The sequence below is a fragment of the Tachyglossus aculeatus genome, chromosome 6 (genome assembly GCF_015852505.1).
Source record: "Tachyglossus aculeatus isolate mTacAcu1 chromosome 6, mTacAcu1.pri, whole genome shotgun sequence".
In the NCBI taxonomy this organism is placed as follows: domain Eukaryota; kingdom Metazoa; phylum Chordata; class Mammalia; order Monotremata; family Tachyglossidae; genus Tachyglossus; species Tachyglossus aculeatus.
In genome coordinates, this window is record NC_052071.1 from 26,324,595 (window position 1) to 26,396,683 (window position 72,089).

General features: G+C 41.5%; 1 long non-coding RNA gene across 1 annotated transcript; it reads right to left on the reverse strand.

Annotated features, from left to right (window-relative positions):
• Positions 1-31,537: 31,537 nt before the first annotated feature.
• LOC119929514 lies at positions 31,538-44,165 on the reverse strand. The gene is made up of 3 exons (XR_005451571.1): positions 44,130-44,165; positions 32,656-32,807; positions 31,538-31,616 (listed from the first exon to the last, which is right to left on the reverse strand). It is a non-coding gene; the product is annotated as an uncharacterized LOC119929514 (long non-coding RNA).
• Between the last annotated feature and the right edge of the window lie 27,924 nt (positions 44,166-72,089).

The window sequence follows — 72,089 nt, forward strand, 5'->3', positions numbered from 1 at the left end:
GGAAGAGAATGAATAAAAATCCAGAAATGGAAGGACAGAAGAGTATTTTTCCTTCAGACTTGTCAAAACCACAGAGATGGAAAAGACCTCAAGAAGTCATTTATTCCTAACCACGCTCCTCTTCCCCTGTCCCAGGATTATTTAATTTATTAATAATTTTTTAATTAACAACATTATTTAATAACCATTTTTTAGACCCCTCTATATTGGACAATTCCCACTGCCAGGAAGTTCTTCTTTATATCTCACCTGGTCCCAGGTCCTCTGACTCTCACACCCAAGCTCTTTCCACTAAGGTCATGCTGATCATAATAGAAACATGTTTAACATTTTTTCCCCTAGTCATCTAAGAGCAAACCACTTTCCTCCAGCTCTTCATTTAAGACCCAGCTCCACCAAAAAAAAGAAAAAAAAAAGCCCAGACCTTTTTCAGCCCTGATAAAGCTGTAGAAACCCTTGAGTGGTTGTTGGCATAGAGGTTTGTAGATCAAACACTTCATGAGAAGAAAAAAAAGAGGAAAGAGAAGTTTCTTGGGGGGGGGTGGAGAATACTAAAGGAAGTTGAGATTCCTAACCTTTAAAAAAAATTCCAACAAATGTGCCCAGGGTTTCCTTTTTATTTCCTTTTTATAAGGTGAATAAATTGAATGTGTAGAAGGATAATATCTGTTGCTTTAACCTTTGGTTATAAGACGCTCACTGTTATCTAGATTACCATACTGTGTGATAGTGGGGCTTCCTATAATAATGCAGCTAGAAAGGAACACTGCATTCCAGATAGGATTCCATTTGTGCGACCCTCTGATGGAAGGCGTTATAAAAGTGAAAAAGTCCTATTTTTAATTCAACCCTTCACCCTGTTTTACAGCCTATCCCATTACCCTTTACCTTTGCCATTAATCTCGGATACAGAACTTTGTCAAATCCTTTTTGAAAATCTAAGCACACTGCATCTACTGAATTTCCTTTATCTAACGTGGCAGTAATATCTTCAAAGAACTTCAGTGGGTTAGTTAAAAATGACCTCCTCTAGCTTCAAGCTCCATTTCCAAGAGAGCCTTAACTTCAGGGCTGGAGATGAGAGGATGAGGATCGTGGAGGCTAAGACAAGGAACCATACCCAGGTATGAGACTATAAAAACTAGCAGCGGGTCTCAGTTCCTGCCTGGCAGTTCCAGCGCACCACCGACTGTTATGGCTGGCCTCCCGCTCCTACGGAGGGCCTGACTTTCACCTGATCCCATGATAACATTTACCCAATCAGTCACTAACTGCTTAAAACCTCCTAGCAGATTATATCTGATTCCCAATGCCCTCTTTCCTTAAGTGATGCCCGATCAAAGGCTACTTTGAAGTCCCTGTTCCATTTTCCTGGGGTGGTTAACGATCTTACAAATCATCATCTAGGGAATTGGTGGGTTCACTAGAATGCGAATGGCTGTGGCATCCCAAACAGGAGTGCTTTGGGGATCAATAAACTCTCTGGTGGTAGGAAATGCCCACCTGGTTTTAGCATCAACCACCTATTTCTCTTTCCAGCCTTTCCTTTAAGCCTGATTTCCCTATTCTTGGGAATCAGAAAAATTCACCAGGCCTGATCTGGTGAGCTCACGGTGTGTAAATAACTGGACGAGTAAACTGATAACTCGGGAGGAAAATTAACTTTCCCAGACCACTGTTTAGCAATGACCTTCCCCTTGCACTAGCCAAATACTCATTCCCCTCAGGTTTCCTACCATGCCACACAGCTCTCATTTTTACCTTAATGTGTGCTGCCGGTGTTTTATATTTTTCCCTATGGAAGCGCACTCTTACGTTTTGCTCTGTGCTCTTTAATACATGGAGACTGGAGAAGTTTCCAGTCCCAAGTCATCCTATCCTAAATTTCCAAACATATCGCTCTTTTGGTCTGAAGCATATCCAAAGATTCAAAATGAGGCATGTCTGGTAGTCAGTCAATCAATGGTATTTATTGAGTGCTTGCTGTGTGCAGAGCAGTGCATTCAGTGCTTGGGAGAGTACAATGTAACAGAGTTGGTAAACATATCCAGCACTTAGAACAGTGCCTGGCACATAGTAAATGCCTAATACTATTATTATTCTCTGCCCACAACTACCTTACCGTCTAGAGGGGGAGGCAAACATTAATATGAATAAATTACAGATACATACCTTATATCTGAGGGTACAATCTATTCCTTAAAGTACTAGTTTCCCTCAAGAGTCCTTCCCATTCTTTTGGAGGAAGGGAGCACTCCAGGATGAGGAAAAATATATTTTTTCTAATCGTTTACACTGAAGCAGTGTAGCCTAATGGATAGAGTACGGGCCTGGGAATCAGAAGGACCTGGGTTCTAATCCTGGCTCTGCCACTTGTCTGCCGTGTGACCTAAGGCAAGTCACTTCACTTCTCTTGGCCTCAGTTACCTCAACTGTAAAATGGGGATGAAGATTGTGAGTCTCATGTGGGACATGGCCAGGTCCAACCTGATTAGCTTGTATCTACTCAAGCACTTACTACAGTAACTTTAATACCATAAAAAATGGTAAGAGGTACTCCGGATTTAGCTTCAATTCTCCCCCACTGCATGTGGGACATAAGAATAATTCAGCCAAAAATAATTTAGACTGGTGAGGCCCAAACTACCTTTTAGAGGCCTTAATGGACTGTTTGTGTGACCACGATAATATACCCATCGCCAACAAATTCAGAGGTTTCCTGGTAGCATGAAGTTCAGTTACAAAGATCCACAGGACAGCTCTCCTGGTGCACTATCGAGACCACATCTGGTAATGCTTTAAAAGTTATCGAAAAAACAGAGGCAATTTGACAGGAAACTATTCAGATCACTGCCCTCCCACCCCCATTTTGGAAGAATGAAAAAGGAAAGCTGAAACCACTGAGCATCCATAGAATTTCTAACATCCTCCCATAGGGCCAGCATTTAAAACTAGCATATTCTTCGAGTTCACTTTTTATGCCCAATTTTTGGGGGATGGGAAGAAAGTGCTAAATAATGTGGCCTAATTGGCAAGAGTGTGGAGTTTTTCCCCCCCTGACACTTAAGTCCCACAAAGGCCCAAATCCCACAGAAGTGCAGTTTGGGATGAGTAAAGTTGAGTTTAGACAAACACTTCAGTGGACCCTTAACTTTTCCAATCCCAAACTCAGGACCAAATATTTTTACCTCTTTGATCCTACCCTACTGAGGCTGTTTTCTCCTTTTCTCTCCTGAGTCTCCATTTTTAAAATTCAGCGCATCTCTACACTATTCCCAAGAAACAGATACCACTCCATCATCCTATTCTGTAGAGATCAGAGATATTTATATGAGGATCAGCTCAGGGGAATAATGCCTTGAACCAGACAATTGCTATGTGCCTCTTGGATATCTCTGTATTTTGGAAAAATTGCTGTATCTCAAGGGTGACCTGGGACCAAAATACAGTCACAAATCTACAAGGGAAACAACACACCAAATTTGCAACAGCACTCACTGTTGTGTGTATTATTCCATGTGTACAATGCACAATGTACACATTGGGTAGCATTATGGAAAAGTATGTTCATCTACGATGTTATCAATGGAGAACATTAACTGCTCAAGAGAATGAGAATGCTTTTTTCCCTTCTCATTATGTGGACTGTGGAAGACCTGGAGCTTTGCTCTCACTTTAGCTTCTGTCTTAAAATCCCATTTGTATTTCTGTCGTACTTTCGTGTAGTTCTGCACTTCGAATGTAAGTGAATGGGACAATTCTGATGGTGAGAGCCAAGCCATGCAAGCAAATATAGCTGAAAAGACTTATGCAACCTAGTGCTCTATTAGACAGTGCATGCATATAAAGGTTGTTAAGGGCTACCAGAAACATTGCCACTTGTTGGGCTTGTTTTCAAATCTGAGAAGCAGCATGGCCTAGTGAAAAAAACTTTGGCCTGGAGTCAGGGAACATGGGTTCTAAACCCAGCTCTGCCACTTGTCTGCTGTGTGACCTTGGGCGAGTCACTTTACTTCTCTGTGCCTCAGTAACCTCATCTATAAAATGGAGACTGAGACTGTGAGCCCCACATGGGACATGGACTGTGCCCAACCCGATTAGCTTGCACCTACTCCGGTGCTGAGTTAAGTGCCTGGTACATAGTAAGTACTTAAATACCATTACAGCAAAAAAATCTGTCTCTAGGCATTCCAGTTTGAAATTTCTGTTCACGGAGAGCAACACCTTACCTGAATGCCCTGCAGCAGCCTGGTCTATCTGCTCCAGTTCACACTCACTATATCTTCGTGAAACACATGCAATATTTCCACAGTTGCTTGGGTGGATAGTGTGAGCATGCATATAGCAGATTGCTTGTGAGGCTTCAGACCTGGGATCAGGGAAACAACCTATTTTCCAGTCCTGAATCCCAGTGAAGACAGAAGAGCAGACTGGGGCAGTGCAGAAGAGGAGAAAGGGGAAAAATCAATCAACCAATAGTATTTATTGAGCTCCTATTATGTGCAGAGGCTTGGGTGAGTTCAGTAGCAAAAATAGTTATGATACATGCCCGTGAGGAATTTACAATCTCCAGCACAGGAGAATATCCTTTCCCCTGGGAAGAGAAAGCAAACAGCTCCCAGAAGGAACAGGGCCCCTTGGTATCAGGCCTACTGTAATTTACTGTTTACCTGTCTGCTAATCCATCAGGCAGTAGTATTTTTTGAACACTTAGTAAGAGCAGAGCAATGTACTAAGTACTTGGGTAGAGAACAATAAGGAAGGCACAATCCCTAACCACAAGGAGACTGAACTCTAGCTGAGAAAACAGACACAAAATAATTCGCAATAGTGCTCAATAGCATAATATGCACAAAACTAACAAGAAAAGTAGTGAGTGTTAAAGTGCTTAGATGACAGTAGAGAGGACTGTGACCTGGGGAAAAGAAAAATTAATCATGCAAAGCCTCCCAGAAGAGGTGGAATTTCAAAAAGACTTTAAAGATGGGGAGAGCTGTGGACTTGTTTTGAGCAGAAAAGATGAGGAAAAGAGGGAGAGCGCTGATAGAGTGCCTTAAAGCCAATGGTCAAGAGTTTCTGTTTAATGAAAACATGAATGGGTAACTAATGGAAGTTTTTGAGGAGTGAAGAGATGATATTTTAGGAAAATAATCTGAACAGAGTAAAATACAGACTGGAAAAGGGAGAGGCTGAGGGCAGGGAAGCCAGGGAGGAGGCTGATACAACAGTCAAATCAGGAAAGGATAAGTGCTGGACCAGGGGTGGTGGCCATTTGGATAGAGAGGTCAGGGCGGATCCAGAAAATGATGTGGAGGAAAAAAAATCACCAAATGTAACATCAGACTGGATTTGAAAGAACGAATGGATTTGAAAGTTGAAAGAATGGAAGGACTCGAGAATAATCTCACAGTTCTGGGCTCCAGAAATGATGAGGATGGTGATGATACTAACAATTCTAAAAATACTAGCATTGAACAGCACTTAACAGGTGCCTAGCCCTGAACTAAGCACTGGGGTAGTTACAAGATAATAAGATCAGGCACAGTCTTGTTAACAGAACTGTCCTCTCTGATGGGATAGTTATGAGCGGGAGAGGATTAAGGAGGGAAGACGAGGAATTTAATTTTTGAAACACTGAGCTTGAGAAACCATTGGGACCATCAATTTGGGATGACCTGCAGTAAAGAGGAAATGCACGATTGTAGGTGCGGGGAGAGGTCAGGGCTAGCAAGAGCAATTCAGGAATCTCGGGCAGAGAGGTGGTAGCTGAAACTGAAGGAGCAGATGAGCTGCCTGAAGAGGTGAGTGTAAATTGAGAAGTGTAAGGGGCCTGGGACAGAGCCCTGAGGGATGGCCATAGTTGAGGGGTGAAAGGCAGCAGAGGAGCCAGTGAAAAAGAACGAAAAAGAGTGGGGAGTGGAAAGAAAACAAACCGGGAGAGAACTGTTGGTGAAGCCAAGACTAGGTAGTGTTTCCAGGAGTGAGGAATGAGTCAGTGTCAAAGGGGGCCAGAACCAAGGAAAGAAATATTTAAGAATGGATTAGAGGTTCAAGATCAACCGCTCAGCAATGAATGGCTTAACAAATGCACTTACATGAAAGTTAACAGTATAAAATGTTTATACTGTCATTTATCCCATTTAGTATTCTGTTTCTGCTTTTGAACTGTCTAATTAAATACATTCATTTTAACTGCAGATGCATTTATTTCCAAAATAGGAAAATGCTAATTACCTGCATGGTAAAATTAACCCCAGGATGCTAATATATACATTCACAGACCTAGACGTGCATTTAATGTGTAAGAATGGCTGTGCTTCACTAAATTTTCCTATAGATCTGTTCAATGGGTATGATAAATCTATTCAATCAACATAGTAATAACGCTATCAACATTATCTTACATTGATAGTTAATATGAGTTACTCCAAATTTAGAATACGAACATGATCACTTTAAACCTAAACACAGGAGGAACAAGGACAACAAATACATAAAAAATTTCAGGGAAAGTTTCTGATGGGAAACAGACAAAAAAAAAAAAACTATTAAGTTTATGTGAAAATGAAATCCGGAAGCCCGGACCCAACCCAAGCCAAACCTAAACCACCGTGTGCTGTTGAAATACTGGAGCAACAAGAGGTCTCAGAGATTCAGTGGGGAATCTGGTTTTGTCATTTGTCAGTTTGACGAATGGGAATCAAATGGGAAACGCAGTCCCACATAGTATTTCTACTTTAAAAAATCATTAGAGCTGCTAGAGGCCTCGATGGGATATCAAAACAAGATACTTTTCATCAAATCTTTCTTTAACAGTGGCTGCGGGGCACCGTTTCTTACCTTCGGCAATCCCGGGCCACCTTGATTAGCTCTGTATCTCCCCACTACAGACTGTGTACTGGTGGCAAATATTCCACAGGATGGAAATAGTTCTCTGCAATTGGCAAGGTACTTCTTGCACTATAACACTGGTGATTATTTCTTTAAATGAGCACTTAAAGGACGGAAAGGGACCTTAGTGCTCAGAGAGCATTTTTGGTCCAGTTTGGAAGCGTTGGGAAAATTGAAAGAGGTGAGCCCCATCTGCTGAGAAAGATGAGAACTACATCACTTTAAAACCTGCAATTATTTTGATGTCTCTGCTCAGAGACATAATTTCCTGTTGCCTCAATTTATATACCCAATCATACGTGAAATCTGTTGTATTTATAACCCTTTCAGCGCATATTTTGATAAGGTATTTTGTATTAATCGCCTTCTAATTTTGAGAACCTGATGAACGGCTACATCATTTATCCTACGACATTATATTATAGACCCCATAAACTCTAGTAGCCTTATTTTGGATTTTACTAATCCATCTGCTAAATCAGACCTCATATCTCTGATCTCAGAAGCAGCGTGGCTCAGTGGAAAGAGCACGGGCTTGGGAGTCAGGGGTCATGGGTTCTAATCCCAGATCCCCTACATGTCTGTTGTGTGACCTTGGGCAAGTCAATTAACTTCTCTGAGCCTCAGTTACCTCAGCTGTAAAATGGGGATTAAGGCTGTGAGCCCCACGTGGGACAACACGATGACCTTAATAATAATAATGATGATGGCATTTATTAAGCGCTTACTATGTGCAAAGCACTGTTCTAAGCGCTGGGGAGGTTACAAGGTGATCAGGTTGTCCTATGTGGGGCTCACAATCTTAATCCCCATTTTACAGATGAGGTAATTGAGGCACAGAGAAATTAAGTGACTTGCCCAAAGTCACACAGCCGACAATTGGCAGAGCCGGGGTTTGAACCCATAAACTCTGACTCCAAAGCCCGTGCTCTTTTCCACTGAGCCACACTGCACCTTGTATTCTCCCCATAACTTAGAACAGTGCTTTGCACATAGTAGGCACTTAAATGACACCATTATTATTATTATTATTGTTAAATTTTGCTAACAGGCAAGGAACTATGCCTCATTCTCGCCTGTCCCGCCGTCAACCCCCAGCCCACATCCTCCCCACGTACTGTGCTCTGCACACAGTAAGCGCTCAATAAATACAATTGAATGAACGACCCATTTTAAAGTCTGTCATTTTTCTCGTGTATTTTTCTGGTATTTTTCTAATCCTTACTATTGGATTAGAAAACAATTACACTTGGCATCACTAATTCATTTGTTTTAGTCAGTCAGTTGCATTTACTGAATGCTGTGAGCAGAGCACTGTACTAAGCACTTAGGAGAGTACAATTCAATAACAGACACATTCCCTGCTTACAGACTACAGGGAGAGACAGGCATTAATTCATTCATTCATTCAATTGTAGTTATTGAGCACTTACTGTGTGCAGAGCACTGTCCTAATTAATATAAATTACAGGTATGTACATATGCATGAGGTTAGAGGCAGTGCGCAACATCATTCCCATGGGGTACACCACTTTATTCACGCTTCAAGTTGTAACCTTCTTTCATTAGGACAGCGTCACTGATACCACTGCAATGGCAGTGGGTCTTCCTTGCAGAAGCAGCTCTGCCGTTGACACCCCAGAAAGGAACTAGACTTCCTCCCTCACCCATTTTACCTGTTCTTGCGACTACGATACAGCAAATGTGCATTGCACGGCTAGGCACTTTACTCTCAGTCCTTATGCCTCCCATATGGTCAGTTCAGATGTGCAGTACTTCTTTCTGTTTTTATTATTTCCACAGTATCATTATTGCCCTCATTATCCAATATCCTATAAATATGGTTTTAAAGATAATGAAGGACTCATTTCTCTCCTTTAATTTGCCAAGAAAATTATCTTGGTTAGCTCTTCCCACTACATCATCTGGTACGGGCCGGTTCAGCTTCCCTCCCTTCTCCCGCTCCCCCATCACAGTCCAGCTCCTCGACAAGACACCTCAGCAATAGATCTTAACAATTATGGAGTCCAATTCTCCCTTCCAGCGCCCCGGAGGATGCTTAAATATGGTCCTTGGAGCGATGGAGGAAAAAGCCTCACTCCCTTCCTTCCTCATTCTCTGTCTGAAGGAAAACAGTACAGCCAACATAAAACCTCCCAATATTTAAGAAGATCTACAGAGGCAGTTTGAAAGCAAAGGACACAGAAGGCAGGACACCTAGAAAATCCTTCTACCACCCCCCCCCTTACATTTCTTGGTTTGACCTCAGCCAATCGTTTAACCTCCCTGCCTCAATTTTCCAACTACAACTGATTCTCTAGGGTGTTGTAAGATGCATATGAAGCAATTTGAACTCTTTGGAAGAAAACCATTATATAAATATAAAGTGTTATGTTAATAGAGCAATGATAGCATATGGCCTAGATATTTAAGCAAAAAACTAATAGGCTATTATCCTTCCCCTTCATCCTTTCCCTTCAGACACTACACTCTTATCCCCAAAGGACGCAACTGTATGACTAGATAAATTTAAAAACCAAAAAAGAGAAATGAAAGAAATTTTTTAAAAAAACAAGCTTTTACTTTTCTTCTTGTTTGGGTCTAGGGTGCCTTTTACATTAGATAGTAAGCTCCTCCCTGGGACGGAAAGCTGGCCGCTAAGAATCGACTTTCATAAAGCACCTAGCACAGCACTCTGTAAAAGTGGGCACTTAGTGAATGAGCCAAGTTCTCCAAATGTGTTCTGTACTCCCCGGAGCAATTTTGGCACTTTGAGAAGCTGTGTTATTTCTTTTGGCCTACAAGGGAACTATTTAGCACCATTATTTATATTACCTTAGCATTTTGCTCAAATTTTAATGGACGCAAACCTTGGAAGTACGAGTCCCGTGGTTTTCATTAATTTTATGTTTAATCGATTACAGGGACGGAATGAACTATTGCTTCCGGTGAAGGTGGAAATGACAACATCAATATTTGGGGGTTTGTTTTTTTTTTTTTACATCCAGCATTTCGTACAGTGCCTGGTACATAGTAACCTCTTAACAAATACCATAAAACAAAATAATAAATAAAAAATAAAACAAACTGTGAGCCCCAACTGGGACAGGGACTGTGTGACTGTTTACCCTGATTAATCTGTATTTACCTCAGTGCTTAGAACAGTGCTTGACACAGAGTAAGCACTTTTAAAATACCATTAATATATTTTTGTAAAAGGCCAAAACATTTTTTTTTTTTACAGAGATTAACAGGGTATCCCAAAATCCTTTATTTTAAGGATTTACTTCATTTCCTAATTAAGACCAGATCTTGGTAACAGTCTGCAAAAACAACATTTTCATTGGCGGTGAGCTGCCTGGATACCACTACACTGAGGCTAGAGCCAGAGGCTCAGACAGATTAAGTGTTTGCTATTGTAATCTGCCCCAAACTTTTCTTTTTCAATTTTTTTTCCCTTTATGCAAAGTATTTCCCTGGCCCAACCCTGACTCTCATGAAGGGTGGGAATGCATCCCCAAATGGTAACCTGGATAAGTAATCTTCACATTAAATGAGGAATGAATTGAAGTTCTTTGGAAAAAGTCCAGTAATGCCCAGCTCTGAGACCCTACTTAGAAATGTATTTGGCTGGAACAAATCAGCTTTTTTTTATGAGCTAATTCCATCCTGAGTAATGTCAGAAATACAACGTGTTTTCTTTCCATGAATTTTGATCTTCTGTTATGTTTTCTGACTGCGGATTGGAAAACTTTCCAATTACTAGAAAGAAACTGAAAACATATGGGGTAAATAGTGTCCCAGAGTTTGAAGTCAGATGTCATCCAACGATTAACTCTAACTCACGAGGCAAATTTCTTGGGGAATAACAATAAATTCATAATACAATTAGATAGCTGCATAGCAGGAGAGCTGAAAAACTAAAAATCCTCAAGTTACTCCCCAATTTCTAAGTGGCGATGTGTTCACTAGTTTAACTTTCCACCAAGATTTTAAGAGTGTGACATTGGAGCCTATGAATTTAGATAGCTCATTGGTTGTGGGAGACTAACCACGCACCAGTATCAAGTATGTTTTCAGATCTTTCGAACATGAGGAGAATTCAGGTAGACTATCATATGTTACTGCCTCCTGAAGACACTGAATTTCTATTACAGCCTTTATACATAACTTTCAGACTTCATTAATTTTGGTAGAATTATGATTCATCTTTCACTTTTTTAAGGTTACGTGTGACAAAAAAATTATGCTTTCAATTTGTAAAACCAAATACCTACGCAGGACCTGTCGCTGCCAACATAAGCTGCAAACAATCAAGTTGATGGGGTTAATTGCCATTTGAAAATAAATCACTGCCTCCAGATAGATTTCTTTTTTTTTTTTTGTCTTTACACAACATTACCGTGTTTCTCTATAATTATTCAATGCTAAGTTCATGGTTCCAAAGCAGAAGACTGCAGTCTTAGGAAATGGTGTTTGATTTGTTGCCATGGTAACATCCTGCTGTAGATGTACTCTAATCCCATGACAGCTCTGCCTCTTAAGAACCATTTTTTTCTGACATAATAAAAATCTGATCAAGGTCAGATTTAATAACAATCTCAATTCCCAGACTTTGTTTGGAATTAGGTATGGGAGAGCATTATTTTTTCAGTGAGCTGCAATATGAACTTACCGTATTTGTTTTCCTAGCAAAATTACTATTTATGTCTTTAAATGCATAAACCTGGTTCGGTGTCATATTAATTTTTCATTGGACCTTTTGTTATTGCATAATATCAGCATTAAGAGAAAGTTACTTATAATTGTTTGCATTGTGTTGGCAGATGTTAGCATTTTACAGAACATTGTTCTTGTTAATACATACATTAGGGATATCAATAAAGCTTATCATTTGCCAACAAATGGTGTTTACAGTATTAACAAATGCCATTGCAGTTTATCTTTCATTCTGCACAGTAATGATTTCCTCAACTGTTTATCATGCAAACATGCAAATCAGGAAGACTGGAAACATGTGGTGATGGTTTCTATTATGCCCCTGAAACGGAACACTTATTATTGGAAAAAGTTAAATGAAAGCAAAAATAGCATCTTGTCAGTGAGAAAGCAATCACTTACCTTACTGCAAAAATAACAATTTCACAAGGAGAGTCTACTAATAGGAGTATTCCCTAATCCAACAATGGTATTTAGACTTCTAGACTGTGAGCCCACTGTTGGGTAGGGACTGTCTCTATATGTTGCCAACTTATACTTCCCAAGCACTTAGTACAGTGCTCTGCACACAGTAAGCGCTCAATAAATACGATTGATTGATTGATTGAGCACTTACTGTGTGCAGAGCACTGTACTAGTGCCTGGAGGCGTACAATGCAACAGAGTTGGGGGACACATTCCCCGCAAATGAGGAGCTTTCCTTCTAGACTGGAAGACAGACGTTATGAATTATAAATACGTACATAAGTGCTGTGGGGTTGAGCAAGGGCGAATATCTAGTGCTTCAAGGGTACAGATCCAAGTGAATAGGTGACGAAAAAGGGAGAGGGAGTAGGGGAAAAGAGGGCTTAATTGGGGAAGGCTTAATATTAACAGAGTCCTATGCCCTTGTCAATACACAGAGAGAAAAGGGCCACTTAAACTTCAAGTTCCAGATTCAAAAATAACAAGGCTTTTGCCAGCTCTTTTGGAGAATATGATATTCTTTGCATTGCTCATTGCGCAACGCCAAACCTAAAGCAGCTCTTGACTCCAAAGATGCTGCATTTAGAGTCATATATACAGGATGGCTTCCTGAGGAACTTCCTTTCCTGCCCTCATCATCATCATCAATCGTATTTATTGAGCGCTTACTATGTGCACTGTACTAAGCGCTTGGGAAGTACAAATTGGCAACATATAGAGACAGTCCCTACCCAACAGTGGGCTTACAGTCTAAAACCCCTTTCTCTATTCTACTCTGCCTTCACAATTACATTACAAGTTCAGAACCACAGAAAGCAGCATTAGGTAAACCTTTGCTAAAGACCGAAGAGCTGACTGATCTGACCTGGGAAGCAGCGTGGCTCAGTGGAAAGAGCACGGGCTTTGGAGTCAGAGGTCATGGGTTCGAATCCCGGCTCTGCCAATTGTCAGCTGTGTGACTTTGGGCAAGTCCCTTAACTTCTCTGTGCCTCAGTTCCCTCATCTGTAAAATGAGGATTAGGACTGTGAGCCCCACATGGGACAACCTGATCACCTTGTAACCTCCCCAGTGCTTAGAACAGTGCTTTGCACATAGTAAGCGCTTAATAAATGCCATTATTAGTATTATTATTAATTAGATGTTGCCACTCTAGAACTCGAGAAGCAGCGTGGCCTAATGGAAGGAGCATAGGCCTGGGAATCAGAGGACCTGGGGTCTAATCCCTGGGGTCGGTGTGTGACTTTGGACAAATCACTAAACTTTTCTCTGCCTCAGTTATCCCATGTGTAAAAGGACTGTGCACCCCACATGGACAGGGACTGCATCCAACCCGATTACCTTGTATCTACCCCAGTGCTTAGTAAAGTGCCTGGAACATTGTAAGTGCTTAACAAATACCACTAATGAAACAAAAACAGGTAAGATTTGGGCCCACCATTAAGAGCTTAGTGTAGTGCTCTGCACAAACTGTTCAATAATGATAATGATAATAATAATAGTAATAATGTAGCTACTATGTGCCAGGCACCGTACTAAGTGCTGGGGTGGATACAAGCAAATCAAGTTGGACACCATCCCTGTCCCATGTGGGGCTCACAGTCTTGCCCCCCATTTAACAGATGAGATAACTGAGGTTCAGAGAAGTGAAGTGGCCCAAGGCCAAAACACAGACAAGCGGCAAAGCTGGGATTAGAACCCATGATGTCTGACTTTCGGGACTGTGCTCTATCCACTAGGCCATGCTGCATCACCAGTGATTGACTGACCAGTTGAGGGTTCATAACATTAAGACTTCTGTTCCTGCCTCTTGTCTTCATACTCTTGAATTTGCAGTGCAACAACGCACAGTGCGGAAAACTGGGTCAGAAGAGCTCAGTTTTCCAAGATTTCTTTTTCTGGCTCCAAAACCATTGCTTAATAAAGCCTTGTGGCTTGGAAGCATGCAAAAGGAGGGTAGCCTAGCTCAAGTACTGCGCTGGCTTCCTTTTCAGTGGGATAGAAAAGAATGGCACAAAGGGTGGTTTCTAACCAGGGGCCCACAGGAAAGATCAAAAAAGAACCAAATCCTGGGTTTCATGCCCCAGGTAGGGTGAACAACTCCATGCTGACTCATGACCTTCAGAAGCCAGTGGTATTTATGGAGCAATTCCTCTGTGCAGAACAATGCATTAAGCAACTGGGAGAGTACAATACAACAAAGTTGCTAGCCATTTTCCTTGCCCACGAGGATTTTACAGTCTAGAGGGGGAGACAGACATTAAGAGATATTACAGATATGTGAGCGCTGTGAGGCTAATATCGATTGCATAAAGGGTACAGATCCATATGCATCGGCAATATAAAAGGGAGAAGAAGAAGGGAAATGAGGGCTTAGTCAGGGAAGGTCTCTAGAAGATGTGATTTTAATGAAGCTTTGAGGGAGGGGAGAGTGGTGGTCTGTCGTATTCAAAGCAGGAGGGAGTTCCTGGCCAGAGGGAAGCTTTGGGAAAGGAGTCAAACAATAAAAGTATACATAAGTAACATAATCAAGGGGTGTCATAGAGATACCAAAGAACAGGTTCTTGGGGGGAATGCACAGAGCCCTTGTATTGTCCAAGCCTGTTACCAGATGGTCCCTGACCCCTTCCATCACTCCAGAATGGTTGCAGTCCATTATAATAATAATAATAATAATAGCATTTAAGTACTATGTGCCAAGCACTGTACTAAGCACTGAGGCAGAGAGACATAAGAAGTTTAGTTGAACACAGTCCTTGTTCTACATGGGGCTCACAGTCTAAGTAGAAAGGAAAACAGGCATTGAATTCCATGAGGAAAGTGAGGCCCCAAAAGTTAAGTGACTTACCCAAGATCACAGAGCAGGTAAGTGAGTGAGGCAGGATTAGAACCCAGGTGCCCTCACTCCCAGGCCTATGCTCTTTCCACCGGTCCCTGTAAAATGAGCACTGTTTCCAAACTGCACACCTTGGCATCAGTAGCCAAGGGTGTGGGAGGATGGGCATTTCAAATGAAAATAGGAGGCATAAGGGCATCTGGGTCTTTATCAGTATTGGACAAGGGACAGACCAACCCAAAAATGTCAGAATAAAGCCAGATGAGTGGACATCCCTTGCCCAGACAACCCTTACGCCCGAGCCCAGATTTCCCAGTTCCTCCTCTTTGGGACTTTCCCTCAGGTGTAGCAGAGTGCCCAGAGTCAGGGATGTGCCTGACTGAATGAACCTACCCTCCTTCTGGCGCACAGCTGGTGCAGCTGCCCCATTCCCCCGGCCCTTGGCACACCACACCTTAGATATGCGGTTCTCTCCTTGAAAAAACTGACCATTGCTTAATGAGTTTCTTTTCCGCCAGGACCATCATCGATTCATCCATTTACTCATTCAATCGTATTTGCTGAGGGCTAACTGCGTGCAGAGCACTGAATGGACCATCGATGCTCATGTTCACCCAGCATAGCCCAAACTCACCAATAAGAGCAATAAATAAGCACTCTACTCAGGACTTGGCAAAGTACAATGCGAAAGAGTTGGTAGAAGCAAATTGTCACTAATAATAAATTCAATAGAGAAAGCATGAAGATCCTTAATCCACTGGTGTTTTGTTTCATTTTTTTGATTACCAGAAGGGAATTGGAAGTAATAAAATCCACTGGGATCTTTCTAGATTATCTCATCATCTCAATGTTGCTTGTTGCTGCTCCTGCAGATACGGAGTTGGGGCCTTGAGATTTGGTCATCTTGAGTGTCTTTTGATTGACCCAGAATTTGGCATGATTGGTAGCTTCTGACCAAGTCTGCTGAGGATTTTAGACCTTCTCAGATTAAGCCCACACTTCCCCCAGTTCACTCTCTTCTGTGTCATCTATGCACTTGCATCTGTACCCCTTAAGCAGAGGTGAGAAGCAGCATGGCTCAGTGGAAAGAGCATGGGTTTGGGAGTCAGAGGTCATGGGTTTGAATCCCTGCTCTGCCAACTGTTAGCTGTGTGACTTTGGGCAAGTCACTTAACTTCTCTGTGCCTCAGTTACCTCATCTGTAAAATGGGGATTAAGACTGTGAGCCCCACATGGGACAACTTGATCACCTCATATCCTCCCCAGCGCTTAGAACAGTGCTTTGCACATAGTAAGTACTTAACAAATGCCATAATTATTATTATTACTAAGCACTCTGATTTTCACCTCACTCCCTAGAACACTTATGCATATAATCATCTGTATTCTTTAATGTCTGCAAGCTCCTTATGGGCAGGGATTGTGTCTTCCTACTCTAATGTACTGAACTTTCCCAAGTACTTAGCACAGTGCTCTGCTCACTGTAAGCACTCAATAAATACCATTGATTGGTTAGTCGATTGATTGACTCTACATTGTTCCATCTACAGGATGATAGTACAGAGAGGGAGGAATGTTCCATGCTAAAACAAATCCAAAATGCAGTCGGGTTAAACCAAAAAAGCTGGGCAGACATTTTTCTTCTTTTAAATGGTATTTATTAAGTGCTTATGTGCCAGGCACTGTAGTAAGTGCTGGGGTAGATATAAGCCAATAAGATTGGACACAGTCCCTATCCTATAGGATTTACAGACTTAATCCCCATTTTACAGATGCGGGAACAGAGGCACAGAGAAGTGAAGTGACTTACCCAAGGTAACAAAACAGACAAGTGGTGAAACTGGAATTAGAACCCAGGTCCTTCCAGGACTCCGCCCTATCCACTAGACAACATTGCTTCTCGATTCCGTTCAAAACTTCACGATACCCAGGATCATGTCTTTGGGTTGAACAGGCAGTGAACATTCTTCCCATAAACATTGTATCAGCACTTAGCGTGAGATGGTCCCTGTACACCATTGAGTTTGCGGGGGATTATCTACTTGACAACCCCTGCCTAAATGAGAGCTTTCCCAGTGCAGACCCAACCATTAAGTAATCAGAAGACTGGTTGTCTCTGAGTCAGCATAGGAAAAAAGGCCATAGACATTGCAGTGAGAAGAACTTTTTACCACTATTGGGAAGCTGAAGAGAAAAAGAAGAAATATGAAGAAAAATATTCTTTACAGGATGACGACTGGGGCTTTCACCGTTAAAGATATAATAGGTAGCCCACTAAAATGCAGGAAGGAGATAAAGTGGGTTTTATTAACTTTTATATGGCTATAATACTCCCTTCATCACCAGTGCTTTGACATACTTGGATGAAAGATTCAATACAAGAGTGGTCCCGGTTATGTTCTATCATCTTTCTGGACTTCAGGGTTCCTGTTGCCAAAATGGGGTGATATATTGTTTTCTTCTTTGTTACCATACCAGGCCAGTTTCAGTGCAGAAACTTCCCTAAAATCAACTCCAAATAAGAGAGAAAGCTACACAAAAGGACTTAGCCAGAGAGCAAGACCAATGGAGAATAACAATGCCCCGTGATGAACTAACCCAGTGATCGTTGAGTCTGTGCCCAAGACAATGAAAGAAAATTCATTCTTTGCTTACTCCAAGTAGTCAATGCTTAGTCAAGATCAGGTTATTGGCTTCTCAGCACCAAGAATAAAATGCACAATTGAACAATGCTGCCAGATATTGAACTAGTGTCAACGGTCTACTGATCAAACCAATCTTTTTTCATTTTTCACCGTCCTATCTTCTCTGCATCACAATCTCACTATTTTGTAAGAAAATGTGTCAAATTATTTATGGCAAATAAATGGAGAAGCAACATGGCAGAGTGGATAGATTATTGGCCTGGAAGTCAGAAGGTCACGGGTTCTAATCTGCCACTTGTCTGGTGTGTGACCCTGGGCAAGTCACTTCACCATTCTGTGCCTCTGTTACCACATCTATAAAACGGGGATTGAGATTGTGAGCGCCACACGGGACAGGGACTGTGTCCAACTTGATTAGCTTGAAACCATCCCAGCATTTAGCACAGCACCTGGATCATGGTAAGTGCTTAACAAGTAATCAATCAATCAATCAATCGTATTTATTGAGCGCTTACTATGTGCAGAGCACTGTACTAAGCACTTGGGAAGTACAAATTGGCAACACATAGAGACAGTCCCTACCCAACACTGGGCTCACAGTCTAACAAGTACCATTATCATTATTATTATTATATTAGTATCCTATTAAATGAGACTTACTGCTATCAGAATGCACATTCAATTGTGTTTTGGGAATGGCCGGAGAAAATCTAAAAGAACAGGGAATTATAAAACACTGGAAAATGTTCCAAAAGGTTCCTTTTCCATTAATGGAAAGTTCTGAAACACAAAAGATCACTGCATGTTTCAGTCATGCCTCAATTTTCTAACTTGCATTCCTAACTGATGTAGTTAATTCCTGCATTTTAGTTCCTAAATCAAGTCTTAGGAGCTCAGATTTTCCCCTATGCTCTCCAGTTTGAAAAAATCCAGCCGAAAGAAGGTCAAATGCAATCAATTAAAATCAAATTAAAGACATGGTGTTTTTTCTACCGAATTCATTGTATAAAAACCCTGTGGCTAAAACAACAAAAATGATTCATGTTGCACAGTACATTCTAAGCAGCGAAATTCATCAGAAATTTATTCAAAAGTTTCCAGACTCCCTCTACCCACTCTCTGTATTCTGAATATGTCCCAGATTTCCTCCTCCACAAAACTGCAACTGGCAACAGCTCCACTGACTTCAAGTTTCTTCTCCCTTTGACTCACACAACTCAATCCCTTTGGAACACAATCCTTTAAAAGTGAAGAGTGTTGCTGAAGACCCTATTGCCTCTGGCAATTATTCTATGGAAATCTAGGAATCTATGAATTTAAATCCTCTGGAGTCATGGACTATATCTAGGGCACCTATTACATTATAGGTAGGGCATGCTTTTTTAGGGATTTACCCAATTTAACCCAATTTCTAACCCTGAACTGTCTTCTTTTAAATTACAGTTAAACCCCTAAACACATTTTTTCTATTGCATTCTTCATTAACATTTTCACTGCTAAAATGGATTTAAGTCCATCCATACTAATTTTAACATATTTATAAGATGAATAGCTCCACTCTTGTAGAGGTAATCAATTTGTAAATTGGAATGTAGAAGTTTCATCATTTTAAAGTGCAACCTAACTGCCTTTTGTAGGGGAATTTCTCCCTACTCTGTAAAGAGTTCGGAGCTCCTTGGTTAATGGTTTCTGTGGTCAGTTTTGGATCATCTCTAGGGTGAGTACCTTCATCCTTTTCATAATAATAAAGAGTTATATGACAAAAGCAAGATTTGGTGGATCTGGGACCAGTACTGTCAGAAATCCAGTTAAGCAAGGTTGCCTTCACACTGTAATATATGGAAAAAGGTGGCTGTGATGTCAAGCTCTGATATACTAATTTGCAAACACCAGAAATCCTGTAGAACTTAGACATGAGCTGGATGGGGCCAGGGACTACGCCTGATCTGTTAATCTTATCTACACGAGCAGTTAGTATAATGCTTGGCACAGAGTAAGTGCTTAACAAATATCTCCATAAAACTACATACCTAGAGAATTACAAAAATGATAGCTACAACAAAAAAAAATTTGAGAGGAAGAAATTTAAACTTGATTTCTACAAAAATGATAATGAATAAAACCCAAGGATAAAGTCTGAAACATAGTGTTTGAACACCAAAAATAAATACCATATATCAATTCAACTCTGAAATTAGCTTTGGGGAGCAAAAAAAAAATAGCTTTGGGGACAGGGAGCACGTGGTACAGTGGGGGAAAGAAAAAAACAGAAGAGGTTGGGAGGAGAAAGGATTTTCTGACGTATTGGAAAGTCACTGATCCAAGTAACTGAGTGGGACCACAACAAAAACCTGAAGATAAGCGGAAAAGCAACGGATGAGCAGAGGAGAGTGGGAAGGCTAAGACTAAAAGCTAATCAAGTGTTCAAAAAAATCCAGGACGCACTGAAAGAAATGCAGTAGAGAAGGGGTAGAGGTTAAAATAAAGTACCAGGGAAGCAAAGGAGCTGGAAATATATAGTGAAATGGGATAAACTTGGCCTCACCTAAATTATTGAATTATACTAAGTTTTCCTGAGTTGCACAATTTGCTATTAGGAATATTTTATACTAACAGCTTCCTGCCTCCACAGTGAAAGCCTCTATTTTTCCACTCTTGGGAATTCTCTTCTTTTAAGAGGGGGAAAGAGAGGGTGACTAGAGGTAAAGAACACAGAAATGTATAAAGGAGAGAGTAAAGCAAAGGTAGAGGATTCATGGGGTGAGGGAGGGAAAGGAAGTGACACAGGCCAAAGCAAAGAAGGCAGACAGTGAAAGGTAACTGACAAAAACAGATAAGGAGGAACTGCTGTAAGACAACTCCAAGATTAAAAGAACACAAGGACTCAGAGAGGGACAGACCAATAAACCAATCAGATTTATTGAGCACTCACTGTGTGCACAGCACTGTACTAAACACTTGGGAGAGCACAATATAACAGAGTTGTAGACACATTCTCTGCCCATAACAAGTTTACAGTCTAGAGGGGGAGACAACCATTAATATAAATGAATAAATTACAAATACGTACAAAAGTTGCAGGGCTGTGGGACGAGTGAATAAAGGGTGCAAATCCAAGTACTGGGTGATGCAGGAGGGGCTGGGAGAAGAGGAAATGAGGACACAGGGAACACTGGAGGTTCTTGAGAAGTAGGGAAACATGGACTGAGTGTTTTTGTAGAAAAACAGCAGCAGGAGGAGTATGGACAGGAGTGAGGAGAGATAGGAGGCTGGGAGGTCAATAAGGAGGCTGACACAGTAATCAATATGAGATAGGATTCAGAGAAGCAGCATGGCTCAGTGGAAAGAGCATGGGCTTTGGAGTCAGAGGTCACGGGTTCAAATCCCAGTTCCACCAATTGTCAGCTGTGCGACTTTGGGCAAGTCGCTTAACTTCTCTGTGCCTCAGTTACCTCATCTGTAAAATGGGGATTAAGACTGTGAGCCCCCCCCGTGGGACTACTTGATCACCTTGTAACCTCTCCAGCACTTAGAACAGTGCTTTGCACATAGTAAGTGCTTAATAAATGCCATCATTATTATTATAGGATAAGTGCTTGGACGAATGTGGTAGCAGTTTTGATGGAGAGGAAAGGGCAGTTGTTAGTGGTGTTGTTAAGGTTAAACTGACAGGATTTAGTGACAGATTAAATATGTGGGTTGAATTCATTCAATCGTATTTATTGGGCGCTTACTGTGTGCAGAGCACTGTACTAAGCGCTTGGGAAGTACAAGTTGGCAACATATAGAGACGGTCCCTACCCAACAGCGGGCTCACAGTCTAGAAGAATGAGAGAGGTCAGTTGAGGATAATGCCAAGGTTACAGGTTTGTGAGACAGGGAGGATGATGGTGCAGTATACAGTGACAGGAAAGTCAGGGGAACCAGCAGTAAGGTGTAGTGGATAGAACAGAGGCCTGGGGGTCATAAGTCTAATCGTAGCTCTGTCACTTGTCTGCTGTGTGACCTCAGGCTAGTTGCTTCACTCCTCTGGGTCTCGGTTAACTCATCTGTAAAATGGGGATGAGACTGTGAGCCCTATATAGGACAGGAACTGTGTCCAATTAGGACAGGAACTGTGTCCAACCAGAGTACCTTGTATCTACCCCAGCACTTGGTGCCTGGAACATAATAAGTGCTTAATAAATACCATTATCATTATTATCATCATCATCATCATCAATCGTATTTATTGAGCGCTTACTATGTGCAGAGCACTGTACTAAGCACTTGGGAAGTACAAGTTGGCACCATATAGAGACAGTCCCTACCCAACAGTGGGCTCACAGTCTAAAAGGGGGAGACAGAGAACAAAACCAAACATACTAACAAAATAAAATAAATAGAATAGATATGTACCCACTCCACCCCAAGAAGTCTTCTCCGACTAAACCCTCATTGTTTATTTTCCCATTTCCTTCTTCACTGCACTTGGATTTTCCCCCTTTATTCATTCCTCACTCAACCCCACAGCTTTACGTATGTATCCATAATATATTTATGCATTTTAATGTCTGTCTCTCCCTCCAGACCGTAAGCTCATTGTGGGCATGTCTACCATGTCAACCAACTCTGTTATACTGTACTCGCCCAAGAGCTTAGTGTAGTGTTCTGCACACAATAAGCACTCAATAAATATGGTTAATTGATTGATTGGTAGGAGGGAGATGGACAATAACCGGAGAGAGTCATGGGGGTCAAGGGAGGGTTTCTTTGCAAAGGGAGACATAAGCAGGTTTGAAAGCAGTGGGGAAGTAGCCACTGCACTATGAACAGTTGAATATAACATCAGGGAGGGAAGAAAGGAGGGAGCAAGTGGGGAGATAAAGTGTGATGGGATGGGATCACGGGTTTAGGTAGAAGGGGTGTTGCACTCTCTCAAACACTTAGTACAGGGGTGCCTGGATACAGTAAGAGCTCAATAAATATCATTGATTGATCAATTAAGAAGGAGGAGAATTTGGGAAAAATTATCAAAAAAGGAGAGGAAAAAAGAACATCTCAGTGCCTGAGAAAAGACCATAGAGAGCGCTGGATATTTTATTTTGAGGAGCTATAACGAAGGGAAGACTCAGTGACTCTCTGCAAACAGTACAGCAACACATTGCTCTTTTTAGCCACACACACTGACAGAAACTCAGCAATATCCATCACCGCCTTTGAAAGTGAAGGACAGATGTAATATATGCCTTGCAAAACAAAGGCAAAGACCCCAGAGACATGGCCCTTGGTCTCCTGGAGTCTGCATAAGTTTGTCAAAGGCCATGAAGCAATGCATCCTCTATTTCCTTCTCAATATTTAGTATCCAGTCTCTCTCAGACTCTCAAGTGCTTGGTACAGTGCATTGCACCCAGTGGAGGCTCAATAAAAGCTGTCACTACTACCGCTGCTGCGCGCAGGTACAGCTAGAAAAACAGAGAGAGGAGGAAATTATCTCAGGGAAAGATGTGGGTGGATCTGTGAGTGAATTAATCAAACTGACACCATCCAGGAGACGAATATATCCCAGTGTGGATGGACCTGTAAGGGTAATCGAGAAAAAGCACGGACTAGTGGATAGAGGATAGTGGCCTAGGAGTCAGAAGGACCTGGGTTCGAATCCTAGGTCTGTCACTTGTCGGCTGTGTGACCTTGGCCAAGTCACTTCACTTCTCTGTGCCTCAGTTACTTCATCTGGTATGTGGGGATTAAGAATGTGAGCCCCATGTGGGACATGGACTGAGTCCAACTTTACATTTACCCCACCGCTTAGTACAGTGTCTGGCACATAGTAAGCACTTTACAAATACCAAAAGAAAAAATTTAAATCACCTAGAATAGAACTATTATTTCCTTTTGGCCCCATCCTCCTGGCTCAAGTGTCTACAGGTTTTGTTTTGTTGTCTCTCTCCCCCTTCTAGACTGTGAACCCGTTGTTGGGTAGGGACCGTCTATATCTGCCGACTTGAACTTCCCAAGTGCTTAGTAGAGTGCTCTGCACACAGTAAGCGCTCAATAAATACGATTTAATGAATTTGACTAAAAACGGAATGGCATACTATCTAAAAGCCCCACACTTGGCATACACTATGCTTGAGTCGTAAAATAATAACATTGGGATGAAATCACTGCATGTCTTCAGGGGAAAAAAAATATCTCCAAATCTTCTCAGCCCTCTCCAACTCTCCTGCTGGCAGAGGCAATACATCAAAGACTAGAGGACCATCCATTGAATCCTGACCTTGTTGACTAAATTTAGAGCCCTAATAGATGTTAAGGCAAGGAAGAGTGCCTTATATTAAACCTTTCAGAATTAATTGATGGATATTAAATTTGAAAATCCAACTCAGCTTCTTCATAAGCGCTAATGGTATTTCATTTGAAATGGAGCTAACCTAATAAACAAGTGAAACTTCACTGTCATTTCAATTGCAGGCAGCCCTGGGTTGCATTTTAATCACCCTGTTCATTTGCTCACTCTGGAATTATGGTTGAATAACAGCACCGAGACCCTTTAAGAGAGGTAGAGGCCTAGATAGATCAGGAGAGCCGAATCTGGGGGAAGGGAATGGAAATGGTAACAGTGAACTGGATTCTCCCTACTGCATTTCCCACACTTGTATTCACCAAATAATCCATGCAAACTATTGAACACTTATTGGCTGTAGACCCCACAGTTCTAGGCCCTTGCAAGAGTACATTATGCCACAGTTGGAAGACCCGTTTTCTGCCCACAATTAGCTTATAGTTCACTGAAAAAGGCACATTCCCTACCCCCAAACTACCTTGGTCCCATCTCCAAATGACGTCTCTAATCCATGCATCTATAGAACCTAGTCTAATATGAAGCTAATTTTAAATATAAAGGTACACCCCATTTTGAAAATAATGGTAATGGTATTTGTAAAGGATGTACTATAGGCCAAGCATCATGTGAAGCACTGGAATTGATACAATGCAACCAGAGTACGCACAGTCTCTGACTCACATGGGGCTCACAATCTCAGGGGAAGGGAGAATAGGGATTTAAGCCCCATTATACAGAAGAGAAAACTGAGGTGTAGAGAAATTCTGCTACACAATGTATTTTCAATTCATAATTAGAATATAAGACAATGGAAGAATTAAGGCAGGCTCTCCCTGTAACATAAGTGCTCTGGAATAACATATTCCCCAAATTGCAGCAAGTAGATTTGGTGAAGGAAGAAATGATCATGAGCACATGCGCGTTGTTTGATGATCAAAGCATATTGCCACACTTCCACACCACAGCCTTACTGTACTGTTCCACACTGTACTTAGTGTTTTGCAACTTGACCATATTTAAGATGGTAAATAACTGAATGGGTGGGGTATAAAGCTTTCTTCTAGTAACAGACATAAGAATAACATAGGAATGTCTATGTTCAAGCCATCTGTGCCTAGTCCACTGAATCAATAGTAACTATAACACAAGTTTTCCATAGCAGGGGGGTTCTTGAAGAACACAACCCTCTGTTATTGAACTCCCCATATTTTATAGGTTGCGCTTATTTCCTGAGGCTTGCGGGTAATTCCTGTGTTTCTCAATCTGAAACAATGTGATTTACCTAGAGGATGCATTACTGTGAGGCAAAGGATACAGTCTTCTGAAAAAAAAAATTAAGATGACAAGTCTCACTTACTACCTAGTGGGTCAAACATTATCAATCTTTGCCAACTTGTACTTCCCAAGCACTTAGTACAGTGCTCTGCACACAGTAAGTGCTCAATAAATACGATTGAATAAATGAATCTTGCGTAAAACTCCAATGACTCCGAGAGTTGCTTGGTAGCTTGTGTTTTTAGTCACTACTCAGTGCTGTTGGTTGACTACTTCTCTTTTTCTACAACCCAGCCCGCACAATTCACTCCTCTATTGCTACTCTTCTTACTATGCCTCAATCTCACCTGTCTCACTGCTGACCCTCGTTCTCCTTCTGGCCTGAAACACCTTCCCTCTTCTAATCCAACAGAGAACCACTCTCCCCCACTTCAACGCCTTATTGAAGGCACATCTCCTCCAAGAGGTCTTCCCAGACTAAGCCCCACTTTTCCTCATCTCCCACTCCCTTCTGAGTCTGTGTTCCGAAAGTGTTGCGGGTCTACAGCATGGGCATTTGATGCTTGGTGGTGATGCCCTGCCCCAATCCTCCACCTTGCCTGTCTGGCCCCTGGAGATTTTCGCTGAAGCCCCTCAGAACACCAGGTGTGTACTGACACAGGACAATTAGGAAGCAACTGTAAAGGTAAGGAGGGAAAAGAAAGGAGGAGGACAAAATGGGAAAGCATGCTTTCTGTTAAGCACTTACTATGTGTTAAGTGCTGTTCTAAGAGCACTTAAGTTAATCAAGTCAGACGCAGTCCCCATCCCACATCGAGGTCACAGTCCAAGTAGGAGGGAGAAGAGGTTCTGAATCCTCATTTTACAGTTGAGGAAACAGATCAGATTTTGAATCCCCATTTTACAGTTAAGGAAACTGAGGCCCAGAGAACGTAAGTGGCTTGCTCAAGGTCACGCAGCACGCAAGTGGCAAGGCTGGGATTAGATCCCAGGTCCTCTGATTCCCGGGCTCATACTCTTTCCACTGAGCCAAGCTGCTTCCTTGCATTGCTCTGTCATCTAGGTTGATGGGCTGATGTGTAGAAGTGTCTATGATTACAGCATTTCTTAAATGCTTACTAGACACTAAGGGCTAGGGTAGACAACAGAGAATCAGATCAAACACAGATTCTATTCCACAGAGGGCTATTGCCCCCCACCCTACCTCATTCCCCTCCCCACAGCACCTGTATATATGTTTGTACAGATTTATTACTCTATTTTACTTGTACATATTTACTATTCTATTTATTTTGTTATTGATGTGCATCTAGCTTTACTTCTATTTATTCTGATGACTAGACACCTGTCCACATGTTTTGTTGTCTGTCTCCCCCTTCTAGGCTGTGAGCCCACTGTTGGGTAGGGACTGTCTCTATATGTTGCCAACGTGTACTTCCTAAGTGCTTAGTACAGTGCTCTGCACACAGTAAGCGCTCAATAAATATGACTGAATGAATGAAAGAGGGCTAATAATCTAAGAAGCAGGATCAGCACAGCTATAGCTAGCCCTTCCTTGCCACTACACATCAGGAAAGTCCAAAGGAAAATCCTGTCCAAATCACAAGACTCTGTGGAGAAAATATCTAATCCAAACAGAAACAGTGGCCATGGAAAGCCAGTGTGCTCTTCAATCAATCAATCAGTGGTATTTATTGAGCACTTACTGTGTGCAGAGCACTGTACTACCATTTGGGAGAATGCAACAGAGATGGTAGACATATATATTCCCTGCTCACAAGGAGCTTACAAACTAGAAGGGGAAGCAGAAAATTACAGATATGTAGTTCTCTGTAGAACTGGAAACCTGAACAACAGACCCAACTGCCATTACTGCCACTTGACCCTACCTTGCTAGGTTCATTGCCTATATAAGTTTTATTCCATAAAACGGGGCTAACACCATTTTGCCCCTGGCCTCCTCATGGGGATTTTTGAGATTAGTCACTAACCATGTCTGCTAAGTGGTCTGAGCAACTTGGAGGAAAGTACACTCTAATGACAGCATAGTTATCCAGTTATCCATATATATATATATATACACACATATATACAGTGTCCTGATTTTCAGTAGCTATTGAAAGCAACTGAAAATTGAGCAAGAGTCCTTTGCAGTTAATGTTGTATTTTCTTACTCTCCCCAAAAGGTCACAGACAGCGCAGTCAGTAAAGCCTTTGGAAAATGCTTCGTTTCCTCAACTTCATTAAAAGGGTAGATGATAATATATGGGAACTTCCAAACAACCCCAGAAGGACCGTGAAGGGCAAGCTTTGTCGGTGTTAATGCTTCATAAAATACTACAAAGTCTGTAAAATTGAGTTGCAAAGATTTTACCTGTTCCTTATAAATGCTGTCCCTGAAGAATGTAAAAATTCCTGGAAACCAGAGTATGAGACACTCACATAGAAAGTGAAAGAGGGATCCTTCATTAACAGATTTCAGTCACAGCAGCATTGAGCTAAATGGGGTAAACATTACCCAGAGAATTTTCCCCAGTCAGAAGGTACTAACAGATGGAAATCAAACTGAAACAAACCTGAAACAGAGAAAGGACTCTAACTCACCAGGATCTAAGCTCATGATGGGTATCAAACATGTTGCATTGGACTCTCCCAAATGCTTATGACGGTGCTATGCATACACTAAGCACTCAATAAATACCAACAATGATGATGGTAAGGTAAGGAAAAAGAAATGCATTTCAGGGCAACAATAACACTTCTCTGGAATGTCACAAAGACATAGGGGCAGGTTACTATGGTCAGTGAAGCAAATCCTTGAGGCAAGTATTCATTCAATTGTATTTACTGAGCGCTTACTGTGTGCAGAGCATTGTGTTAAGTGCTTGGGAGAGTAAAATATAACAATTAACAGACACATTCCCTGCCCACAACGAGCTTGAATCTGGCCAAACCCTGGGTTTCCTTTTCACGTTGGCCATAAACATCTGGCCTTGTCATTGTGGCATGCTCAGCAGCAGCAGCGTGGCCTAGTGCCTGCGAGTCAGAGGACTTGAGTTCTAAACCCAGCTTTGCCACTTGACTGCTGTGTGCCTTTGGTCAAATCACTTAACTTCTCTGTGCCTCAGTCACCTCTCTGTAAAATAGGGATTATACCCTAATCCTTCCTATTTAGACTGTGAACCACATGTGGGACAGGGACTGTGTCCAACCTGATTAACTTGTATCTAACCCAGTGCTAAGAACAGTCCTTGGCACAGAGTAAGCGCTTTACAAATAGCATAATTATTATTCCTTCATATACTCTCTCGGCAAACCCTGTCTAGTCTTTAACTTACTCGACTCACCTCTGCTACAGTTGTTTAATTTTTCAATTACTCCACCTACTCATCTTTAAAAAAAAAATACTTCTGGCTGTCATTACTGAGTCTAAGCAATAATCTTCATATCTTTGCTTTTTGAACAATTTTGTTCCTTTCCAAGGATTGACCTGTTTCTTCGCCCCCACTCAATTTTTCCAAACTCATATAATAATAATAATGGCATTTGTTAAGCACAACGTGCAAAGCACTGTTCTGAGTGCTGGGGAGGATATAGGGTGATCAAGTTGTTCCACATGGGACTCACAGTCTTAATCCCCATTTTTCAGATGAGGGAACTGAAGCTCAGAGAAGTTAAGTGACTTGTCCAAAGTCACACAGCTGACAAGTGACGGAGCCAAGATTTGAACCCATGACCTCTGACTCCCAAACCCAGGCTCTTTCCACTGAGCCACGCTGCTTCTCTGTGCTTCCAGTGACATTGCCTGGAAGAGATGCCAACTCCTTGGGGAGATCCTGTGAATAACATATTGGTTATAAAAGTAAGTAGGCTTTTATAAGCAATGGTACGACATCTGTGAGTATAATAGATAGAGAGATGTTAACCTATTTCTTTATGCTGAGTTAGGAGGACCACAATTTCGCATGTCTACTATCTCTGTGCTCTTTCCCAGAGTCTATTTCTGATGAGTTTTAAAACAAGTGTCTGTTTGTGGTAAAGATCATTTGGTAGGATAGGGATCCTGAAAATCAACCAAAGCATAGAATCATCCGAGAATGATTATCTTCGTGGTCAGAAAGGGAAAGCCAACAGCAAGCAGCTGATCCCCTTCCCACCACTAGAATCTGAATCAGAACCAATAATTTCCAGTCAAAAGTGTCATGGAATAACTTGTGTATCAATTCAATTAATAATATTTTCTAATGATTTAACCCAGGGTTGGTGCTAGGTGTCTGTGGCTCGTGATCTACCCAGGTACAAAGCATTCCTTTCCTCATTTGTCTCCATGCACTTAACAAATATCAACATTATCATTACCCTAGGTTCTAATGGCCAGCAAGTGCAGGTCGGGAGCAATGTCTGACCCAATCTCTGGCCAAAGATGGCTAAATTCATTGCTCGCATCTCCCAGTCGTGGAAACAGTACTAAGGGGCTGTGCTATTTTGTCCTTTAATTCCCTACAGAAAAGGTGTGAATCATTATGATCCAAACTAAGTTTGCCTAAAGAGTGTTTTTGTCCTTCTAAGGTAACTTAGATCATTATCATTCTCATTCTCTCTCTCTCTCTCTCTCTCCCTCTCTCTCTCTTTTCATTTTTAAGTTTTGTGTGTCACTAAAAACTGCCTAGTGAATCATTTTCACATCCAGAATGCTAAAGATCAAGACTAGTTACACTGCTTACCACGTGGCCCTTTTCTTCTGGTATAAGAAGGAATACTGCAGCACTTACCATGATATTACAGTGCTCTGCACACAGTAAGTGCTCAATAAATACCAGACTGATAGATGGATTGACCGCTAGCATGATGCAGTTAAATGTAGTGTACCGTTTCCAAATAGTACAATTTTAAAATTTTGAGGGAGAAAAAGGACCTTTTAACTCAGTACTACTTCTTGCTGGAAAATAAATCAGGTAAATGTGATTTTTATAGATTTGCTTTGTGATTGCTAAAGTTTAAAGTTATTAAAAGTGCAAGATAAGATTCAAAGCTTGAAAGGAGAAAATTATAAAAGATAGTTGCTCTAAAACCGTGCATTCACAGAAAACATTGGGTACAAAGGATTTTCAATCATCTAGGCCAAGCCTACCATCTTCATTTAAACCTTCCTCACCAGTGTCATCTTATTTTCACTGAATAGAGAGCGGATTTGGAAACATCAAGCCACCACTTTCTGCAGTTCAACTTTTTATATAAACACCCTTATTAAGTCACCCTTCATCCTCTCTCCTCCAAGGCAAATAATACCTATTATTTCTGGTTTTCCTCACAGAACTTATTTTTCAACATTTTAATTAACTCCTCAAGCCTTTTAGGAAACTGTGAGAATTCTACATTTCCTTGCTCCAGTATCCCCATCCAGAACTCTTTGACAGCTAAAGAAAGTCATGAGAAATTATAGGTAATGCAAATCATATTTAAATAAGTATGACCTGCAAAATCAGAGTAAAAATATGGCAGTTCACCTGCAACAGAAGCAAAAGCTCACTGCACCCACAATTTCCCTGAGCAGGACATGAGAATTGACATCTCCCAGAGAGCCCAAAGAGCTACTGCCCTGAAATGGAGAAACTGTCAGCCAGGATGAAGGAAAAGAAATGTTTTAAAACCCAAAGAAGCAAACCCTCAGACAGTATGACATAATTATGGTCAGCTGGAAGACCGAAGTGGAAGACATGTCATCCTGGAGCACAGCAATTAGAAATGGTGTGACTCTCTTGGAGCAGAGGCTTCCCAAAAAAATCATAGCACAGGGACGCAAAAGTGAAAACAGCACCATGCACTCAAGCAAAGGTGACAGAGTTGTAAGGGACCCTGCTTACATTCATTGGGAATATTGACAATCTGGATTGTCAGTCACACATCTGTCTTCAAACACACAACCCCATAGCCAGAATCTGACAGTCAATTCAATAACATCACCTTCAAATCTCAAAAGACAGTGATATATGTCTAAAAACGCAGAGCAAATTTGAAAGTTGCACCTATTACCAGATAATTCAATAAACTTTGAAGAACAGTAAAAATTTGTTTGGACCCGGATTGTTCAGATGGACCAATGGTTTGAAACAATTCATTAGGTAATTTCTCAATCACCACCTGTTCACATACCAGGCCTCAGAAATTCTATTAATTCCATTAATTCTACTGCTTATTCAAAAGAAAAAGTTCCAAGAGAAACATCTGACAGACAGTAAACTTTTCAATGTGATGCTCACGATTTGGAGATAAACTTGGAAATTTTCAGCTCATACTCCTGCAGATCAGAATGAAGATTGTAGCTGCTCATTCATTAAGTTCAATTATGCCCCCACTTAAATTTCTAATTAAATTTTCCTTACCGTTTCAGAAGTTTTGCTCAGTGGACACCGTTAGAGTTCAGAATTGCTTGTTTCCTAATGCTCCCTTCTCCAAATCTCCTGCAATTTGCAATTGGTCCATTAGAAGGTTCATGCAAGGAACGTTACATGAATGAATGAAGCATTGTAACTAATCATTTGAAAAACGTATTGCATTTTATATGTATCTAATTACAATAGCTAAGAGGTGCAAATGATCCCAGAATGGGAATATATTTCCATAATGCTGCATAAGCAGCAAGTTTATATTGATAAAGAAAAACACATGAAGATCAGCGAACATATGTTCAGTAATGTTAAACGTTTGACATATATTTGTATTTTGTATACAAACATGACTGGCTCTTTTCTATTACTCGGAGGAATCTTTGATAATTCACATGTGAAATTAAAGGCATCTTATTCATTCAGTTATTTATTATTCTCTGTAAAATGAGTTAGGAATTTGTCCCCGTGAATAATGTTAGCCATAATAGTTAATTTACTCCTATTCATTGGCAGTAATAAAAATGTACAAGGGGATGCAGAAACATTATTATTTCTTGCTTGAAGTGCAATTTCATGTGGAGAGAAAAACATGTTAATATGCTGCAAAGTGCTACAGGAATTTAGTTCTCAAAGGAATGGTGGTATTAAATGTATTCTGACAAGAAGGGGCCTCGGAAGGGAAACATTTATCTTCATAAAGTCATTAAATTTACTGAGCAGCATCACATTCTTACTGCAATCTGCTCACTCCATTAAAGGCAGAGCGGTGGAACCGTCTCAGCCGTATTAGAGGCCTCTATTTCTGGAAATAGTAATAATGGAGGTTTTTTCTAATAATGGAATTTTTCCCCCTCAAAAACAAAACCTCAGACCTCAACAAAATATGGAAATTTGGCCCACCCTCTCTTGAAAAAAGGAAATGAAATGTTAGCAAGCCCCTCTTTCTCCTGAATACGATGTGATACTTGACTAAAAGATAACGGTAAAAGATGGCCCTAATTTCACTGTCTTAAGGCTTTAATGGCTTTGAAGGTGTTTACCACATACCTCTAGCATATGAAAGATACTTTAGTGTCAAAATGATGCTAAGAGAGGTTTCTCATATTTGTACCTTTTAATGGTGGGTCTTTATTCAAATATGCTGCCATGAAGCAGTGTTAGCATCCAGCAGCTCTCAAATCTCCCGGTTCCTCTTCCAGCATAATTGTTACTTTGAGTGATATTTTTCTCTTGAGCTTTTCGATCAGTAGGTACACTGATGATCTAAAACCAAGAGAAATGTAAACATACTTTTAGACCAAGCACATATGCATATAGATTGAGCCTGTGGTAGGGATGAATGAAAACAAATTGAATATTTTTCAATGCAATAATATTTTCCACTTATATGGCACCTTTCTTCCAAGGAGCTCAAAACACTTTGCAAATAGCTATTATTATTAGGAGGAGGACAAATATCCAATATGTAGTCAAGTCATGCAAGAGAGGGCAATTTTCAGGTGTTCTATTTTGGTCTGAGTACAAAACAAGAATATTAAATGCATAAATAGTTGGTATGACTCATGATAAAAAATAATCATGGCCCTGATATTGTTTGAGAGAAGGAAATAAAATGTTCCCTTTCTGGTGGTGTAGCGACTTTCAGATTACTGAGGTTCATGTACCAATTTACCTGGAAGGAACATTCAACGTGTTCCTTTAAGCACCTAATTCAGTGCTTTGCATTCCAGAGGTGCTCAATAAATCCTGGTCAACTAATAAACTGATACTGCCATCACCAACAATGGAAAAAAAAACTGGCTCTGAGCCAGACTGTATAATCAAAATGGTGAATTCTGGCCATGTTCACTATTTGAAGCACCGTGGCTCAGTGGAAAGAGCACGGGCTTGGGAGTCAGAGGTCATGGGTTCTAATCCCGGCTCTGCCACTTGTCTGCTGTGTGACCTTAGGCAAGTCACTTCACTTATCTGAGCCTCAGTTACCTCATCTGTAAAATGGGGATTAAGGCAGTAAGCCGCACATGCGACAACCTGGTCACCTTGTATCCCCCCTCCACTATGGCTTAGTACTTGGCACATAGTAAGTGCTTAACAAATGCCATCACTATCATTATTATTTGATGCAAATGTGGGTACAAACCAAATGCTGAACCCAGCTGAAAATCACTGTTACAGTTACAACTTTTAATTCCAAACCATAACTTTGTCTGTGATTATTTAAATCTTTATCAGTGGAATAAAGATAACTATATCTCCTCAGGCGGCAATGGTTGCTTCCTCCTCACAGATCCCATGCCTTTATACCTGACCTGTAAAATATATTCCCAGATGGCTTATATATTTCCATTCTAAAAATAAGTTATTTTTAATGATTACACTTTTCTCCTTTAATTTTGTAGCTCTTGAGGCAATGTGGTCTAGTGGAAAGCGGACAGGACAGTTTCAAAAGACCTGGATTTGAGTCCTATCTCTGCCACTAACCTACTGTGTGACCTTGGACAAGTCATTTCACTTTTCTGGGCCTCTACTTCCTGACTTGTAAAATGGAGGTAAGATAGATTAGTATATAAAAAAATGATGGCATTTGTTAAGCGCTATGTGTAAAGCACTGTTCTAAGCACTGGGGGGATATAAGATGATCAGGTTGTCCCACGGGGGGCTCACAGTCTTCATCCCCATTTTACAGATGAGGTAACTGAGGCTCCGAGAAGTTAAGTGACTTGCCCAAGGTCACACAGCAGACATGTGGCGGAGCTAGGATTCGAACCCATGACCTGTGACTCCAAAGCCCGGGCTCTTTCCAGTGAGCCACGCTGCTTCTCAAGTATATAGATATAAAGATAAAAGATATAAGATATAAAATATTAAGATATAGTAAGCACTTAATGCTATAATTTTAAGTATTACTACTGATGTGACAATTGCCAAACGTAGTTTAGCAAGCCCAATCTCTCTCTTTCTTAGCAGAAAATAATCTGAATATAACTCACACCTGGAAAACTCTTCACCCAAGCAATGATTGGAGAGAGAGAGTTGACTGCCGAATTCTATAACCTGAGTAGCACATTGTCCAATGACGTATAGATCATCAATTGTATTTATTGAGCGCTTACTATGTGCAGAGCACTGCACTAAGCACTTGGGAAGTACAAATTGGCAACATATAGAGACAGTCCCTACCCAACAGTGGGCTCACAGTCTAAAAAGTGGGCTCACAGTATAGATTGAAAAGAGCCACAAAAGGAAACGATGAAAGCTACTGTGCTCTTTGGGAGACACAAAGACCAAGAGTGCCTCCAAAATAGTATCCAAATGGTACCAAAATCAAACTGAAGGTGTACCCCGCAATTGTCGTGTTCGACCTTTTTCTCTGCCTGTGAAACCTGGACTGTTACAGATTCCTCAACTGACTTAAATTCCACCAGTACCACCTTTGTGCAATATTTAACATCAGGTGGCAATACAGGTTCACAAACAAAGCAATTTCTAGGAGTGGAAGCTATGAGAAGATTGTGATGCAGAGGGAGACACAAAGGAAGAGTGCCAGGCATTGTGAGTCACAAATTATATACTGCAGCGAAAGACCACCTTTAAACGCAATACAGAAATAACTGTCAGTCGCACACAATGACAAAAATGTACATATCGATAGTGTGGTATTCAAATCTAAAGAACAGAAGCACATACAAAGCTTTTACTGAAGTTGATGCCTTAGGGTTTCCTTCCCTGGAGGCTGGGCTTTCTCAGAGAAGCCCCGTGGCCTGATGGAAAGAGCATGGGCTTGGGGGTCAGAGGACTTGGGTTCTAATTCCGCTTCCACCACTTGTCTGCTGTGTGACCTTGGCCAAGCCACTTAACTTCTCTGTGCCTCAGTTACCTCATCTGTAAAATGGGGATTAAGACTGTGAGATCCATGTGGAACAACTTGATTATCTTGCATCTACCCCAGTACTTAGAACAGTGCTTGGCACATAGTAAGTGCTCAACAAATAACAATAATAAAAATAATAATAATAATAATAATTATAATAATAATGGCATTTGTTAAGTGCTATGTGCCAAGCAGTGCTCTAAGCGCTGGGGGGATACAAGGTAATCAGACTGTCCCACATGGGACTCACAGTCTTAATCCCCATTTTACAGATGAGGTAACTGAGGCACAGAGAAGTCAAGTGACTTGCCCAAAGTCACACAGCTGACAAGTGGCAGAGCTGGGATTAGAACCCATGACCTCTGACTCCCAAGCCCATACTCTTTCCACTGAGCTATGCTGCTTTTCCATACCATAAAATACCATAATTATTATTATTCTCTCAGTTTCTGTAATCCCTAGTAAGGATGGACCAGCAAGCCACCCCATGTCCACGCTGTAGTGGACTAGAAAACAATGGAAGGGTGAATTCTTGGGAAGAAACTGAGCCTTTAATGAACCACAAATTAAAAACACAGCTCCTATTTTCTTACAGTTAGGTTTGACCACTACATTGCACTAAAGTTGCAGGTTTTCTTGGAAATATTCTGACAATACACATGTTCTTGAGACTTTTAACACCGTATTCTGAAATGGGAGATGCTTGGCTTAGCAGCAGCTCAGATAATTGAAAGATGGATGTTTAATAGGAATATATGATTCACTAAGTGACGCTAATTTTGTTATTGAAATATCTTTACTACCAGTAAATGTCCACAGAGCTATTTAAGTCTTCCAGTAAGTTCACAGCCTCAATAAGTCTTTCCAACCTTCCCTGCTGGAATTCTATTAATGGGATGTATATGTCAAAGTGCAGGTAAAGGGTTAGAAGATTGTCTTAGTCCAAAACACCCCTTGGAATGTGTTCCATTTTATTTTTATTTTTAGGAATTTTAGGAAAATCTCTTCAGTGAAGAAAATTCTGGACTACCTGCCATATTTATACAATTTGGTTTTGGCTCTGGTTACCAACCACAAACGCATCAAGAGAATGGATCTGATTCTTGATTCACTAGCATACTCCAGCAGCACATATTTTGAGAAAACACTAGAACTGTTTCCAATAAAATGACAGCAAGGCCAACCAGCTATTGCAGATCAAAAAAAAAAAAACAAAAAACAAATCAACATTGACTACTGGAAAAAACAAACAAAAAATTGCTGATCAATGGCAGGAAAAAGCGACATGCCAGCATACCAAGCTGCTAGTACAAGCACAACTTTGTCAGGTGAAGAAATGGTGAACAGTGAAAGCCAAGGAGATTCAAGCTGCTGACCGAAAAGCAACTTGCTGTCCTTGCAAAGAGCATCCTGCAGTTTGTGGACCAAAGTCCAAAGGAGCTGGTTCCATCCTAAATGCCAAGTCATCATAATAGTATTAATAAGAAGAAGAAGAATATTCTGTGGTATTTGTTAAGCGTGGACTATGTGCCAACCACTCTAAACGCTAGTTTAGACACAAGATAATCAAGTGTGTCATCATTTAAGTGGGAGAGAGAACAGGTATTTGATCTCTATTTACACATGAGGAAACTGAGGCATGGAGAAGTGACTTGCCCACTACAGCAGGCAAATGATGGAGGCAATATTAGAACCCAAGTCTCCTAACTCCCAGCTTTGTTCTCTTTCCACCAGGCCAAGATGCTTCTCTAGCTGATGACTGGGCTGCTGACCTGAACTAATGGATTGACTACTTCTATAAAATTCTCAATTGGTCATCCATGATTCTGTATACTGCTATGTGCTCTAGAGAAGTTTCTTAAAAAATAATCACTTCATATTTCTACCAGCCACGTGACAAATACAGAAGATCGTAAATCCAACTTCAAATGTAAATGCCTCTAATCCGGACAGCATTCCCGCAGAGGTGTGCAGAGGTCATGGGTTCTAATTCCCCTCTGCCACTTGTCTGCTGTGTGGCCTTGGACAAGTCACAACTTCTCTGTGCCTTGGTTACAACATCTGTAAAATGGGGATGAAGGCTGTGAGCCCTACACGGGACAGGGACTATGTTCAACCCAATTTGTTTGTATCCACCCCGGGGCTTAGTACAGTGCCTGGCACATAGTAAGCACTTAACAGATACCATAATTATTATTATTATCATTTTATGTTGAGATAAGCACTAAGCATGCTCCAGAGGTGACTGGATGAAAAGGTACCAAGACATATCAGAGACCAACCTCAAAGTGTGATCCAACAACGCTACTAGAGCTTGAGATCTTGTGGCACAAAACATGTCATTTTGGAATTAGATCTGCCATTTGGCTATTCAGTCTTTTGAGGATACAAACATTAAGGCAGCAAAGGTGAGATATGTGAAAAGCAGTTTTAAGCACTACAATACAAGCGGTGCTAATCTTTTCACAGACTCAGATCAATCCTACCTCACATGCCTTGGCCTCTTTAAGCACCTTCTAACATGCTGGAAACAACTGACCCAAAGTTCATCTGTTATGTTCGATGGGAGCCTCCATCATATCTGGAAATGTATATGATAACTGAGAAAGGCTATGAACAATCCAAGCAAATCAGAATATTTTCCACAGTCCAATGACTCTGATAGACATTGCACCTAAAGGAACGAAATGCAATCATCAGCCAAAATGAATGCTACACAAGGATGATTGTTTTCTCCCATTAAATAATAGCCTCTGAAGAATATCATTGATCGTGTACCTCTGGAAACACAATGTGGCTTCAGACCATGGCACGGCAGACCTGATCTTTGCAGTAGATGGAAGAAAAGTTCCAGTCAGTTCTCATATAACGGCCCAAAAGTGACTGATATCAGTATGTCTGAATTCTGAAACAAATGTGACTGCCTTCAAAAGCTCAGCAAGATTTTAAGACTGCTCCACAGAGAGCATGGTTGGACGTGTCAAAATTAGGGGTTCCTGGTCTGATGCATTTCTCACCATAAATGAGATAAAATAGGTCTGGTTCCTATTCAATTTACTATCTGCAGCCAAGTGGGAGCACAAGGAAGTAATTGAACTCTGGTACTAAAACTTCAGTTGATCAATGCCATTTATTGAGTGCTTACTGTGTGCTCAGTACTAAGTGCTTGGGAAAATACAATATGAATTGGTAAGCAACTCCTGTCCACAAGGAGCTGTCTACAAAGGGTGAGATAGACACTAAAATAAATTACATTTAAGGGAAATGGCAGAGTGTAAGGTTATGTACGTAAGCGCTGTGGGCTGAGGATGGGGTATTTCCAATCCCCCTCTCCTCCAGCCCCTGCTCAATTAACTCTTGCAACTCAACCAGCTACAAGCATCATCAAAGGTTGCAGAGATAATCATATAGGATTTCTTAGATGTAGATAGAGGGGCAAACACAAGAAGACATGGAAATGTAAGCAGCTTGCTCAGAGTTCTGCACTTTGCGAGCTCCTTTCTTCTCCATGGACAATAGATTTCCCACTTCCTTCTCAACTATCTTCAGACTGCTTCCCTCATCATAAATCCATGAGGTTAAGGACCATGTTAAATTCCCACCTGTGTATTCTCTCCTAGCACTTAGTACAGTGCCCTGCCCACAGTAAGTGCTCAACATATACTATTACTTCAGATCTTGGCTGCCATTGCTGTGTTGCCACAAGAAACAGATCTGTGAGACTGTAAAATCCTGGCTTCTTTGAACTCTTTATCCCTGGGGGAAAGGTAGAGGGGGAGGTCAGGACAGTTTGATAAGGAGGTTGCTGTGGAGAGAAAGCTAATGATCCTTCTTCCCCCTTTTCCCCCCACCCCCTCCATCTGACTGCATTTCTCTGGATCCCAGTTCCTCCATTCCCAATCCCTGGGCAACTCCTCAGGCACAAGAGCCAACTGAAGGGCAAGAGAAGACACTTTAAGAAGGCAGTTAAGTTAAGCATTACATTTGAATGTTGAGAGACAGACCACCTTAGCACACTCCATATTGCAAAGGAGTCTCTCCCTGGGAGTAGCACCTCCGAGACACTCCAAAGTACATGAGTCAAAGTGAAAGTGGTATTATTGCCGTAAACTGCAAACACTTCAGCCCAATAATAATAATAATAATTATTATTATTATTATGGTATTTGTTAAATATGTTCCAGGCACTGTACTAAGCACAGGGGTGGATACAAGCAAAATCGGGTTAGACATAGTCCCTGTCCCACATTGTCCCACAGTCTCAATCCCCATTTTACAGATGAGGTTAACTGAGGCACAGAGAAGTGAAGTGATTTTCCCAAGGTCATGCAGCAAACAAGTGGCAGAGCTGGGATTAGAACCCATGACCTTTTGACTCCTAAGCCCATGCTCTATCAACTACACCACGCTGCTTCTCTACAATCATGTGGACGTGTGGTGGTTAGGATTTTCAGCACAGTATTGGCATTTTCAGCCCATTACACCCATGTAAATTTCACCATCAGTGGTATGTTACCAGTAGTCCACTGGGGCCACTGGGCACATGGCACACCAGCTGCAAAATAACAGCAGCGAGATACCCATGCTGAGCCTGCATCAGTCCAGGGTGGACAATCTGGTCATCTCTGGAACTCCCTAAGGAGAGGATTCACACACACACCAGCATCAAAACAAGGATCTCTCAAGGAAAGTGTTGCTATCATTAGAGGGCGGAGGAATCCATACTGTTGATATCATCACAAGAGGAATTTCTTTTGCAGAAGGGGTCCCGCTTGTTCCAGCATACTATCATCTAAAGAAAGATGAACGTTGCTCAGAATGCAGGACTCTTGGATGGACTGGGAACTAAGGGGAGCAGTCTGAGAAGCATTTGGGAGTTTGTGTCTCTTTAGCTCTAAAGGTATGTGTCTTTGCTGCAAAGGTGTGTACCTGCCAGACTCTGCTGGGATGGTGTACCCTGGCTTGTGGGGCCAGTGGGTCTCTTTAATTATCATCATCATCATCATCAATCGTATTTATCGAGCACTTACTATGTGCAGAGCACTGTACTAAGCGCTTGGGAAGTACAAATTGGCAACATATAGAGACAGTCCCTACCCAACAGTGGGCTCACAGTCTAAAAGACTGACTTAATTGAGAGGATCAATTAAATTGAGAGGATAAATTAAGAGGATCAATTAAAAGACTTAATTGAGGGGATCTGTCCTGAACCACGATCCTGGTGTGTGGTGTGTGACAATGGTTTCCTAATGGGACAGTCCTGTTACTCAAGTGGGCCAGCGGAAACGGTATCACTTTGAAATCGAGGAAGACTATGCATATGTTTTATTCAATATTCACTGAATGCCACTAAAAAAAGAGACAGAAAACGATATATACCAACCTGCAAACTACAGACTTGCATGAAAAAAGCCCTAATAGTCTTTAAAATCCCCAAATGAAGACATGTAAATATAAAGTTAACCTATAAATTTGCACTACCCAAAGATTTTACATAATTATGTGCATTGAAATAGAGACTTTACATGTCATTTATCACATATACTTCACATATGGTGAGGGCCCAATATATAGCATCACTGAAATTCAAGCAGGAATGAAAAAACTGACTATATAACCTCAACAGAAAAACCCTGGGGGCCCTAGTTAATTACAAGCTGAATGAGAAAATGGTTTTGATAGACACCTGAGCAAGAGGTCCCTGACTAGTTGCTAAAGGGAACATTAAGCGTGTTAAAGGACAAAATTAGTTTTCAGAGAACTCGTAAAGGGTCTATGTAGATTCATGGATAGTGGGCTGAGGATGGGAATTTAAAAGAAAAAATAATGTCATAATGCATTCCTTAACTACAAAAAATGGAAGTAAGCAGGATAAGCGTCACACTGTTGTTTCTCTGGGTTCTAGTTTGACAAGAATACCTTGCATTTTACGTAAGTCAATGGTGTACAATCATTTAAAAAATATATAGGCAACCTGTTACTGGGAAGCAGCATGGCACAGTGGATAGAGCACAGGCCTAGGAGTCAGTAGGTCGTGGGTTCTAATTCTGACTCCACCACTTGTCTTCTATGCGGCTTCAGGCAAGTCACTTCACTTCTCTGTGCCTCAGTTACCTCATCTGTAAAATGGGAATTAAATCCATGAGTTCTCTGCAGGACAGGGACTACATCTACCCATATTCACCCCAGCACTTAGTTCAGTGCCTGGCATATAGTAACTGCTTAACAAATGCCATAATAATAATAATTATTATTATTATTATTAATATTACTGAGATGGAAAACCCAAGAATGTCATTCAAGGTCTGGGAACTCATCCTTCCATTATATTCCACAGGGATCCAAGCCATGTTTAATGGTGACCACTATCCAAAAGGATGTGAAAAGTTGGAGACTGATCAACAATGCATGAGGAAGATTATTAAAAGGATGGAGAGAAGATCATAAGATCACAAGCACTAAGTGCTGGGGTAGATACAAGATAATCAGACTGGACACAGTTCATGTCCCAAATGGAACTCGCAGTCTTAATCCCCATTTCAAAGATGAGGTGACCAAGGCGCAGAGAAGTTAAGTGATTTGCCTAAGGTCACCCAGCAGATAAGTGTCAGAGCAGGGATTAGAAACCAGGTCCCCAATAGTTGGGACTATTCACTAGAAAAATGGTTAGAGATTACTTCAAAACCAGTTTAAATTAGGGTGTGAGGAGAATTACACTCAACCCCTTCCTGGGAAGCAATTAAAGTTGCCTGCTTTACTGGTTCTGGCTCCTTCTACTGAACAGCAGAGACCCTGTCATGACGCTCACTGCCCCAACAGTCCTGAAGGCAAAAGGAAATATGAGACTGCAAAGGATGAGAGAGATCAGGGCTGGCGATGTATATTTGGGAATCATTCACACTGAGATGGTGGTTGAAGTTCTCCAAGGGAGTGAACTTTTTGTTTTGTTTCTGGTTTTTTTATGGTATATGTTATATACTTACTATGTTCCAGGCATGTACTGAGCACCGGGGGGGATCCAAGATAATTGGGTTGGATACAATCCATGTCCTACATGGGGCTCACAGTCTTCATCCCCATTTTCCAGATGAGGTAACAGGTGCATAGAAGTGAAATGACTTGCCCGAGGTCACCAAGTAGAAAAGTGGCGGAGCCGAGATTAGAATACAGGTCCTTCTGACTCCCAGGACCGTGCCACTATGCATTAGGTCACGCTGCTTCCCATGAGAGTGTAGATGGAAAGTAAAAAGGGACCTAGAACTGAACCTTGAGGGGCTCCCACAGTTAGAGGGTGGGTGGCAGGGGGGTGGGAGGGAGACTGAGAATGAGTGGCCAGAGAGATAGGAGAGGACCAGGAGAGGACAGTGTCAGTGAAGCCAAGGTTGGTTGATGTTTCCAGGAGAAGGGGATGGTTGATGGCATCAAAGGCAGCTGAGAGGTCTAGGAGGATTAGGATGAAGTAGAGGCCATTGGATTTGGAAAGGAGATCCCTGGTGACCTTTGAGGGCAGTTTCCACTAACTGAAGGGGGAGGAAGCCAGATTGGAGGGGGTCACGGAGGGAATTGGAGGAGAGGAAGTGGAGACAGCGGATGTAGACAACTCGCTCAAAGAGTTTGGGATCTTGAAGCAAAGATCTCAGAACTGTTGAGTCACTTAATTCACTGGGGACAGGACACTATACCGGGTCACCTCTCCAAGACGGTTTGCAACTGATGCAACCAGTTGTGGTCTAACTACAAAATCAAATGTAGAGCATGCTCTAGGCAGGCTCGTTGTCCCACCCCAACCTTACCAAGTCAGTTACAGGTAGGACTAATGGGGTTTATTGAGTGTGTTGCTCTGAGCTGAACAATTGGAGAAGTAGAGACGAAGCTCCAGACATGTTCCAGGATCAAGACAGTTCAGGTTTGGTTGTCATAAACTTGTCTTCAGTGGCCATCACAGAGAAGCAGCTTGACCTAGTGGAAAGAGCCACAGGCCTGGGTGTCGGAAGACCTGTTTTTGAATCCTGACTCCACCAATTGCCTGCTGTGTGACCTTGGGCAAATCTCTTAACTTCTCTGTGCCTCTGTTTCCTCATCTGTAAAAGGGGGATTTAATACCTGTTCAGCCTCCCTGCTTAGGTTGGGAAGCCCATGTGGGACAGGGATTGTATCCAATCTGATTACCTTATATCTACTCCAGGGTTTAGAATAGTGTATGACACAGTAAGTGCTTAAATACCATCATAATAATACGGTCATGCGAATTCAGCAAAAAGTGATACACAAGAAAACATATTCATGATTTTTTTTGTTCAAAATAAGAGCTGTTCTATTCAATTTCTTTTTCCATCTGAATACGAAATCCGATAATTTTCCCTTTGCTTTTATGAAGGCTACTTGCCTAAGTAGCCATCAAGGATAAGGCCTGGTTATGGATACACTTAATTTGGCATATCTGTCATTCTATCATCGTTAGCCCATCAGTTAGTTTTTAGATATTCACTCAACTTTATTTTTCATGATGGCATACAAAGAAAAAAAATCTAGTTTCTACAATACCCCTGGGCATGTTGCCTTTCTGCCAGAAACCAAATCTATTGCTGGATGAGTTCTTTAAGAAGATAATAGCAGAAAATCCAAAGTCATCATAATTACGGTCAACCCTGCAGAGCCTATGGGTGGAAGGAGAACGAGGAAAAGCCTGAGGCTTTAGAAAAATCTTTCCCTACCATTTCAAATCACACTGCCTGGCACCCGCACGCTCTCGCTTCCTCTCTTGTGTGTCAGGTTTTTCACAGATTCTAGCAATTCCTGATGTCATTAGCATTCAATTCAGAGACACCTTATAACGCAAAGCCTGTATACATCATAATGACCATTGTGCGGCTGCTTCCCCCCCACCCCAATATCCGAAGTTTGTTGATTTCTTTCCTGATTTACAAAGACTTTTTCTAAATCTGGGATTATCCTTCTCATTTACAGCATTGGGCTTAAAGGACTTCTTAGGGATGTGGGATAAGGCGCAGCTTATTTTCCTTTAAATACCTTCCTAATGGGGATCTTACAAGGATTGACAGCCTTTATCAAACAAGTTGTCACAGGAACTCAACGGAAAAAGCCTTACCTTCTTACATGCTGGGCAAATGAGTACAAGGCCCTATTCCCCAAGCAGACCCCTAATTCCAGTGGACTTGTATCCACTTGCCTCCAAAATCCCGATCCTAGCACAGTTCCTAGGCCTCTCCCTTCGTCCCCTGCCTCTCTTTCCCCCACGAGAGGCAGGACAAACCACCGAAGCTTATTACGACATGCCCACACCTCCTCTTGCACACCCTTCATGGTCTTACCACATGGCCCCAGCATGGAAAGCGACAGGATGACGATGACGGGTCCTCTCTTCAAAAACAATAGATGTTTCGGTCCAGTCCCAGAGGTTTTTGGAGGCAGAACCTTCCCCAAAGGGAATTGATAAGAGTACTGGTGGTTTGCCGAGTGCTCCCCACTCCTGCATAATAATCCTGGATAATAATATCATTCATCCTGGATAATAATAATGACGGCAATTATTAAGTGCTTACTTTGTGCAAAGCACTGCTCTAAGCATTGGGGAGGTTACAAGGTGATCAGGTTGTCCCACAGAGGGCTCACAGTCTTGATCCCCATTTTACAGATGAGGTAACAGGCACAGAGAAGTTAAGTGACTTGCCCAAAGTCACACAGCTGACAGTTGGAAGAGCCGGGATTTGAACCCATGACCTCTGACTCCAAAGCCCGAGCTCTTTCCACTGAGCCACATTGCTTCCCAATAATAATAATGGCATTTATTAAGTGCTTACTACTTGCAAAGCACTGTTCTAAGCACTGGGGAGGTTACAAGGTGATCAGGTTGCCCCACAGGGGGCTCACAGTCTTAATCCCCATTTTACAGATAAGGTAACTGAGGCCCAAGGAAGTTAAGTGACTTGTCCAAAGTCACACAGCTGACAATTGGCGGAGCCGGGATTTGAACCCATGACCTCTGACTCCAAAGCCCGTGCTCTTTCCACTGAGATAGGTTAGGGATAGAGCATGATGCCAAGCATACACAGGACTTTAATGCACTTTTTGGCCAAAGTGACTGCAGCACAATGTCAGTTCCATTCTATAGGGGTATAACCCAGCAGATGATTTCAGGGTAGCCACTGGTGGCATTTTGCTGTTTCCATTACCCAGCTATTTTGGGGATTCCTGCTGAACGTGCTAGGTCGCTCCTCTGTCAGAAGCCTTCATGTCTGACAGCCTAGCCCCAGCATGGCTACCCTGAAATCTCTCCCCCTCGTCTCCCTCTCCATCCCCTCATCTTACCTCCTTTCCTTCCCCACAGCACCTGTATATATGTATATATATTTGTACATATTTATTACTCTATTTATTTATTTATTTTACTTGTACATATCTATCCTATTTTATTTTGTTAGCATGTTTGGTTTTGTTCTCTGTCTCCCCCTTTCAGACTGTGAGCCCACTGTTGGGTAGGGACTGTCTCTATATGTTGCCAATTTGTACTTCCCAAGCGCTTAGTACAGTGCTCTGCACATAGTAAGTGCTCAATAAATACGATTGATTGATTGATTGATTGATGTATCCCCTCACTAGACTGTAAACTCTTTGTGGAAAGGATCTTGGCAACCAATTCTTCTGGACTCCCCCAAGCACTTAATTCAATGCCCTGCACACAGTCAGCAACTAAGTAAATTCCAACTACGTGTTCCCTTATTACTTGCTGTCCCTCCCTCAGCCCCACCACAGTCAAAGGTACATCTGTCTTTCAGGAGAGAAGTCTACTAAGTTTTTGCAGTTCATTTTAGAACAACTTACCTCCTTCCCTTCCCACAGCACCTGTATATATGTACATATGTTTGTACATATTTGTTACTCTATTTTACTTGTACATATCTATTCTATTTATTTTATTTTGTTAGTATGTTTGGTTTTGTTCTCTATCTCCCCCTTTTAGACTGTGAGCCCACTGTTGGGTAGGGACTGTCTCTATATGTTGCCAACTTGTACTTCCCAAGCGCTTAGTACAGTGCTCTGCACACAGTAAGCACTCAATAAATATGATTGATGATGATGATGATGATGAACAACTCCCACTGTCCACGGAGAGGGCTTTGGATAATAATTATGATGGTATTTGTTAAGCACTTACTATGTGCCAAGTACTATTCTAAGCGTTGGGACAGATACAAAGTCATCAGGCTGGGCCACGTGGGGCTCACAGGCTTAATCCTCATTTTACAGATGAGATAACAGGCACAGAGAAGTGAAGTGACTTGCCCAAAGTCACACAGCTGACAAGTGGCAGAGCCTGTCCATTTACTCCTTGGAGGAAGCAGAGACAGCACATGTGACAGCACATGAAGGGCTCACATCAGTCAGCCAATCACTCATATTTACTGAGCACTTACTGTGTGCAGAGCACTGTACTAAGCACTGGGGAGAGTATAATGCAAAATAAACACATTCCCTGCCCACAGTGAGTTCACAGGCTAGTGGAGGAGAAAGACATTAATATAAATTTAATATGTACATAAGTGTTTTGGGGCTGGGAGGGGGGATGAGTGCCTCTAGGCCAGCGCAGCCCTCGCTTCTTCATTTTTAGGCCCCCACCATCACCGAAAATGTTTTACTAAAAAGCACAATGAAAAAAATCCACCCTTTAAATTGTTTGGTTCAGATGGAGTGGTAATTTTGAGGTATTCTGTTATATGCTGCTGTTTTTTTATTATTATTATTGATGCTGTCGGGTGATCTAAATATTTTAATGACTGATTTTATCGTGTTTATGCCCCAAGGCCCTTTTATTAAGTAAGGGTGAAGTTTTAAAAATCAAATCACTTTTCCTGCCTCTATTTCTGAGCAATCCTTAGCTATCAGATAGCATTACAACTGCATTTATTGGTGCTTGCTCAGATCTACCCTGAGAACTGTATTGCAATTCCGTTTGTACAGATGAGAAACGAAGCGGGGTCACATGGGACACCTGTCACACATGGCCTCCCTGAACTGGGGGAAGACCCACCCCCACCTTTCCATATAATGTCATACGAAAGTCTACCCCAACCCCTACCCTTTATTCACCCCTCCCTCAGGCTCACGACACTTATGTACATATCCGTCAATTATTTATTTATATTAATGTCTGCCTCCCCGCCTCGACTGAAAATTCATTGTGGGCAGAGAATGCGCCTATCAATTGTTATATTGTACTCTCCCAAGTGCTTAATATAGTGCTCAGCACACAGTAAGTGTTCAATAAGAATGATTAATTGATTGATTTCCCCCTCCCCCACCAAAATTTGGAGCCTTTGCCCAGGGAAACATGGCCTAGTGGATAAAGCACCAGCCTGGGAGTCAGAATAACTGGGTTTCAAGCCCGGATCCACCACTTGTCTGCTGTGTGACCTTGGGCAAGTCACTGAGCTTCTCTGTGCCTCAGTTCAGTAAAATAGGGATTAAAACTGTGAGCCCCTTGTGAGACCTGGACTATGTCTGACCTAATTACCGTGTCTCTACCCCAGCGCTTAATACAGTGTCTGGCACATGACAAGCACTTAAATACCATGAAAAAAAAACCCAAAAGACCCAATCCCCATCCTTTTGTTCAAAGCTATTGCATTTCCACCCCATATCCCTGTACTCACAGACACCACTTCCACCTCAGGCAAAGGACGACTGAGCACTTTCAGATCTTCTGCTACGGTTCCATGCCCACCCCGCAATTGGCAGCAATTGGCAGGATGGTCCTCACTGACCATCCTGAGGACACATGGCATATTAATGTCTGATTCACTATTAGATCTTCCAGTCCCTAGAGTTGCTGGGAATTAACTTCACCATTACTAGCATGTTGCCAAGTGAACACTTTACCACGAATAGTTGAATGCCTCTATTCCAGCTAGCCTCGCTCCAACCCGGCCAGAAGACAGAAGCAGCAGCAGCAAGCCACCTGCACAAATAGTGAGGAACTGTGGCAGTCGCTGTGGAAGCTGGACTCCGTGCCATGAGGAACCCAAAACTTCGCTCTTCTAGCTACAGTATCCTTTTATATTTCTGCATGTACCCCTATCCTTATATTTTATCAATCTGTGTGTTCTTATTGTTTTACCTTCCCTCTGTGTTTCACCAGTCTCAGTCCCCTCTCTTTATATTTCAATTGTGAGCTCCTTCCAGGTCACAGAACATGTCCAATTCTCACCCATGTATTCTTCCCTAGTGCTTTATGAACAATAAATGCTTATTAAATTAGGTGACTACTGCTACTTATGTCAGTTACCCCAGGTGTACACCAATGGTTGCTTTATTTTTACAGAGCACCCTTTTGATCTTTCAGAGTGCTTTAAAAACCTGTGGCAGGAGAGGTGGTAACATTGGTATGAAGAATATTAGGCTTCATTATTGAAGAACGCCTTAAATGTCACGGTGCCTCAATATTAGCCAAATGGTCCCTGTTGCATAGGTTTCATCTTAACTAGAAAGGGAAAGTCTTCAGCTCGTGATAGGAAACTATTCTTGGAAAGGCCAAGCAGGTCAGTGGCCCGACCCTTGGAAGTCACACCTGAACAATCCTAACAGAAGCTGTGAGCTAATGAACCAATACCACAGAAGCAGCATGCCCATTATGCAATTACAGAGTCCTCAGCACCCTGAGACTGTCACACACCTGGCTAATGAACCATGTTTTACACGCTCTTAATTAATTAATTATGGCTGAAGTCAATCTGTGCTATCCAGCCAATGCTTTGTTATACGCTGGCCAGAACAGCTTTAAAATATTATACTGCACTTTTAGTGGCACTAGAGAAATTATTGAGAGAAATAATTAAGCTTTTTAGATTGTATACATGGCAGGGCTTTAACCCAGTTGAAATTAATCACCTTCACCCAGCTAGTGTTTCTCCTATTTTTAGTCCCTCTAGAGATGAAAAATGTAAACTGGCTATTTTTACCAAGCCTGTACATTTTTACCAAGCGATTACCAATATATCACTTTACATGAATCTGCCATTTTATTCTAAATCATTTATGAGGTCCTCTCAACCTTTAGGATTCTAAAGACCAAGACACTATGCCAATATGAAAGTATTTTTTCCCTGATGCTGTTATATGCCAGGCTACACTTCCATGACTCGTACATCTGCAAGTCCCAAGAAGATCCCAAGAATTCAGGACCCAAGACTTCAGCTGAGGGCATATCTTCTGCCTTCTCCAGGGCACTGCACCTGCTACCAAAAGTAACCAAAAGCTCTGAAGTTCAGGGGAGTAGGTCCCCCTCAAATTACTGTGACTAGCCATAATTTGGGGTATTGTACCCAACTTGTTGCTAATATAGAGAAAACATTTTGTCACGGGTACTTGTTCATTAACAATGAAAACTTGCAGCTAATTAGTTCTGCTTCCATGCTACACTGATGATAATAATAATGATGATAATAATTATAATGGTATTTATTGAGCTCTTAGCAATGGGGTACCTCTGAGGCAATCTGATAGGACACAGTCCCTCTCCCATATAGAGCTCCCAGTTTAAGAGAAAGATGAGAGCTGCTATTTTAACTCCACTATACAGATGAGGAAACTGAGATACATGGTCACACAGCAAGTCAGTGCATAATTATAAAACGTCCTTGAACTATTTTTTCATGTTTTAACAATGATTATATGAGATTGGCGGAAAAGAAAACAACTAAAGCTATAAATTAACTTTCTCCCTTTTCTTTCTATGGGCTGTGTGTGACATGGAGCTTTTTTTTAAAACCAAACCTACTTGGAATTATTTCTCCCATCACTAAATTCAATTCCATATTTACCTCACATCAAATTATAGCCACTCTGTCATATTTTCCCAGCCAAATCCCATACCTGAATATCCCACAGGCAGAATTTCCTAATGATTTAGGATATTCAGCCTCTCAAATGCTTATTTGTTACTTACCTATTTCCTCCTGTCTTTCCATTTTTATTTTCTTCCAATTTCACCTCCCCTTCCAATAACATCGCTTGTTCTCACCTAAACTATGATTTTTATTGAAGCTGAACTAAGCCCTCAGGCCCTAAATATTAGGAAGCCTAAACCAAGTGACCGGGTGGCTTCCATTTTTAACGGTTTAATTTCAGAGGAGACGCATCCCACTTAACTGAATTACTTCTCTGGGTTTTTTTGCTATTAAAGAAGCAGCACATATAATAAATATTTAATAGGAATTCCCCTCCAGCTGAATTCAGGCCCCACAGCTTCTCATTACCATGCCTTGGAATAGCATCCTCATTGTCACTTGCTTAATTATGCTAAGAAAGAGTTGAATTGTGTGGCAGTTGGGATCAGAAAGTGATTAAATTCACTTGGCATGACTTTGGCTATCTCATTATGATCCTCATTTAGCACTTCTAATGGAGCTCCTTTTTTTTTTTTTTTTTTTTTTTTTACAATACCGGTTTGGGAAAAGCTTGATCAGTATTGCAAACATTTCCCTAACTCTTTGTAGAACTTTGTTCCAAGCCTGAAAAGATCAGAAGTCATTTCACACATTATTTGTGCTCTGAAGTACACAAGCCATAGTGTTGAACAGCTGTAATCCTTTATCAGAAACAAAAAGGAAACCTCTTGGAATGTACATGCAATTTCTGAGACATGTGATTAGAGTTTAGCAAACAGTTAAGATGCTTTCATATATTAATCATTATAAATGACACGGTAACTGGCAAGTCCCTTGACAACTTATCCCCATTTTTTTTTCCATGGGAAGTTTGTTTTCTCTTTAAAGAAGTTCAAGTCTGTCATTTAATGAGACTGTTCATTCCAATATCCCTGACTATGCTTGGATAAGATCTCACATGTAACCCTGGAAAATTGGCAGTGAGGATTTGTTAGTTTGAACACTTTCATTTACACATCATAGGCTCAGTGAGCTACAAGGGATTTTAAGAGGGCACGTTAGTGAAATCCATCTAGGACTTGTTGAAAAATCATCCTGAATCCCTGGAAAGAAAAATGAAACACTGAAGAAAATGTACAAGGACAAATCTGAAAAAATGTTTTGGAAAACTTATTTGGTTTAATCCCAAAATTCATGATGGATCTGAAAGAACATTATTATGATTGAAAATATTGCTGAGATGCAGCATGGCCTAGTGAAAAGAGTATGGGCCTAAGAGTCAGATGATCAGAAGTCTAATCCCAGCTCTGCCACGTGTCTGATGTATGACCTTGGACAAGTCAAAACTTCTCTGTGCCTCAATTCCCTCATCTGTAAAATGGGGATTGTTTTAAAAGCCATATTTCTTTTTTCCTTGATAGAAGAGAATGGGTGACCCTGTTTCCTAAAAAAAAGTTCAACACTGCCTCATGTTCTTTGTAGCCACAAAGAAAAGGCATATTTCCCTTTCTTAAACCCTTGGTGACCTTACCTCCCCTCTGATAACCCTGAATGTCTTCCAATCTTCTCCTTATTTTCCCAGTTCCCTCTTTTCCCATCATCCTCAGTCTCTCATCCTTCCTGAACAGCTCTCCATTACCGTAACTTGCCACTTTCCTGCATAACATCTGTCCCTTCCTCTCCTTTTAAACTACCACCACACTGGTTCAAACACTTGTCATATCTTGAATCAACTACACCAACCTCCTCACTGACTTCCCTGACTCCAGTCTCTCCCCACTTCAGTGTATATTTCACCCTCTTGCTCCAACCAACTTCCTAAATATAGTTTTGCCCACATCTCCCCACTCCTCAAAAACTCTCAGTGGTTTGGGCAAGGAATGGGCCTGTTATATTGCTGTGTTGCACTCTCCCAACCCCTTAGTACAGTGCCCTGCACACAGTAAATGCTCAATGAATATGGTTGATTGATTGATTGATTGATTGGTTGCCAATTCCTTTCCACATAAAGCAGAATCTCTTGACCACCAGCTTAAAGGTACTCAATCAACTTTCTCTCCCCTGCTTATCCTTGCTCCTCTCTCACTACTCTCAAGCTTGCTCACTTCTCTCCTCTCAGGCCAACCTACTCATGCTGCCCATTCTCATCAATCTTGCCACCAGCCTCTTTCTCATGCAGTTCTTCCCGTCTGCAATTTCCTCTCCCTGCACAACCAGCAGACCACCGATCTTTCCATCAGAGCCTTCGGAAATCACTTCTCACTTCTCATTCATTCATTCAATCGTAAATATTGAGCACTTACTGTGTGCAGAGCACTGTACTAAATGCTTGGAAAGTTCAATTCTGCAACAGATAGAGACAATCCCTATCCAACGATGGGCACACAGTCTAGAAGGGGGAGACAGACAACAAAACAAAACAAGTAGACAGGCATCAACAGCAAAAATAAACAGAATTATAGATATGTACATCTATACATATGTATATCTGGGCTTCAAGGCTGTCCATCACCTCGCCCCCTCCTACCTCACCTCCCTTCTCTCCTTCTACAGCCCAGTCCGCACCCTCCGCTCTTCCACCACTTATCTCGTCACCGTACCTCGCTTTCGCCTGTCCCGCCATCGACCCCCGGCCCACGTCATCCCCCGGGCCTGGAATGCCCTCCCTCTGCCCATCTGCCAAGCTAGCTCTCTTCCTCCCTTCAAGGCCCTGCTGAGAGCTCACCTCCTCCAGGAGGCCTTCCCAGACTGAGCCCCTTCCTTCCTCTCCCCCTCGTCCCCCTCTCCATCCCCCCCATCTTACCTCCTTCCCTTCCCCACAGCACCTGTATATATGTACATATGTTTGTACATATTTTTACTCTATTTATTTATTTATTTATTTTATTTGTACATATCTATTCTATTTATTTTGTTAGTATGTTTGGTTTTGTTCTCTGTCTCCCCCCTTTTAGACTGTGAGCCCACTGTTGGGTAGGGACTGTCTTTATATGTTGCCAATTTGTACTTCCCAAGCGCTTAGTACAGTGCTCTGCACATAGTAAGTGCTCAATAAATACGATTGATGATGATGATGATGATATGTACACATCATTAATAAAATAGAGTAATAAATATGTACAAATATACACAAGTGCTTTAGAGCAGGGAAGGGGGTAGATCAGAGAGAGGGAGTAGGGGCAATGGGGAGGAGGAGGAGCAGAGGAAAATGGGGGCTCAGTCTGGGAAGACCTCCTGGAGGTCTAGACCTCTCAGGAGGGCTTTGAAGAGGGGAAGAAAGCTAGTCTGGCAGATGTGAGGAGGCAGGACATTCCAGGCCAAAGGTAGGACACGGGCAAGGGGTTGACGGTGGGACAGGCGAGAATGAGGCACAGTGAGATTAGTGGCAGAGGAGCGGAGTGTGCAGGCTGGGCTGTAGAAGGAGAGAAGGAAGGTAAGGTAGGAGGGCGCAAGGTGATGGAGAGCTTTGAGGCCAATAGTGAAGAATTTTTGCTTCATGCGAAGGTTGATAGGCAATCACAGGAGATTTTTGAGAAGGGGAGTGACATGCCCAGAGCATTACCGTAGAAAGATAATCTGGGCAGCAGAGTGAAGTATAGATTGAAACAGGGAGAGACAGGAGGATGAGAGATCAGAAAGGAGACTAATGCAGTAATCCAGTCGGGATATGATGAGAGATTGTACCAACAATTGAGACTGTACCACTTTTCCTCCTGGAGGGCTTCACCAATTCATCTCTTATTCCTCCCATCCTATTTTCTGCACTATTCTCACTTACGCCCTTCTGGCATCACCTAAGCTTTGTAGTACTTACTCACCAATCCACCCCAAAGCAATTAAGTGCATGTCTTTATACTCTTTTGCTCCCCCCTACCTGAATTATATTTTACTGTCTGCCTCCCTTACTAGATTGTAAGCTCTGAGGACAGGGATCATGTCTACTAACTCCATTTTACTCTCCCAAGTGCTTAGAACAGGCCACTCCACAAAGTAAATGCTCACTATATACTACTGATTGATTGTATGGTTGTCTTCAGTGAACATCTGAATCTCCTCCATTGATATTATTCCTAACAGGATAAGAAGTTCAGTCACAGCAACTTTCACCACTTTACAGTAGGTGTTTGCAAATACTGTTGGACAACTGGACTTTTCCTACTTAAACTTTATCTAATTGTTTCTTTGTTCTTTCCACTCACCTGAGCCTCATATCAATTCTACTCCACTCCTAGTGTTCTCACTTAGTGCCTTATGATCCAGACCCTGATCGAAATGCAGACTAGAAATAAAATACTAGAAATAATTCAACTTCACTAACTTCAACATTTTGAAAATCTACCACCTGAAGTGGATATTCCTTCCCCAATATTCAAAAAGGGAACTGTTTATCAATTTTCTAAATCAAATACTAAAAATCTATTTGAAACAGTTCCATCTTGAGCATTTAAGAATACCTGTATATGCGGCCTTTTCCTCTTGCAATATCTTGCCATTCACCAGAATTTCAATTCCCAGTTTTCTTGGAAATGATAGGTTGGGCAGGGAGGGGAACAGTGCTAAGGAGCTTGATACATAATTGTCTGATTCTTTAACTTTCTAAATAGCCCATCTTCAAATCTTACTTTGATAGCCTCCCTAACAATTGCTTTACAAGTCCCTAAAGTCTTATTTGTTCATTAATTCATCTTTCTAGGATTTGAAATATGCTTCTTATAATTACCATGAGCAGATTATCCTGAATACTTTCTTAACCACATCTTTACACATTTCTGGTCACTTTCTATTCTTACATTTTTATTTTGCTAAGCCCCCCTGCCCCTATGAAATTCCTATTATTCTGGGCCCAAATCTCTTGAGATAGTCCTAGATTATTACACATGCACCCCAAGATTTTTAAAAGTTCATTTATAAAAAATTGCATATAAAGAAGCTCAAAATCTTCACTTGCCTCAGACAAAGATCGGTAGTTCTCTAGAGTGTTGTTTTTCAGTGGCTCTGTTCAAGCCAGTACAGGAGATTGACTTTAAGGTTGATGGTATTGATCTTATTCACAGCCCTATACTCATTTATCATGATTCTTTAATCAATAGTCTAGCTACTTAAGATACTGGGAGCTTGGGTTCTTATTTATCTAGATGACATTTTGATAGTGCCCATCTCCTCAGAGACTCTCATCTTTTAGGTCACCACTTCAATTCACCTGTTCGTTCCTCTGGGATTTGTAAGCAATGGTGAGAAACTAGTATAATTCCTTGGGCCCGTGATGTATGCTCTGGCACCAACATTTCCCTTGACGGAGGGTAAGACCACAGCTCAGAACTGTCAGTTGGTTTTAGTATAATAAATGTCTGTCCCGGGAGATTGACAGTCTTTTATATTCCCTTTTCCCTGGGGTTTTGTGGTCTGCCCTGGCTCCTCGGTAGATTTAACAACACAAAAAGAGTTGAAAATATTCTCTGGAAGGCAACGCAGAGTCTGCCTGTCTTTCTCCAGAAATTTCCGACCATTTGTCTCCTTCCATATTTCCACCTTTTGAGACGATGACTGTAAAATTTAGAGACTGCTTTCTTTCAAGGATCTTAAGCCATAGAAAATAATTCTCCTGAGAGAAACAACTACCCTAACTTGCTTGGAGCTCTTTTATCCACAAAGCTTGTGAATAAATGTAATCTCCTTCTCCAAACTCTCCTATCCAAATCCATTCAGGCAATAAAACTACTATAAAACTACAATGACATATTGAAACTAGAATGCTTGATGGTTTTATTCTTTTTCTATCCTTCAACCTTTGGAAGGAGAAACCTAGCGGAGACTTTTTAATGAGCAAGCTTTGATTCAAGAATGAATAAGGCTATGTTTACTGGCTCTTATGTCTTTTCCCTGTCTTCCAATACACATGATTTTAATCCTTAGCAACCCTGGACTAAGGTCATCTTTTTCAGATCATTCCAGTGAACAGAAAATAGTGTGCAATATAAAAGTAACTTGTCAGAGCTGGTTTTTTGTAAAATCATTTAACACACATAATCAGAAACTTTTCATCCCAGTGAAAGGCCGAAAGGAAATGAAAGGATGAAATAAATGATGACGATCTCTAAAGCCGAATGAATGAGTCTGATTAAGCTTGGAACTCAGACGTGCTGGGTTCACAGTTAAGATGCACAACTGACAGAAATCTCAGTTCTGCCTCCCTTCTGCTTCATTCAGTAGATTCAATCGTATTTACTGAACACTTACTATGTGCAGAGCACTGTACTAAGCGCTTGGGAAAGTACAATATAACAATAAACAGATACATTCCATGCCCACAACAAGCTCACACTCTAGAGATGAGCTTACAGTCTTCTACCGTCATAACATAGTGCCTGCCAAATTGTACTTTCCAAGCACTTGGCAGTGCTCTGCACACAGTAATAATATTGATGGCAATGGTTAAGCACTTACTATGTGCAAAGCATTGTTCTAAGCACTGGGGAGGGTACAAGGTGAACAGGTTGTCCCACGTGGGGCTCACAGTCTTAATCCCCATTTTACAGATGAGGTAACTGAGGCACATATCTATTCTATTTATTTTATTTTGTTAGTATGTTTGGTTTTGTTCTCTGACTCCCACTTCTAGACTGTGAGCCCACTGTTGGGTAGGGACTGTCTCTATCTGTTGCCGACTTGTATTTCCCAAGCACTTAGTACAGTGCTCTGCACACAGTAAGCGCTCAATAAATACAATTGATTGATTGATTGATGTGAGGAGGGAGGGCATTCCAGGCTAGAGGGAGGATGTGGGCCAGGGGTCAATGGCGGGACAGGCGAGAACCAGGCCCAGTGAGGAGGTGAGTGGCAGAGGAGTGGAGAGACTTTCTCACTCCCAGGCCTGTGCTCAATCCACTATTCATTCATTCATTCAATTGTATTTATTGAGCACTTTGTGTGCAGAGCACTGTACTAAGTGCTTGGAAAGTACAATTCAGCAACAGATAGGGTCAATCCCTACCCATCAACAGGCTCACTGTCTAGAAGCAGGGAGACAGACAAAACTAGTAGACAGGCATCAATAGCATCAAAATAGATAAATAGAAAATAGATACATAGAATTATATAGACACATCATTAATAAAATAAATAGAATAATAAATATGTACAAAGATACACAGCTGACAAGTGACAGAGCAAGGATTAGGGAAAGTAAGAAAATTGCCCAGAGTCACACAGCAGGCAAGTGGTCGACTCAGGATTAAGAACCAGACCCTTTGACTCCCAGGGATGTTCTTTCCACTAGGCCACACTGGTTATTTTCTAATTTAGCAGGAAAGTCATGTTTAAGTCAGGAAATATCTGTTTTTTGGGGGGAGCCACATCTGAATAATGTGATGCGCACCATCACATTGCTGAAAGAAAAAAAACCCTAAAGCACAAGACAGCCGAAATCAAGCTCTCAGGATGCATCCGAAGTTTGCACTGGGTCAATCCCCGGATAACAGATCTGTTTTATGGCAGGTCAGGCAAAACTGCCACAATCTACTGCTGGCATTTACAGCTTTCCCTAGTGGATTTCAGAAACAAAGTTGTCGCTGAAGAAAAGGGGGGAAAAAAGATTTTCTTTTCTAATACCCACAGAGACAATCATTGGGAAGAGCAGTCTCCTGCAGAGAATAACTGCAACAATCCACATTACCAAAGACTGAAGATTGTTTTCTCCCCCCTCTGGCTTAACGCCTCAAGGGAAATGTTATCAAGAGCACTATGGGACCACAAACTGACTTTATGTCGATCTGTACACCCTCTGAGCGTGAGGATGCCTGAGACATCTCCTCTTGGTTTTCCCTGAAAAGTTAACCACAACTAGCAATTTCCTCCATTTTCCTGGTAGAATGTGTTTCCTCCAGAAAGGGCATGCCTCAATTTGGCCAAATAAAAGTAGCTCAACACATACTTCACAATTCATCTTTTTACATCTTACTGAATTTCAGCAAAATCCTCGGGGGCAATTTATTATCTACCGCTTCTATTTATTACTCACTTGCCATGTGATTTTCTCCACATCCTCAAGAAACAGCCCAGCCTACAGTGGGAGAGAAGTTTCAAAAATAAGCGGGTCGTAAGTTCCTTGCCTTTATAGCAACTCTAGACAGGTTCGGTCTGATTCTCTCCCATCTGCAAAGGGTGATCCCAGGTATTCATCCTTCAGTGTCTTTAGGGGAATGGCAACCCTTCTGGTGAGCAAGAGCTTGTGGAAATCATATGAGGTGGTCAGAGGGGCATCTATCTAGCTTCCTTTTCAAAGGCAAGATAGGAAAGGGAGGGAAGGAAAAACTCCAGCCCTTGGCCAGGTATCTCTTCCCCTTCATCTCTGCAACACTTGCTGCGAAAACCAGATATGAAATAGATTTTCTGCTCCTTGCCCTCTCCCCAGTATCCCTCTTGGAGCCAAGCATCTTCCTCCACATTCCACCTCCATGTCCCCTAAGTAGAGAAGGGATGCTCTCCTGTGACCCTTCTCCCAAAAAATTGTCAAAACACCGCTGGTTTAACTAAGGATGCACAGTGTAAAAGTAATTAGGAAATATTTTAAAATGATGGTGACTTGACAGGAATAATCTTCCCCTGTCACTTGACAGTCTTCCCAAAGCTTCTGCTCTGAGGTAGTTCCCTCATTTCTAGCTATTAGTTGACCCATCATCTTCAGCTTTCCCCCACCTACAGGGGAGCAGTATGGCCTAGTGGAAAAATCTTAGGCTTGAGAGTCAGGGGACCAGAGTTCTAATTTGGGCTCTGCCACTTGTCTGCATTGTGGTCTTCGGCAAGACACAACTTCTCTGTGCCTCAGGTACCTCATCTGTAAAATGGGGATTCTCAATTCCTATCCTCCTACTTAAGACTGTGAGTCTTTCGTGAGACAGGGACTAGCTGACCTGACTATCTTGCATCTTAAAACAGTTCTTGACACACACTAAATGCTTAACAAATACCACAATTATGATTTTTATTCACTGTGCCTTAGTTACTTCATCTGTATAATGGGGATTAAATCCTCCTGCCTCTAACTTAGGCTGTGAACCCCATCTGGGACTGGGATTGGGTCTGACAATTTACTTGTGCCGGTGCTTAGAACAGTGTTCGACACAAAGTATGCACTTAAATACCATAATCATCCATGGGCCTTTCTACTTCTTCTTCAGTGGAATGAAGGGCTATGAGTTAGTCTAGGTTACCTTGAAATATGTCAGCCCTGTGCAAAAATCTGTTCAAGGTCCTGAGGTGGACATATTGGGCCATATTGGGTTTGGATTTGGAAATAAAAACATGCAACTACTATTGCTCATGCTGTACATTACCCCTAACGGAGAAAAGGCTAAAAATCTACAGCTGAAAGATTCAGACCAAATAGTACATTTGTGGCTGGAGGACAAGTCTTTTATACATATATATCAGTGTATATTTATATATATGGTATCCAGAAAAAGATTGATTATATTTAAAAGGTTAAAAAAACTCCCCAGTGCTTTCATCTAATATGACAGAAACCATATTGCGCCCTTAGAATTCACTCTCGGAGGTTGGCAAGTTGCATCACGGAGTCACAGGAATTCAAGAGGGAAAAGATTTATTCTAGAGATACATACTCCCTCTATGAAATGACTGATCCCAACAATACCCTTTCAAATTTTTATACGATGAATTTATACTTCGTAAGGAACAACCTTATAGATATCCAGGCGGAGAGTCTGCATTCCCAGTAATTCAACATGAATAGCAACACCAAAACCACCATATGTTGGCTGTGGATCCCCCTTAAGGCAAGCTGTGGCCTGTATTTTATGTGCAATTGATAATAACAAATTTCATGATTTATATAGTTGGGTAGAATCATCATTCAGTACAGTTCGGGCAAGCATGAAGTTGCATGTGTAAATTAAGTAGAGCTACATGAAAATAAACTTTTTGCCTGTTCTCATGCTTCAAACCTGGAACTGACTGAAATCCTAAATAAACTCAGCAAGAGTTGGCTCAATTTTACTTCCTCCAAAAACTCTAACATGAAAACAGGGCCACTGAGAGGGCTCCTCCATCCTGCCTTCACATTTTTTACTTGATATTAACCCACCAACTTCTGCTTCCACCCCAACCCTGTTCTCCACTTCCCACGGGGAAAGTAATATTGAAATTTCAAAAATCACTTCTTCACTTTTTTATGGCATTTGTTAAGCACTTATTGTGCGCTAGGCCCTTTAGTAAGCACTGGGCTAGATACAAGCTAATCAAACTGGACACAGTCCCTGGCCCACTTGGGGCTCATAGTTTAAGTAGGAGGGTGTAGGATTTAATCCCCATTTTATAGCTGGGGAAACAAACACAGAGAAGTAAAGTGACTTGCCCAAGGTTAAACAACAAATGTCAGAGCTATGATTAGATCCTGGCTCTACCACTTGTCTGCTCTGTGACCTTGGGCAAGCCACTTCATTTCTCTATCCCTCAATTTCCCCAGCCATAAAATGGGGAATGAGACTGTGTCCAAACCGATTTGCTTGTATCCACCCTAGCACTTAGTACAGTACTTGGCACATATTAAGTGCTTATTACAATTATTACTATTACTGACAACAATAATGATAATGATGATAATAATAATAATAACCATAAGAACCCAGGTCCTTCTGACTCCCAGGCACAAGCTCTATCCACTAAGCCATGCTGCTTCCCTTCAAGCAAAGCATAAAATTATCCTCAAACATGTTGAAATGATTTCTCTTTACTCACAGAAAATGTTTCTTCTGGCAGATTATGGTAAAAATCAGTCATTAAATCAAATGTAAATGTGTCTTCTTTAAGCAAGTTTTCTGTTTCCCTGTGAGAGATTAATTGAAAATGAGCCTGTTGCCTTTGGACTGTAGAAAGAACAGAAACACCACAGATGGAGCGCCCAGACGAGACATTCACCTGCCCACTGTAGGATGTGGGTGTCTTTTTTCCCTTTGAAAACTCTTCTTTGAAAACAAATTTGTTTTGGAGCTTGGCACACTCCTCATTCCAAAGACTTTTGATATTCTAGATTTTTGAAGAATATGAAGTAGAGAAATGTCAAAAACAGATTTAGTATAAAATAAGGAACAAATGTCTAGCCCAGACATGAGACAACACAAGCAAGTTTCCTGGGAGCATTCAAAGCCACCCTGACTGGGCTGCCAATCTCTTAGCATGCCTCAAGCACTCCCCTTCAAGCCCCGTCTTGGTTTGATCACAAGGTCACACAGTTTAATATCCTTCCAGAATTGTTCTGACAGGAAGGTTGCTGGGAAAGAAGCAGAGGCACAGACGCTTCTAACTGTAGAGATCACTCAAGGCTCTGTTCCGGGTCCCCTTCTGTTCTCCATCTACATCGAACCCCTTGGAGAATTCATCCGCTCCCATGGCTTCGACTGCCTCTACTTTTCCAGCCCTGACCTCTCTCCTTGTCTGCAGTCTCACATTTCCTCCTGCCTTAAGGACATCTCTACCTAGATGTCCCGCCAGCAACTCAAACTAAATACGTCTAGAACAGAAATCCTCATCTGCCCATCCAAACCCTGTCCTCTCCCGGTCTTTCCCATCATCGTGGAGACCACCACCATCCTTCCTATCTCATAAGCCCACAACCTGGGCATTATCCTTGACTCATCTCTCTCGTTCAACTCTCATAATCCATCTGTTGCCAAAACCTGTGGGTTCTACCTTTGCAACTTAGCTAAAATCCACCCCCTCCTCTCCATCTAAACTGTTACTCTGCTGATCCAGGCATTTATCCTATCGCACCTTCACTACCACATAAGCTTCCTCCTGACCTCCCTGTCTCCTATCTTTCCTTACTCCAGTTCATAATTCACTCTGCTTCCCAGTTCATTTTTCTAAAACAATTCAGTCGGTTTCCCCAATCCTCAAGGACCTCCAGTGGTTGCCCATCCCTCTCCGCATTAAACAGAAATGCCGTACCGTTTGCTTTAACAAATTCATTCACCTTGCCCCCTCCTATCTTACCTCTGTGATTTCCTACTACAAGCCAGATCATTCACTTTGTTTAACAACAAACTGCTCTCTGTATCTCCATCATATCTACTCTCCACCAACCCCTTGCCCAGTTCCTCCTCCTCGGCCTGAAATTCCCTCCCCCTTCATATCCAACAGTCCACCACTCTCCCCATCTTCAATATCCTCCTAAAATCACGTCTTCTCCAAGACGCCTTCCCTGACTAAGCCTCATTTCCCCTACCCGCCTTCCCCTCTATGTCACTTATGCACTTGGCTATGTATCCCTTAATCATTTTGATACTCACCCCACCCCAAAGCACTTACATAAATATCCTTATATTCTATCTCTCCTATCAATAATTTATTTTAATGTCTCTCTCCTTCTTAGACTGTAAACAGGGATCTTGCCAACCACCTCTACTGTATCATTTTCTCAAGTAATTAGTTCAGTGTTCTGAACATAATAAACACTAAATAAATACCATTATATCCATAATTCATTTATGTTAATGTATAGCCATCATTTATTTTTTATTAATAGCTGTCTCCTTCTCTAAACTGTAAGCTCATTGTGGACAGGAAACATGTCTACAACTCTGTTATATTGTATTCTCCCAAGCACATAGTACAGTGGAAAGAGCACAGGCTTGGGAGTCAGAGGTCGTGGGTTCTAATCCTGGCTTTGCCACTTGTCAGCTGTGTGACTTTGGGCAAGTCACTTAACTTCACTGTGGCTCAGATACCTCACCTGTAAAATGGGGATTAAGACTGTGAGCCCCACGCGGGACAACCTGATAAACTTGTATCTATCCCAGGGCTTAGAACTGTGCTCGGCTCATAGTAAGCACTTAAATACCATCACCATTATTATTACAGTGCTCTGCACACAGTAAGGACTCAATAAATACATCTGATTGATTATGAATACCCAGTGGGCAAAAACCTCAGTAGTATTCTGGGAGAGGACTGGCTCCTCTGCCAATAGTGGGATAGGCTTTCCTCCCCTGGAAGTGGGGTGAGGTATTCCTCAGGTAGAAGTTAGGAGAATTTTATCAGTCAGAGAGCCTCCTAAGCCACTCTACTGGCTTCTTGGGGATCAGCTCCTGGTTGAGACGGGAGACCATCAAAAGAATCTACATGCTAAAGTACTTCTTTCTAAAATACTACACCTGAGATGAGGGAAGCTAGGTTGGGCTAGTTTGGGGATTATTTTAAATTAAACTCTTTTCCACACAATTCCCTAAGCAAAGGTTTCTGGCAACCTCGTGACCAAAACACTGGATGTTTGATTTCTGTTAATCAGCTCAAATGTTGAACCTTAGTGGCTTTAAATGTTACCTTGAGATTCGAGACTTCTGTCTCTTTCAACATTCTTTCTAAATCATGGACTAAATAAATCCTGACTTGGGTCACTATCTTGTTGGGGAACCTAGTTTGGCCACGATCACAGGAGCCGTCACAGAACTCTCGACTGTGTCCTGACTGGAACTTGCAATCGTGTATATTTTCCTTGAATCACCCTAATTGCAGGATGGCTAGTTTGGGTTCTAGTTTGCGGTTATACAACTAAGTGACCCCAATTTCAATCTCATAAAGCAACAGCTTCTGAGTCTAGTAAATTCAAACTACATCTGCCACTCCTTAGGTGGCCCAGTCATCACTTTAAAACCTTAGCTAAAGTTGGTCCAGGTTCCCAGGCTACTAACTCAAGATCCGCCTGCCCATGGCCACCACAGGCTTTCCCTTGGGTGGGGGCAGGATCCCAGAGAGGCAACCACACCTGCTCAAATCTGGCAGCTATGTCACAGTTAGGATCCCCACCAGGGGCTCAGCATTTACCCCTTTCCACATCCCCAAATCATACTGCACTTAAGCACTTGTATATATTTGTACAGATTTATTACTCTATTTTACTTGTACATATTTACTACTCTATTGGATTAATGCTGTGCATAACTATAATTCTATTTATTCTGATGGTTTTGACACCTGTCTACATGTTTTGTCTTGTTGTTTGTCTCCCCCTTCTAGACTGTGGGCCCGTTGTTGGGTACGGACTGTCACTATATGCTGCAAACTTGTACTTCCCAAGTGCTTAGTACAGTGCTCTGCACACAGTAAGCACTCTGTAAATATGACTGAATGAATGAATGAATCAACCAAGCACCTGAAAAACATACACCAAGCTTGGGATAGAGGAAACTGGGATTTCTCATCTCATCTTCACTGCATCCTGAGTAAGTTCGTGTGACTCAAATCCACCTTCTTCAAATCTGAGACCATCATACATGCCAACAGATGGGTGGGTAAAAATACTATGAGATTTGGGAGAAGGGTACTGAATCACAAATTCAATTGTTCAGTATTCTACAGAACATTTTTTAAGTCCAAAATGTGCATGCAGCCTACAGGACATGGGGACTTTTTTTCCAACAGCCACAAAGAAAAACACTTTTAAATGTTTCAGATTTGATATTCTCTAATTCCAGGAGGCCATCCCCACTCCAGGCAGTAAATAATGAAATCCCCAAATGGGCCCAACTTCCTTTCTTGGATTCATTATATTTCAGAAAACGTAGATCAACATTTTAAAACATTCAGACAGTTGGAGGACAATGAATTTTACTGAACAAAGGAAAGCATCTCTCTGTTTGGGACCCTGCCATTATGAAAAGAGAAAATGGTGAGAAGCAGGTACAGTAGATTCATTCTGTGTATAATTAATATTGTAGTTGAGGTAGTCACCTGCAGAAGAGAAAGGTATGAAAGGATTTTATCTCACTTTGATAATTAAAGGTGTTTAGTGTCCTCTAAACAAAGTTTGTTCCTAAAGAGGAAATCCACCACCTACCTGAATGTTCCTAGTTCAACAAAGTCTTTGAGTTGACAGCTAATAATTAATTAACAATGAACAGTGTCTTTCAGCCCATCACAGTGATTGGCACTATCATCTTCTGAAAAGTGAAAGATTTGTTAATGTGGCAGACTATAGTCTGGGAAACATTAAAGCTTCACAATTCCCACTGCTTTCAGCTAAATGCTTGATGTGACAGGTTAGATCACTTGGGAGGAAAATCAGGTGAAAGCAATGAGAGCAGCACAGCAGCCTCTGCTGGTTAAACCATCTCTTCTTTCCTGGGCCGTTAGCAAGAAGCAGAGGTTCTTAGACTAAATTATTTTGCTACCATAAAATATTCTCTTATTTATACTCATGTAATCAGACAAACCGCACACACATTGAGGAGTCTACAAAATTAAATAAACCTAGAGTAGCCCCAATAGGTCAAACAGAGAAATGGCTTTAGTCTCAGAGTCGATTCAGAGGGGAACAGGAAACACATTTCCAAACTTCCCTTTCTTCATGTCATTGCTCAGTTTGCTAGGGTAAGTTCAACCACATTCAAAAATGGATAGTTGTATCTACACATTCCAGGCTTTCCTCTCGGTGCAACCCCCAGAGAAGTTGTTTCAGTGCTGAAGTCTCAAACGAAATGTCCAGCTTGTACCTTTTAGGGACTGTTGTCTTTGCAGTAGAGAAAATGAGGGATTTTTAACTTCCTTTCCAGTTCTTTGAGGGGGTAGGAAGAGACTTCAGAGCTCCCCTCCCCTAGCAGTAGTATTTCCTAATTGCTTACAGCATGCAGAGCACTGTACTAAGCGCTGGGAGAGGATACACACATGGGGATTAGACAGGGTCCCTGTCTTTCCGGTGGCCCTTCCAACCCCTGCCTGTCCCCAACCCAGACTCAATCCTATATTGTTCTCTCGTCACTCTCTGTTCATGTAATAAACTCCAGGGAATCAGTCAATGGTGTTTATTGAGTGCTTACTGTGTGCAGAGCACTGTACTAAATTCTTGGAAAGTATAAATTAATCAAGTTGGTAGACATGATCCCTGCCCACCAGAAGCTTAAAGTCTAAAGTCACTTAACTTCTCTGAGCCTCAGTTACCTCATCTGTAAAATGGGGATTAAGACTGTGAGCCCGACGTGGGACAATCTGATCACCTTGTATCCCCCCCAGCACTTATAACAGTGCTTTGCACATAGCAAGTGCTTAACAAATGCCATCATTATTATTATAGAGGGGAAGACAGATATTAATACAAATAACCAATAGGGGAAATGTTAGAGTAAGAGGATATTTACATAAGAGCTGCGAGGTGGAGATTGTAGTGAATACTGAGTGTTTAAGGGAAACAGATCCAACTGCAAAGGCCATGCAGAAGAGAGAGCTACTCGGAGAAATAAGGCTCCAGGAAATGCAATATTGTCTCCCATAATCTCTCCAAAGACAACAAATCACAAAATCTAACATTCAATTCATAAATTAAAGTGGGGGGACAGACTGTAAGAATATTAACTATGTCATCTAAGATGAAGGTTCAAAATTAGCAAAGGAAAAATATGCCAATAATCATGACTCAGACAGCACTTAGATGTTCACTTAAATGAAGCACTTTAAATTCTTGGAATCCAAAATGACTGCTAACAGAATCACTGCTAAAAAGGTCCATGTTTGAATCTAAAACTTTTTTTTTTTTACAATGGAGCACTTGTAATGAGAAATTTAATTCATAGATTAGTTGTGTGACAAATACAATTATGATTACCTTCTATTCTAGATGCCAGGGAACTCCGGTTGCTACGACAGTACTGGAAAAAAAAAAAGTCATATTAAAACGTTAAGATCAAGCACTACTGAAGAATTCAGCACATTGTTACACCAGGGTTACTGCTTTTAATTTGTTCCATGAAAATGGTATAGAACCAAGCTGCCGAAAACAAAGCTTCTCATTGGAAATAATGTCTTCATTCCCAAGATTGAAAAAAATTGACCAACACAACACAAATATCTTAAGAGATAGTGATGAAAACACAACACAATTACATGATCAGGAAAAGTAAATATGAACCAATGATGAAATATTTTGCCTATGCAAATACACTATATAAGTTTCAAAGTGGCAACTTTCACTTGCTCCCTCCCTGACCGATTTATTCAACCATTCATTTTCCACTGGCTTCTTCCCCATTGCTTTCAAACATGCTCATGTCTCCTCTATCCTATAAAACCCTCCCTTGACACCATGGCTCCCTCCAGTTACCACCCCATCTCCCTCCTACCATTCCTTTGAGAGAGTTGGCTACACTTGCTATCTCCACTTCCTCTCCTCGAACATCTCCTTCGTTCCATGGAAACTCCCTTCCCTAAGGTCATCAACCACCTCCTTCTTAACAAATCCAACAGCCTCTCCTCCACCTGAAACTTATCCATACAGGATCGGGGGGAGCTGCTGTAGGAAATACTGGCACTAAAATGGGGAAAAGTCAGTCATATTTACTGAGCACTTACTGTGTACACTACATTGTACTAAGCACTGGGGAGAATACAATAACATAATAGAACTGTCACATTCCCTGACCACAATGAGCTTACAGTCTAGAAGGTGAGGCAGACATTAATATATCATCAATCGTATTTATTGAGCGCTTACTATGTGCAGAGCACTGTACTAAGTGCTTGGGAAGTACAAATTGGCAACATATAGAGACAGTCCCTACCCAACAGTGGGCTCACAGTCTAAAAGATAAAAGTTTATAAAGTTACATTAGTTAGTATATAAAGTTACAGATATGTACATAAGTGCTGCAGAGCTGGGAGGGGATGTTAAGAGCACTAAAAGTAAAACATAAGAAGTGAGGATAGCTGCACTTCGAGATATATGGAGATATTACCCCTTGCCCATCTCCTCCTTCCTAGAACTCCCTCCCCTTCCTTATACACCACCTTTCTCCACCTTCAGGAGGCCTTCCCTGCCTAAGCCTTCATTTTCCCTATCTGACCTCCCCTTAGTGTCAAATATATTCTCGGCTGTGTACCCCTTAAACACTGATGATATTTACCCCAACCTTTTTCTCCAAATGGCCCTGTTAAAGCCTTTAAGAGTAGCACTTGTCAATCTGAATGTATTTATCCAAGAAAGTAAATCTTAGAGCCAGAAAAAAAGGGATACTTAATTCCTAGTGGCAAAAACTCTCCCTAACTAGAAAGGGACTTGTCAAAAGGGAGCACACACAGGATATTTAAAATGCAAAATAGGAGACCTAGCTGAGTTGTTAGTCTAGGAATAGGGTACTGTATACTTTCCTTTGTAAACTGTCATTTAAGGAGGAATCAAAAATGAAAGGCAAATATTTAATCTAAGTCAATTTGGTCATTCAAATTATGGCCATTAATACTCCTGCTCACTTAGAATTCATAATTTACAGCAAACGGGTGACCATGAGGACATAAAATGTGAATATTCAATGCCATACACTAGATGGAAGAAAAAAAGAAGGAATTTGGGCAAAATGCCCATTTTAGCTAATGGAATCAGTGCCACAAGTTCTGAAAATAAACAATGCTATATATTTCCATATACAGTAGCTCTAAAAGAGTTGACATTTCAGTGACCTCTAGAATCATATTATTTTGACCTGTTATAACTAACGGTGATACACCGTTCCACGAGCCTCGTGGCTCGGCCCATTAATTAAGGGGGTCTGTAATTGTCAGGAAATACTTGAAAAGCAACAGGACACAAACCAAAGAACATACTATGAAAACAAAAGTGTCCAAATGGCTTTGGCTGCACTCACCCTAACTTCCTCCATCCTGCCGTTGGCTTCATGGCTGTGACACTCTGAGGGAACACATCTGAGAAGAGACTTAGCAAATAATGATATTTGCTAAGTGCTTACTACGTGCCAGTTCTAAGCACGGAGGGAGATACAAGGTAATCAGGTTGTCCCACATGGGGCTCCCAGTCTTAATCCCCATTTTACAGATGAGGCAAAGGAAGCATAGAAAAGTTAAGTGACTTGCCCAAAGTCACACAGCTGACAAGTGGTGGAGCCGGAATTAGAACCCACGACCTCTGACTCCCAAGCCTGGGCTCTTTCCACTGAGTCACGTGCTTAGGGTGCATGGAAGCTGAGGAGGAACAGGGAGCAATTTTAAAGGCCGCCATGAAGAGAGAGCAGGGGAAGGTATAAAAGGCCATAGGGAGAGAGAGTAAAGGGAGGAAGAGAGGCAGAAAGAAGTTGGGGACAGATTTGGGGTGGGTTAAGGTGGACTTACTGATCACCAGTCGTGAATGTTAGGGCTGAACAATAGTCATTGCTTTATGGCAAAGATGGGCACAAGTAACACTATATCCCAGTTGACACTCTGTTCCCACCAGCTAACCTTGTAACTATACTTTTCTTGCTCCAATCCATTACTCAAGTTCTTCCTCCTGCCGGGACTCCCTCTTCTTTTAAATCAGCTAGACCACATTTTCCAAGTCCTTCTGAAAAAGTCATTTCCAAGAAACTTCACTTATTACTGGCCTAGGTCCTCTACTGTCCTCAATAGAGGCACCTCCTGAGGATGCTTTAGAACAGTGCCAGCGCTTAGAACAGTGCTTTGCACATAGTAAGTGCTTAATAAATGCCATTATTATTATTATTATTATTATTATTATTATTGTGCCTCCTTGAATCGTTTATAGTGGTTAAACCTTGCATTTTACAGTCTCTTCTGAACTAGTTTGAGGCAGCCACTCACAGAGCAGGAAAGAGGGCAAGAGATAAGGTCTCATTATCCCTGGACTTTGGTGAAAATATCCCCGGGACAGTAATATAACAATGGATCATTGAAAATTATGGCACTGGTCTATGTTAACCTCTGGGCAAGTTTCACCCAACCCACAGTAACAAATTTGGTGATAATTTAGAGATATCCTACTTAACAGGAGCTTGCCAATTTAATTTATCCCCCTGCGGCTTACAAATCAATGTAAAAGCTGATTATGGGTGGGGAGAGAGAGTGAGAGAGAGAATATGTGTATGTGTGTGTGAGAAGATAATAATAATAATGGCATTTGTTAAGTGCTTACTATGTACAAAGCACTGTCCTAAGCGCTGAGAAACAGCACAGCCTAGTGGACTTGGGCCAGGGAGTCGGAGGACCTGAGTTCTAATCCTTGTTCTGCCACTGGTCTGTGTGACCTTGGGCAAATCACTTAATTTAGAGAAGCAGCATGGCTCAGTGGAAAGAGCCCAGGCTTTAGAGTCAGGGGTCATGGGTTCAAATTCCGGCTCTGCCAATTGTCAGCTGTGTGACTTTGGGCAAGTCACGTAACTTCTCTGTGCCTCAGTTCCCTCATCTGTAAAATGGGGATTATGACTGTGAGCCCCCCATGGGATGACCTGATCACCTTGTATCCTCCCCAGCGCTTAGAAAAGTGCTTTGCACATAGTAAGCACTTAATAAATGCCATCATTATTATTACCATCTCTGTGCCTCAGTTACCTCATTCATTAAATGGGGATTAAGACTGATCCCTGTGTGTGACAGGGACTGTGTCCAACCTGATTATCTTGATCTCCCCCCACACTTAGTACATAGTATGCACTTAAATACCATTAAAAAAAAAGAAGTAGGGGTGTGAAGTCAAGAGGCCTGGATGTGAGATGATGGGGCAGCACTTTCTAAAGAACACTGAAAATCCCTGGACTTCAGCCCATTAAGAAATATATGGTCAGATCATAAAATTGATAAAATTAATAATTGATAAAATAAAAAAATTAGCAAGTCAAAGGTATAACTGCATATTGTTAGCAGAAGGCTTTCTCTGAATTAATATTGTGCAATTTGGATTTTCTGGATCCCAAGGATTTGTGTTATTATGTACTTAGATTTTTCATGATGCAATAAGCAGGGTGTTGAGAAAATTGCTATGGAATTTAAGGGACAAATGATATTTTCAATCCATTTGATATTTAGGACAGTAGTGCCAAAGAAAGACTAGAAGACATTTTGATAGAAACACACTGCAAATTTACACTAATAGTAGAAAAATCAAGATCTAGGTGAACATGCCAAAGTTTTAGAATATGCCCGCTTGTAGGAAAAAGCCACAAATACTTGATCATTAAGAGACTAATTGTGAGCAGGGAAAGTGGCTACCAACTCTTACATCGTTTTCTCCCAAGAGCATATTACCGTGGTCTGCACACAGCAAGCACTCAATTAATACTATTGATTGATTTGATTCTTCCTTAAAACCTGTGTAGTCTCCATTTTGAATTTTAGTTGTATATGACGACACAGGGGATGATTATCCCTAGTAACCCTGAAGATCAATTCAGGGAAAAAGTAGCATAAAGCAAAACTGAAGTGAATTGATTTGTACAGAATAAAAGAGGAGTTTGTTCTAGACCAAAAGGGACTAGCTGGTTGACACTGCTAACTTTGAAACCACGATCTTAAAGAATTACTGGTAATCTAAGACAAAAGGCCCTCACATGCTTCCTCTTTTATGCCTCATGAATAGTTATTTTGGGAACATTTCACAGAGCTCTGTTGCTTTGGATCAAAAACGTGTGTCCCCCACATCTTACAGTGAGTCTGTACTGAAAGAAAAGACAGACACTTTATAGAGTGAATCCCATTTTACAATGTATAATGCTGAAAGAATCAATTTTAAAAGAACTAAGAGACTAGAAGACCCATCTGTACATGACACTATTTCAACAATACATAGCAGACTTCTCAACTGTGGAAAGTGCCATGTGGCTGGAGGCAGCCTTTCTACCTGCTGACCCCTGATGTCAACTGGAATCTTTATTCTCCATTTCCAGAGGCCTTTTTCATCATCCCCGACAAAGCCAAGCCTCCACCAACCTTGTGCTTCCTGTACAGCTTGTCCATGAGCTAAACACAAGCAACATTTTCTTGAAT